The 69,824-nt window shown below is 42.1% G+C and overlaps 25 non-coding genes across 25 annotated transcripts; 12 read left to right on the top strand and 13 right to left on the bottom strand.

Annotated features, from left to right (window-relative positions):
• Positions 1 to 26,944: 26,944 nt before the first annotated feature.
• Positions 26,945 to 27,016, bottom strand: trnaw-cca (transfer RNA tryptophan (anticodon CCA)). The gene has a single exon. It is a non-coding gene; the product is annotated as a tRNA-Trp (tRNA).
• Positions 27,017 to 27,245: 229 nt separating this feature from the next.
• Positions 27,246 to 27,317, top strand: trnae-uuc (transfer RNA glutamic acid (anticodon UUC)). Its single transcript has one exon. It is a non-coding gene; the product is annotated as a tRNA-Glu (tRNA).
• Positions 27,318 to 28,953: 1,636 nt separating this feature from the next.
• On the bottom strand, positions 28,954 to 29,025 carry trnaw-cca (transfer RNA tryptophan (anticodon CCA)). Its single transcript has one exon. It is a non-coding gene; the product is annotated as a tRNA-Trp (tRNA).
• Positions 29,026 to 29,254: 229 nt separating this feature from the next.
• Positions 29,255 to 29,326, top strand: trnae-uuc (transfer RNA glutamic acid (anticodon UUC)). Its single transcript has one exon. It is a non-coding gene; the product is annotated as a tRNA-Glu (tRNA).
• A 1,636-nt stretch (positions 29,327 to 30,962) lies between these two features.
• On the bottom strand, positions 30,963 to 31,034 carry trnaw-cca (transfer RNA tryptophan (anticodon CCA)). The gene has a single exon. It is a non-coding gene; the product is annotated as a tRNA-Trp (tRNA).
• Positions 31,035 to 31,263: 229 nt separating this feature from the next.
• trnae-uuc (transfer RNA glutamic acid (anticodon UUC)) lies at positions 31,264 to 31,335 on the top strand. The gene has a single exon. It is a non-coding gene; the product is annotated as a tRNA-Glu (tRNA).
• Positions 31,336 to 33,837: 2,502 nt separating this feature from the next.
• Positions 33,838 to 33,909, bottom strand: trnaw-cca (transfer RNA tryptophan (anticodon CCA)). Its single transcript has one exon. It is a non-coding gene; the product is annotated as a tRNA-Trp (tRNA).
• A 229-nt stretch (positions 33,910 to 34,138) lies between these two features.
• Positions 34,139 to 34,210, top strand: trnae-uuc (transfer RNA glutamic acid (anticodon UUC)). The gene has a single exon. It is a non-coding gene; the product is annotated as a tRNA-Glu (tRNA).
• Positions 34,211 to 34,980: 770 nt separating this feature from the next.
• Positions 34,981 to 35,052, bottom strand: trnaw-cca (transfer RNA tryptophan (anticodon CCA)). Its single transcript has one exon. It is a non-coding gene; the product is annotated as a tRNA-Trp (tRNA).
• Positions 35,053 to 35,281: 229 nt separating this feature from the next.
• Positions 35,282 to 35,353, top strand: trnae-uuc (transfer RNA glutamic acid (anticodon UUC)). Its single transcript has one exon. It is a non-coding gene; the product is annotated as a tRNA-Glu (tRNA).
• A 1,636-nt stretch (positions 35,354 to 36,989) lies between these two features.
• On the bottom strand, positions 36,990 to 37,061 carry trnaw-cca (transfer RNA tryptophan (anticodon CCA)). Its single transcript has one exon. It is a non-coding gene; the product is annotated as a tRNA-Trp (tRNA).
• A 229-nt stretch (positions 37,062 to 37,290) lies between these two features.
• trnae-uuc (transfer RNA glutamic acid (anticodon UUC)) lies at positions 37,291 to 37,362 on the top strand. The gene has a single exon. It is a non-coding gene; the product is annotated as a tRNA-Glu (tRNA).
• Positions 37,363 to 38,551: 1,189 nt separating this feature from the next.
• Positions 38,552 to 38,623, bottom strand: trnaw-cca (transfer RNA tryptophan (anticodon CCA)). Its single transcript has one exon. It is a non-coding gene; the product is annotated as a tRNA-Trp (tRNA).
• A 229-nt stretch (positions 38,624 to 38,852) lies between these two features.
• Positions 38,853 to 38,924, top strand: trnae-uuc (transfer RNA glutamic acid (anticodon UUC)). Its single transcript has one exon. It is a non-coding gene; the product is annotated as a tRNA-Glu (tRNA).
• A 1,189-nt stretch (positions 38,925 to 40,113) lies between these two features.
• trnaw-cca (transfer RNA tryptophan (anticodon CCA)) lies at positions 40,114 to 40,185 on the bottom strand. The gene has a single exon. It is a non-coding gene; the product is annotated as a tRNA-Trp (tRNA).
• Positions 40,186 to 40,414: 229 nt separating this feature from the next.
• Positions 40,415 to 40,486, top strand: trnae-uuc (transfer RNA glutamic acid (anticodon UUC)). The gene has a single exon. It is a non-coding gene; the product is annotated as a tRNA-Glu (tRNA).
• A 1,203-nt stretch (positions 40,487 to 41,689) lies between these two features.
• On the bottom strand, positions 41,690 to 41,761 carry trnaw-cca (transfer RNA tryptophan (anticodon CCA)). The gene has a single exon. It is a non-coding gene; the product is annotated as a tRNA-Trp (tRNA).
• A 229-nt stretch (positions 41,762 to 41,990) lies between these two features.
• trnae-uuc (transfer RNA glutamic acid (anticodon UUC)) lies at positions 41,991 to 42,062 on the top strand. The gene has a single exon. It is a non-coding gene; the product is annotated as a tRNA-Glu (tRNA).
• Positions 42,063 to 44,131: 2,069 nt separating this feature from the next.
• Positions 44,132 to 44,203, bottom strand: trnaw-cca (transfer RNA tryptophan (anticodon CCA)). The gene has a single exon. It is a non-coding gene; the product is annotated as a tRNA-Trp (tRNA).
• Positions 44,204 to 44,432: 229 nt separating this feature from the next.
• On the top strand, positions 44,433 to 44,504 carry trnae-uuc (transfer RNA glutamic acid (anticodon UUC)). The gene has a single exon. It is a non-coding gene; the product is annotated as a tRNA-Glu (tRNA).
• A 1,203-nt stretch (positions 44,505 to 45,707) lies between these two features.
• Positions 45,708 to 45,779, bottom strand: trnaw-cca (transfer RNA tryptophan (anticodon CCA)). Its single transcript has one exon. It is a non-coding gene; the product is annotated as a tRNA-Trp (tRNA).
• Positions 45,780 to 46,008: 229 nt separating this feature from the next.
• trnae-uuc (transfer RNA glutamic acid (anticodon UUC)) lies at positions 46,009 to 46,080 on the top strand. Its single transcript has one exon. It is a non-coding gene; the product is annotated as a tRNA-Glu (tRNA).
• A 2,069-nt stretch (positions 46,081 to 48,149) lies between these two features.
• On the bottom strand, positions 48,150 to 48,221 carry trnaw-cca (transfer RNA tryptophan (anticodon CCA)). The gene has a single exon. It is a non-coding gene; the product is annotated as a tRNA-Trp (tRNA).
• A 1,515-nt stretch (positions 48,222 to 49,736) lies between these two features.
• Positions 49,737 to 49,808, bottom strand: trnaw-cca (transfer RNA tryptophan (anticodon CCA)). Its single transcript has one exon. It is a non-coding gene; the product is annotated as a tRNA-Trp (tRNA).
• Positions 49,809 to 50,037: 229 nt separating this feature from the next.
• Positions 50,038 to 50,109, top strand: trnae-uuc (transfer RNA glutamic acid (anticodon UUC)). Its single transcript has one exon. It is a non-coding gene; the product is annotated as a tRNA-Glu (tRNA).
• Positions 50,110 to 69,824: the final 19,715 nt, after the last annotated feature.

Raw genomic sequence — 69,824 nt, 5'->3', positions numbered from 1 at the left:
TCCTGACATTGATAGTAATGTTGATACATCTGATGCAGCAGTTGCCCCAGACCCAAGGCTTTTCAAAGAACAATCTCCAGAAGACCCTTGGAAATTTGAGTTTCCCACGCTCAACTCCGCCGACCTTGAATGGTCCCCTTCACAATTCCAATGGTCTCCATAATGGCACTGAATCAACACAAGGTACTCTAGTAAATAAATCTATTCAAAAGAGGTCCTTTGACCCCTCATATGATGACTATGATTATGAGGAACAGTCCACAGATTCAAAGGCTGAGCATAAAGAAAACCCTCAGACTACAGGATTGAAACATCCGTCTACAAAACCGCCACCTTCTCCATACCAACCTATACAACCGCCATTAACAATGATGTATGATCATTCAGATTTTGAAACTGATCCATCATTAAGAGAGGAAAGACTGTTAGAAAATGCACATCAAAATGACTGGTTTAGATGGGCTGAATACACAGTAAAACAATCAGGAATGTCTATAGTTGCATGTTATGTTCACCATCACCTGTGAAAAAACATACAATAGTCCCAAACCGATATGACTATATACATTGTGTGCAATATTACTCAAAAAATTGTGTTAAAGGGGAAAGAACATCTTTTTGCCCAGCTGAATGTCTGGCATTTCTAGGAAATCCAGAATTCAACAAATACTACAACAAGGAAGGATGGGGTGATGACTGTAGACGTCTAGATTTTCAAATAGATACGAGAAAAAGAGAAAGCCCTCTAACATATGTAATAAATTGAGATCTGGAATATGAGTGCTTTAATATATCCAAAGGAGAGGTAGATATGGGAGAATTTCAAGGAAACTGTGCGGTACTTTGGCATCTAGATGACAAAATGTTTGATCAGGAAGTAGTGTTTAAGTTCAGCATAATGATATATGTAATGGCCATAATAAAGAAAAATTTCACACTAATAGAAGCTACAAAGTGTGTGGGAAAACTCACAGGAGGATGCCTTATAAATTGTGAGAACCATGTTAACATGGGACCCCCAAGAGTCTGAAGCCCAGACTGAACCAAGAAAAATTGTCCAGAATAAACATAGAGTAAAGAGAGCTTACAAGCCAGACCCTAATTTTTATTTAGATGCAATTGGACAACCCAGAGGGATACCACAGGAAAAGCTAGAGATTAAATAAAATCATGCTTTGAATCTATATTCGTATGGATAACACCAAATAAGAATGCAGAATGGATCAATTACATTTATTATAATCAACAAAGATTAATTAATTACACTGATGAAGCTTTAAAAGCCTTAGGAGAACAGTTAGCTTCTACAAGTAAAATGACATGGCAAAATAGGCAGGCACTGAATTGGCTATTGGCAGAGAAGGGAGGTGTCTGTGTAATGTTTGGAGCTGACTGTTGTACTTATATCCAAAATAATACAGCTCAAGATGGCTCCTTTACAGCAATGAAGAAGTTGAAAAATTTAAGAGAAGAAGTGACTGTGAATGCAGGAAGAGACCAGCAATTTGGAAACTGGAAAGAATGGCTTTTTTTTTGTGTTGCTGTTTTGTTGTATTGTGCCTCTTCTCAGATCAATGATGGCTAATGATGTAGCCAGACAGATGGTCAATGTATCTGTGAAACCTTCTGGAATTGAAAACGCAGCCACTATGCGCCCCATAACCATAGGTCCTGGACTGGATGAGCTGGATGAATTCTAATACATTTTAGAAGTACACAAAAGTGGTAGGGAAGGGGAGCCTTTTTATTTTGACTCTTTGTTTTCAAATTTTTATTGCTTTTGGGAGGTGAGGGGCTCAGCATACTCATTGTATTTTCTTTTATCATAAAATTATGTAGTGCTTTAGAATAAATTGTGTAGAGTAAGCAGGAAGATAGAGGGGGTTATGTTTGTTATTTTGGCACATGCCCCTTCCTGAAGTTATTACTCATTTATTGTTTGAATTTTACTTATAAATTCAGTTATCATTTTCTTTTGATGTGATTTGAACACACAACCTTCTGATCTGGAGTCAGACATGCTACCATTACACCACAAGGTCTGGCTTGTTTGAGCAAGCCTATTTGTAGTACCTCCTCTGAGTAAGGCTTTTTCAAAATGACCAGCAAACTTCAGTATGAGTTCTTCTTGTTGTGCAAATTATAATGTTTGATATTTAATCAAGTTAGTGTTTTTCCTGAATGTATTAACCAAGTAAATTACTTTTAAATGAAATATAGTATACACATTTAAACTTTAAAAACACGGGAAGTACCATTGGAGGGCCAGAAGAAATTATATGAAGAAAGGATCGATGAGCACCTCAGTGCTTAGCAGCAAGAGTAAGAGTCTACTGGTGGTTTAAAAACCCACTGTCTGCTCCAACACCACCAGATAACACTCCAGGCTACTGGAAATGTCTGTGAGTTCCTCTGGCACCATGGGACGTACCATCATTCTGAGTAATACACTAATATTGTTTAATCACTGAAGTATGTTAATCTACTAAAATCATTAATCACTGATGTATTCTATATAATGCAAGGCTAAGATTGCATGCACATGCTTTTATACAAAAAGTTGATTGTTTTTGATGAAGGTCACCCCCGAGAAAGAATTTAGTTAGGGAGATAAGACCTTTTACTACCTCCTAGCCAACTGTGAGGGGAGATGTTTGGTCTTATGTTTGGCGCATTTTCATAAGAGTAGTCATTGTTAGAGAAATGTGTTACTTACATTGGTCACTTGGTGGAAATGAAGGAGGCTGACTTGTGAGGTTGCACTCTGTGTGAGGGTCATAGGGGTGAGACTGTGAAAAATCTCAAAGGGGGGATATATATAGTATATATATTCAATATCAAATATAAAAATAAAGGTACTAATATAGAAAAAGTAAGAGCATTGTATAAGCCAGAAACCTGTACTATGAGAAGTGCATATATGAGGTCACACTCAGCAATGTACACTCCCTGGAAAAAGGCATTCATAAGGCACAGTATAGCCATTAGATAGAATGCTCATTATGTTAACTCAATAGACAAGATTTGTATTATGTTTAGGTAACCCATTAGGCAGGATAATCATTATGTTTAATCACCTTAATCTGTTTACCTAGAATGTACAGTTCCTAAATAAATGAGACCAAAATCATCTGTTTTTTAAAAATAGATGGGTTGCTAGGATTCCACCATTAGAAAGAAATCTGATGGTCTAAGAAATAATGGTGGCAAGAGAAGATAGGTAAGGAAGCAAGCCCATTGGTTAGAGATAATGAGAATGAACGATTTATGGGTTCAGAAGAGATATCAGAAATGTATAAAGACTGGGAGCTTGGAACTGAGAGGGCAGAACGGAAAGCTGGCCTTCTCAGGTTTATTGGTTGCTCAATAAACTTTTACCTTTGGCATCTGGAACCCCTGACTCTGAGAGATTTCTTGCAAAGAGGGAAAGAATCTTCAACATTTTCCACATCACACTTTGGTACCCAGCGGGTTTTTGGAAAGTGCTCTATAAATAAAACTGAGTTGAGTTGAGTTGAGTATGGGAAGCTTTACACACTTTTATTGTTCTCCTCTGTAAATCACCTAAATTAGTTACAGAAAAAAGGATACAAAGCTCGCTCATTCTGATTATTTCTTAATAATCTCCTGTCGAGATCACCAAAGAGTTTGTAAATCAGCATATAGAGATTCCACCTCCTCTGAGGAAGGCTTTTTCCAAATGACCAGCAAACTTTTTGCAGTGTGAGTTCTTCTTTCTTTTGTACAAGTTTAACGCTCATACATGCTCAGACATGAAAAAGTCAGTTGTTAACATTCGGAAATCCAAGGCTGGTGGCTCCACTGGTTAGCAGATGAGAAAATTTTGCAGTGCCTGACTGGTGTGACAATGGTGCTTTCCTTCCAAGTGTCCCATATAATCTAGTGGTCAGGATTAAAATTATATTAAAATCAATAGAACATTAATTTGAATCAATGTTAGCTCTTTTAATCCTTCACATCAACAATCAAAGATAACCATCAAATTCAATAGAATCTCAATTATTATCAAAGACAATCATTAATTATTAAAATCAATGGAACATTGATTAGAATCTTGAAAGGACTCGGTGCCATCTTGAAAGGTCTCAAGATGGCGCCGAGTATGGCTGCTGCGTTGCGAGCTCCGACACAACATAGCAATGTTTTGTTTGTTTTGTTCACAATTCTTATGTTTTTTGTCTTGGATGTGGTCTGCCTTATTGTCTACGATAGACAAACACTTTTGGACATTGGTTCAGCGATCTCACACCGAAAACCGGACTTCACATTCCTCAATGCCGACCTGCTGTTTACAAACACGCAAGCAGAGCCCTTTGTCTGGGCAGCATGGCCGCGGAAACGCAGGAGGAAAAGGGGAAACAGAGCCGGCGTTCTCATCAGAGTAAGACGCCATGCAAATCGACCCCCGCTACCCACTATTCTACTGGCAAATGTTCAGTCTCTGGATAACAAGCTCTGCGAACTGAAAGCGCGGATCTCTTTCCAACGAGAGACGAGGGACTGCTGCATTATCTGCCTAACAGAAACTTGGATGTCTGCGGAGATTCCAGACTCAGCCATTGAACCCGCGGGGTTCTCCGTGCACCGAGCGGACAGAGTGAAAGACCTCTCAGGTAAAACTAGAGGAGGTGGTGTATGTTTTATGATCAACAAATCCTGGTGTGATCAGAGGAACGTACATTCCATCAAGTCTTTCTGTTCTCCTGATCTGGAATTTCTTATGCTTCTGTGTCGACCATTCTGGCTACCGAGGGAATTCACAGCGGTCATTATCACTGCTGTGTACATTCCCCCACAAGCCGACACAGACCGGGCACTCAAGGAACTGTATGGGATTATAAGTGAGCAGGAAACCGCGCACCCTAAGGCCGCGTTCATTGTGACCGGGGACTTTAATAAAGCCAGTTTAAAATCAGTCGCACCAAAATATCACCAGCACATTAGTTTCAACACACGAGGGGACCGGGTTTTGAACCATTGCTACTCTCCGTTCCGGGATGGCTACAAATCCCTCCCCTGCCCACCATTTGGCAAATCGGACCACTCTTCCATTCTGCTTCTGCCCGCTTACAGGCAGAAATTGAAACAGGAAGCACCCACCCTCAGAACGATCCAGTGCTGGTCGGACCAATCAGACTCTATGCTACAAGACTGTTTTGATCACACGGACTGGGAGATGTTCCGGTCCGCCTCTGATGACGATCAGTAGCCATGGATCAGTAGCGATGTTCGCGCGGCACTTAATGTGCGGACCTCTGCTTTTAATTCTGGGAACAAACTATCGAAAAACTATCAAAACAGCAAAACGCCAGTACAGGAGCAAGATTGAAGGACAGTTTAACACCACCAACTCTAGAAGCATGTGGCAGGGAATTAATATCATCACGGACTTTAAAGGGAATAAAAACTCCGCCATGAACACCGCTGCCTCTCTACCGGATGAGCTAAATACTTTTTATGCTCGTTTCGAGGGAAATAACACCGCCCTCGCGGAGAGAGCTCTCGCGGCTGAAGCTACAGAGGTTAGTTCACTCTCCGTCTCTGTAGCGGATGTAACCCGATCCTTCCGACGGGTGAATATCCGCAAAGCCGCGGGCCCAGATGGCATTCCGGGCTGCGTCATCAGAGCGTGCGTGAACCAGCTGGCTGGTGTTTTTACGGACATTTTCAACCTTTCCCTCTCTTTGTCTGTAGTCCCCACATGCTTTAAAACATCCACCATTGTGCCTGTACCAAAACAATCAAAAATAACTTGTTTAAATGACTGGCGTCCTGTTGCTCTGACCCCCATCATCAGCAAATGTTTTGAGAGACTAATCAGAGATTACATCTGCTCTGTATTGCCTCTCTCTCTTGACCCGCTGCAGTTTGCTTACCGCAACAACCGCTCCACTGATGATGCCATTGCATCTACAATACACACTGCTCTCTCCCACCTGGAAAAAAAGAACACTTATGTGAGAATGCTGTTTGTAGACTACAGCTCAGCATTCAACACCATAGTGCCCTCCAAGCTAGATGAGAAACTCCGGGCTCTGGGCTTAAACAGCTCGCTGTGCAGCTGGATCCTGGACTTCCTGTCAAGCAGACGCCAGGTGGTTAGAATAGGCAGCAACATCTCCTCATCACTAACCCTCAACACTGGAGCCCCGCAGGGCTGTGTTCTCAGCCCACTACTGTATTCCTTGTACACACATGACTGTGTGGCAACACATAGCTCCAATGCCATCATTAAGTTTGCTGATGACACGACGGTGGTAGGTCTGATCACTGACAATGATGAAACAGCCTACAGAGAGGAGGTGCACACTCTGACACACTGGTGTCAGGAGCACAACCTCTCCCTCAATGTCAGTAAGACAAAGGAGCTTGTGGTGGACTTCAGAAGAAAAGACAGAGAACACAGTCCCATCACCATCAATGGAGCACCAGTGGAGAGAGTCAGCAGCTTCAAGTTCCTGGGTGTCCACATCACTGAGGAACTCACATGGTCCATCCACACTGAAGTCATTGTGAAGAAGGCTCATCAGTGCCTCTTCTTCCTGAGATGGCTGAGGAAGTTTGGAATGAACCGCCACATCCTCACACGGTTCTACACCTGCACTGTGGAGAGCATCCTGACTGGCTGTATTACGCAAAATTTCCGGCCAGAGAATATGGCCACGAATGTGGGCGGAGAGAAGCCAGTTAATGGCGTCTGCCCATTTACCGCATGTCTCCGCTTGTACGATAACTTAGGGACAAAGCTGAGCTTTATCACAAAGTTATCTACTAGCCAAAAGTGTGTACAAGAATGTTTGTGAGGGGTCGCATGAGTGTGTGGTTAGTACGAGAGAGAGAGAATAAACTGGCGGCACCAAAGCCGGTTTCGCGATCGTGGGAGAGAAAGCATCTGTTAGTTTATCACTCAGAGACACGGTGGATGGCTCGTAAACCATCCCGTGGTCTTTGGTTCTTTAATGGATAAACTCAGTGTGCCGGTCTCACCCGCGATGGTGGAAATACAAAACAGTCCAATGTGGTTGGACTACAATACAGCAGATCTCATTTGTGATAACAGTACATTACAGTAATACCTTGAGTATTATTTGCAGCAATGAGCAGACTCGGCAGTCCATAAACTGTACAAGCAATAACCTTGATACACAAGAATAACACACTATAATATTCTTTCTCTGCCCAGACGTAAACCTCTTACTTGAATCTCATGAGGATGCAAGTAGAATGTATGTTCATCCGTCCTTTAACTCCAACTTGGTTCCTCGAGGCTCGGGTGATGACGGGAGGCCGTTTCCTCGCTCTGTCGGTGGGCGGTACGGCTGCTGATTCTCGGCGGGCTGGTGGAGAAATCAGCGATGTCGACTTGATTGAAGAGGGAAAAGAAATCTTTTTCTCTTCACTTCTGCAGGCAAACGGATTAAGATGCAGATTGCTCGGCGGTCTCCTTCGGAAATCCAAGGCTGGTGGCTCCACTGGTTAGCGGATGAGAAAATTTTACAGCGCCTGACTGGTGTGACAATGGTGCTTTCCTTTCAAGTGTCCCATATAATCTACTGGTCAGGATTCCTGGTTTTCACCCAGGTGGCCTTCCTACGGATCCCATATTGTCTATTGGTCAGGATTCCTAGTTTTCACCAGGTGGCCTGGGTTCCTCGCCCAGATTGGAAACTTATGACACTTTTATTGTACTCATCTCTAAATTACTAAATTTGTTACAGAAAAAGCATCCAAATCTCGCTCATTCTGATTATCTCTTAATAATCTTCTCTCAAGATCACAAAAGAGTTGGTAAATCACCATGAAGACACTCCAGCAGTTTTGCAAGCTCCCAGCAACCAGAGACCAGAGCTTGGCAGGCTCTCTTTATTGTTTGTGGGGTTCATCCTTCAAGACATTCAGGGAGTGAACTTTGGGCATACATCACCCTGTAAGCAGGGTGATAGGCTGTTCGAAAGGCAGTACTTGACCCCAACATGATTTGAACACACAACCTTCTGATCTGGAATCATACAGTTCATTAGTGTTCACAGAGGCTTTATTGTCTGGACAGAGATTGAAGCACATCTGGGCATAGAACTTCAAGCTAAATCTAAAACTACATTTATCACACATAAACATTTCAAGTTATTGGTAGGCATAGCATTAACCATAACACAATCCTTTGTTGTTCTTGGTCATAACACAAAATCAAAATAGGACCTGACAATGGTTACTAGGACTAAAATGTTAGAGGAAAGGAAAGGAGGGTTAAAGGTTAAAAGGCTTACCCTTGGAAATTATTAGAGTTAACCTGTGGAATGGGCTCAGACTGGTGTGTAAAACGCGGCTGTACAAGAAGGAGGGAGTCCAGTAGGTGCTGAATTTACCTGTACATGGTGTGTGCAATAATTGCTGTGATGATCCAACCACTAAGGAGGAGCCAGAGGGCAACCAAACTGATAGGGTGTTCTTGGTAAGATGACGATCTGCTTATGTGACTAGGAAATATAGTGGTCAAGCCAGTCGGTTTGAAACTGAACTTCACTAATTTCATCCCTTCAGCCTGAAGCTGCTGTTGAAGGGTGTCACCTCTAAATACGTCCATGATCTAAATTTCTGCGTCATGTTTGTCGACATTGAGATGGAGGACAATATTGTCAATGTGCAAGGTGGCTCCTAGGGGAACCATTAAGAACACCGTTTGGTTTGGTAGCCTTAGTTTAGTGGCTGTATCATGGCGGTTATATGACATTAGGACTTTGGTGGCTGGTGTGTTAACGAGCCAGCGATTGCCTGCTCGCTCTACCCTTGTCTCTGTTCCTTCATCTTTGACAGACATGCTACCTTGACACTTTTGTTCAGGGGATTCGGCACTTAGGCCGCAGAGGTTGTTAGTCACCTCTCTAACAAAGGGGTTGCTTGGACAAACCCAATGAATAGCCATGCTTAGGTTAGGGATAAGGTAGATCGAGGGGTTCTCATCATGGTAGGTGAGTGTTGGTGGTGTTTTGAGGTGAATGTGTATGTTACCTCTCTGAAAACCAACATTAAATGCAGACTTTAGTCTGTATATATTCTGCCTTTCTATGATGGGTAGATTGAGGATAAATCCTATTTTGAGGTTCTGAGGATTTACATGGATTGGAATTTCACTGCCAAAACTATATGCCAGGTGTATCTTTGAAGGTTGCACAACGGAGGTAGTAGCAGATCTAAGGATTTGTTCGACAAGGTCTAGGGAGACCAGGTAAGCTGGAATCCTTCCCCCACTCAGACTGTTGACTGAAGAGCCAATTTCCCTTATGAGGTCCTGCATTACATCTCTAACAATACGCACATAAGTTGTCTTCTCTGACAAAGTCCCTAAAGCGTGCAAAGTGTTATTGATAAGAGCGGAGTGCAAATTTACAGTGACTATAGTACCCTGAAGGGTTTTATTCAGGCCCTGTTATTGTTCTTGTTGGAGTCATCATCTCTGCTGGATTTTTGGATGACGGCGACTTGTCCATCTGAAGCTGGCGAACTGTTTCCTGGACCAAGTGGTCTCGGTATGTCAACCTGAGCCCACATGTGTCCACGATGGCAGTCAATGAGCGGAGCCAATCGGTTCAGTAGGTCCTGGCCAACTAACAGTGGTTCTGTATTAATGGGACATATGTAAACAAGGTGTACTAGCATCATCCTTTGAAAGGTAATGTTGATCCACACCGGTTTTGTGATAGACCACCTATCTTGTGTGTAGCTTGTGATTCTTACACTGCAGTTCTGTCTGTAACAGTTTGCCAAGGGAGAGCTTTGCTCTAGCCACCTCTGCGAAGGTGTTGGAACCCATTAGACTTATTTCAGAACCAGTGTCAAATAATGCGTGGGAGCTGATGCACCCATGTGTCAGGCGTTGCACTTACAGAACAGATCGCCCAAGAAGGTCAGAAAAGGAGGGTGTGGCATGTTAGGAGTGACTGTTTTGGAGAGCAACTTGGACCCTGTTCACCTTTTCCCGACCTACAAAGTAAACTTTGGCGTTAATGGGAGGGGGTACATCATCTAGTCATACTGATGGGGTTTCAGTGCCGTGTTCCTTTGAGGAGTTTGGCGGACCTGCTGAATGACGGAGCACATCAAGCTTCTTTACTAACTCAGTCAAGCATCTCCTTATATCCTCCATCTCCTTTCTCAAATCTTGTTCTCTGAGGGGGTTTGAAACCTTTTCTACCCACCCACCTTCTTGTTTGGGTTCTCGTTGGAACCTCGCCTTTCCTTTCGGCCGGCGAACGTATTGTCATTTAGGCCTGCCGTGACCCTGGGGGTGTGTCTGGTCACCACCCCGCTGGTTTTGTTGCCTACCCTGCTGGTGGGGTGATCGGTGCCTCTGGGGTCCTGTTCTAGCATTCACCTTAACGTGAGGCATTTTGTTGCCTTCAAGCGCTAGGTCTGCATATTCTGAGGCTTGACTCCTCAGGACTCTGGGGTCACCTTCATGCCCTCGGGCAGGGCGCACGCGTGTCTCCCATGCTAGTTGCGCATACCTTCTGATTTCCTGCGTGGTGGGGTTGCCCGTTCTGCAGTGCATCATGACATCATATCGCACACACTCATGGAAGTTGTGAAGGAAGAGAGACTTGAAAGCTTGTTCCTCCTCCAGACCTGGTGCGATATTTCCTTGGAAGTACGTGGTTCTCAGGTGTCTGTAATACTCACGCGGAGGCTTGTGCCTCTTCTGGGTGATGGCAAAAGCACCTATGGTAGCGGAGGCTTCATCGATGTACAGCGAGTACTCCTCGTGTAGGGTTTTACACAGAGCTGAGTTGCGGTTTCGGGTACCAGTCGGTAGCGTTTCCATGAACACATGGACACTCCTTACCGTGGTCTTCCATATGAGCTTGAGTTTTTCCCGTGACGAAGCATAAGGCACGTCAACCAGGCAGTGCTCAATTTCTCTGAGATAATTGTTGATGTTTGAATCTCAATTACTTGGGTCAAAGCACTCTACGTCCCCTGCGAGGGACTAGTGTCATCTGAGTCATCCGAAACACCATAGTCACTCGGATCGCTATAGCAATGAGGACGACTTCGTCCCCTTCGTGGTGGGGAAGGAGTCCAGTTGACGCATGGGGGTGGACCCGGGGTTGCGTAAAGCTCCCTGGCTAATGGGATCTTCGAGCCGCTTACACCACTCTGGGCTTGGAAGTAATTTCCCCCCTCCGTGGTGTGGAATCAGTCGGTTTGAAACGCAAGGTTGCGTGACTGAAAACTGACTTGGGGGGGCAACTGTAAGGAGGGGCACTGGAGGAGCTTGAAAGGTGTCTCGGAGGATGAAGTCAGAGACTGTACCACTTGGGGCAGCTTGGCTCCTAGCGTGTGTCCCTGGGTTTCTCAGGGGCACATTTCTATGCATAGCGCTAAAGAGGGGGCCCTCTTCTATGTCAGATGTTGTGCTGTGTGTTTCAGCTGCACTTACCTGATCTGACTCTACTCTTAGCTGGGCAGCTTGAAGCTGTCTGCGCAGAGTTTCGTTTTCCTCCTGCATCCGGGCATTAGCTTCCTGTGCCTGGACTTTCTCAGCTTGGGTGCACCTAACTTCTTGGTGCAGGCTGAGATTTTCCCTGGGCAAGCTGGACCTGGTGCTCTGCGGTTTGCAGTTGGGTTCTGTGGTGATGAAGAAGGAACCTTTGGCCCACTAGGTCCGGGATTGTGCTCTTTGGCTTCCCGACCGGGTTGTTGACATAATCAACTAGTTCCTGCAATGCTTCATCACAACGACAAATATTGTAGCCATTAAGGTTATCTCTCTCCTCTACGGAGAGACGGAGGACAGCAGCGACCACATCTTGCAGTGCTGGGTTGACTGACCTCTGTGGAGCCTCAGCTGTTGGCGATTGGCGACTCATTTTACTGGGGAAGTAAAAATTATTGCGACACAGTGGCTCTGATAACTTGCTGTGTTACAGTTGCTATAATGCTGACATGAACGTACAGGTGAGAGGCTTCAACCTGTGGCTTATGGGCTACTGTTATGTAATGTGCAAATTTCACTGCGTTCTCTCTTTGGTGGACGTCAATGTGGTGACTTAGCACCTCTCTGTAACATCTAGGTAAAAGCGTTAGGAGTTAAATAACAACAACAGCAGGCTTTAAGCAGACTATTGTAAACTTACCAACCCCTAATTCATTCATAAGAGCACTTTCACACCACACTGACTTATGCTTGGCAAGTCGTGAGAGAAGTCAATTGTCAAACAGAACCAAACTTTGAAGTAACGATTTGAAGTTATTACTTTGGATTCTTATGCATACACACTGTGACAAACTGGCACGTAGGATGCCTCACAAGAAGAACCAATTATTATGTAGGTTCTACTGGTTGTTTAGATCAGTGTTACTATCAGAAATAATTAATAATTATTAATTAATTAATTAATATTTAAATTAAATAATAGAATCTAACTCATTAAAACCTCATACGGGGCTCCAGTAAATGTAGTGCGCTATGTTCAGGAGCAATAATTAATAATTATCAAAGATAATCTCAGAGGTATTTCTACTCCCGATGATGTCATGGTTGAGGGGTGTTCTGTTCTGTGCCTCATCCAATAGGAGTTGAGAGTTCGATTCTTTAGTGAGCAAGGCTTCATGGGATTTGTAGTCTGTTTTGGACTCCCTTTGTTTGATTTTGGCGCGCTTTTTATCAGTAAGATTTATGACTTTGTGTGTGGGCCTCAGTCAGGTTTTACGACTATGTTAGGCCTGCCTTTGTCTTCTATCTGAATACATGAGGCCCAACAATAATCTCAGGTCAAGCTCACCAAACAGTATGTATATAACTATAAAGAGGCTCCACCTCCTCTGAGTAAGAATTTTTCAAAATGATCAGAAAACTGTTTGCAGTGTGAATTCTTCTTTCTGATTTACAAGTTTAATGCTCATACATGCTCAGATATGAAAAAGTTAGTTGTTAACATTTGGAAAACCAAGGCTCGTGGCTCCACTGGTTAGTGAATGGGAAAATTTTGCAGCACCTGACTGGTGTGACAAAGGTGCTCTCTTGCTTTGTGTCCCATATGGTCAAGCTGTTATGATTAATAGTTTTCACCCAGGTGCCCTGGGTTCTAATCCTGGTATGGTAAGCCTTTTATTGTTCTCCTCTGTAAATCACCTAAATTAGTTACAGAAAAAGAATCCAAAGCTTGTTCATTCTGATTGTCTCTTAATAATCTCCTGTCAAGATCACCATAGAGTTTGTAAATCACCATAAAGAGATTCCACCTCCTCTGAGGAAGGCTTTTTCCAAATGACCAGCAAAATGTTTTCAGTGTGAGTTCTTTATTTTGTACAAGTTTAACACTCATACATGCTCAGACATGAAAAAGTCAGTTGTTAACATTTGGAAAACCAAGGCTGGTGGCTCCACTGGTTAGCAGAGGACAAAATTTTGCAGCGCCTGACTGGTGTGACAATGGTGTTTTCCTTCCAAGTGTCCCATATAATCTAGTGGTCAAGATTCCTGGTTTTCACCCAGGTGGCCTTCATAATAATCCCATATTGTCTAGTGGTCAGGATTCCTGGTTTTCACCAGCCGGCCTGGGTTCCTCTCCCAGACTGGAAACTTATGACACTTTTATTGTACTCCTCTGTAAATTACCAAAATTTGTTACAGAAAAAGCATCCAAATCTCACTCATTCTGACTGTCTCTTAATAATCTTCTCTCAAGATCACAAAATAGTTGGTAAACCACCAGGAGACACTCCAGCAGTTTTGCAAACTCACAGTAACTGGAGACTGGCATACTCTCCTTATTGTTTGTGGGGTTCATCCTTCAAGGAATGAACTATGGGCATACATCACCCTGTAAGCAGGGTGATAGGATGTTCAAAGGGCAGTACTTGACCCCAAAGTGATTTGAACACACAACCTTCTGATCTGGAGTCAGGCACACTATAGTTGCACCACAAGGTCTAGCTTGCTTGAGCAAAGCCATTTGTAGTACCTCCTCTGAGTAAGGCTTTTTCAAACTGACCAGCAAACTTCAGTAGTTCTTCTTCCTGTTGTACAAGTGTAAAGCTCATATATGCGCAAACATGAAAAAGTTGTAATAATTTGGAAAACCAAGGCTGGTGGCTCCACTGGTTAGCGGATGAGAAAATTTTGCAGCGCCTGACTGGTGTGACAAAGGTGCTCTCTTGCTTTGTGTCCCATATGTTCTAGCTTTTAGGATTCCTGGTTTTCACCCAGGTGCCCTGGGTTCTACTCCTGGTATGGTAAGCTTTTCACACTTTTATAGTACCCTCTGTCAATTAACTCATTTTGTTACAGAAAAAGGATACAAAGCTCGCTCATTCTGGTTATCTCTTAATAATCTCCTGTCAAGCTCACCAAAGAGTTTGTATATAACTATAAAGAGGCTCCACCTCCTCTGAGGATGAATTTTTCAAAATGATCAGCAAACTGTTTGCAGTGTGAATTCTTCTTTTTGTTTTACAAGTTTAATGCTCATAAATGCTCAGACTGTTGTGGCTTCTGCCTCCTTTATGAAGAATCTCTCTCAAAGTCTTAAGGTTTTGATGCCAGAAGATAGACTATATTATCAGAGAGAGCAAAGCCGAGTCAGTCTGCAGAGTAACTAACTTTCTGTATTCAAACATGCCTATATACACATTCACCTAAGGCGTGACAAATACACCCAATACATTTTGCTCTGTGTCTTCAGACTGTTAGAGAACATTAAACTATTTGAGAGGCCCCTCTCCATCTCTCTACAGGGCCTTATCCTATATTTCCTCTATTGTCAAAACATGAGACTCAAGATGACCTTATATGAGTACAATATGTGATCACATATTCCATTTTGAGGGGCCTCCTTTACACAGGCTTCTACACACACACACAGAGTAAAATCCATGTTTGACCATCAGAAATAACTGTAGACAAAAATGGTTATATTTACATTGATTATACTTGATTAATTTATAATTAACTTGATAAAAAATATTCCACATATCCCCCCTCTGAGACTTACATAAGTCTCACCTTCACTGTCTTTATCCAGTGTGCAGTTTCATAATTCAGTCGCCTCAGTTATGCTATCTAGTGACTAAGTTAAGTCACACAGCTTCATTACCAATGACCAGATTATGCAACCACACTCTGGTGGAGATTACAGAACCAAACGTCTCCATTCAATTTTGATTAAGAACGGAGTAAAAGATTCTGTTCTCTTATTCATTCAATAAATGCAACATATAAGCATGTTATAAGCATGAGCGTGCAATTGGTTCAGCCTTGCTTGTGTTTGTCATAGTTACGTAGAGTATATCAAACAAAATATTCATCCTAATCAAGAGTTCTTATTGTAGTGTACATATCTTCAACCCAGATACTTTGCGCATCGTAGAGGGTCACCCTTTGGGGAAAGGTTAGGCTAGCACTTACACCCAGGGTGTGGCTCATCTTTATTCATCTTCTTTGTCTTCATTTGAGGTACTTGAATTCCCATCCAATGTTTGTTAATCCCAGTTTGTTTTATAACGCCAATCCTGATAATATACACTTTAGTTACCCTCTAATATAACTTTCCCATTATCTTGACATCTTAGCACTTCCATTTGCTGAACTGTGGCTTTGATAACAAGTGACCTCAATAAAAGAAGTACACAACAAAACAATAGCCTTCCTATCATTATTGCAATTCCCAAAAACATTCCCAATTTAGGAAACCATGCTCCCCATGCTCCTAACTTTAGATCAAACCAATCCCACATTTGATTATCTCTTCCAGCATTTGTTTAACTTCGGTTCTTAAGTTTTTTAATTTAATCATGACTTCACTAAATGTTCCTCCTGGAGCAGTATTATTTGGTATAAAAGTACAACATTGATCTCCAAACATAACACATACACCCCCTTTGTCTGCCAATAACCAATTAAGAGCCTGTCTATTTTGCCATGTCATCCTACTTGTTTCGTGTACTTGTTCTCCTAATGCAGATAAAGCATCATCAGTGTAATTAATAAACCTTTGTTGATTATAGTAAATATAATTGATCCATTCTGTGTTTTTATTTTGTGTGATCCAAATGAATATTGATTCAAACCCTGCTTTGACTTCATCTCTAGCTTTAAATTCATTAGGTATATTCCTGGGTTGACCAATTTAATCTATATACACATTAGGGTCTGTTTTATAAGCTCTCTTAGTTCTATTCTTATCTTCCTTTATGAAATGTCCTAATTCCCACTGTGCCATGGCAATTTCCTGGATCAGTCGTACTCTAACACATATTCCTTTCCATCCTAGTGGCAAGGAGGCCCTAAGTCGTTCTTTTCCACAGACCCAAAAAAAAATCAGCCACCACTATTGTCTGATCCTCATATAACTCTATTGAAGGTAACGCTATAGTTTGATTTTCACATTCTTCTGGATATATTTTCATTCCCTTTCCTAATCCTTGTGCTTGAAGTACTGGGGCTCTTATGGGTACATTTGATCGCCAAGCATTTGTTTTGTTTAAGTACCAAATAGTAGCACATCTTCCCTTGAATTTTCCCATATCAAGAGTTCCTTCAGGCTTATTATAGCACTCATACTCTTGGCTATAATCTATGTTGTACCATTTTGGGATTTCTACCTTTCTTTCTTTTATTGTAATTTTTTCTTTTACATCCCAATATCTACACCAATCTCCCCAATGTGGTTTATTAAATTGCTCCTTAAAGATGGAATAACCCGCAAAAGCCAAACACTCAGCTAAGCAGTAGGGTCTAAAATGCTTTTCTAGATGACAAAAGTTTCTATTAAATTCAGCACATTTTTGATAGTCATGTGGATTTGGAACTACTATTACCTTGTTTAAGGGTGATTTGGAGCACAGTAAGCAATTTTCCATACCTGTCTCTCCTGCTGTAAACGCTGCCCACTCGTACCATTCGTTATTTTGCGCTGTTTCCCATAAACTATCTAATTCATAAATGTTTTATTACTATTAATATCATTAGCAATGTTTCTACATTGTTTTGATATCTTCTGTTCTTTATTCAATTCTTGTTCTGTTGGGGTTATTATTGAGTTGTTACTGGGTCTGACCGAGCGCTGAAAAATCAATTGTAGGGAAGTCTGATTGAAATTTTGAGCAGTGGTGTTGGCTGTAGCTTGGGCTTATAGTATCAGATGCAGTAGACATGTGATGATCATTAGACATGCTACTGGACTCATTCCTTCCACTATCTTGATTCTTTCTGCTTTGCTCAGCTTTTTGTGCATCTCTTTCTGAGCTTTTGCCATTCTGCACTCTTTTAACCTGTGTCTCTGGTCTCTCCTCACTTTCTTCCTTATCGTCTGTTTTAAATCTCTCTCCTTCTCTTTCTTTCCTTACTCTGGGAACACTTGTGCAGTGGTTTAGATGATACCAGGTGGTGCTTCCTTCCACTTGGACTGCTGTTGGAGTAGCTGTCACCACTTTGTAAGGTCCTTCTCTCCTGGGCTCATTCCACTTTCTCCTGAATACCCTTAAATATACTTGGTCACCTGGGACGACTGGACAAGATATCTCTGTCTCCTCTTTGTGCTCCTTTCTTTTTTCCTGTAAATGGATAGCTTTATGTATTGCAGTTAGTTTCTTCATATAAGACCTAAGTTCCATTTGCAATTGCTCTAGACCAACAGAAGCACGCACTTAACACCGCATGAGATGCTTACGGGTCGACCCATGCCTGTGCCGTATTGCAATACGGCACAGGCATGGGTCGACCCGTAAGCATCTCATGCGGTGTTAAGTGCGTGCTCTGCAATACGGCACAGGCATGGGTCGACCCGTAAGCATCTCATGCGGTGTTAAGTGCGTGCTTCTGTTGGTTTGCATGCGATTGCTCATTAGCGCAAGAGGTAAAGCATCAATCCAGTTGAGTTTAGTACTTTCACATATTTTGTTAAGTTTGGCCTTGAGGGTACCATTCACCCTTTCTACCATCCCTTGGGATTGTGCGTGATAAACACACCCTAGCCTCTGTTTTATTCTCAATTGTTGCAATACTTGTTTTACAGTTTTTTGAATGAATGCTGATCCATTATCTTAACTTATTTCTGATGGTATTCCAAATCTAGGGATTACTTCTCTTGTTAGAAATGTAATTACTGTTCCTGCCCCCTCATCTGCTGATGGTATTGCTTCTACCCATCTGCTAAATCTGTCTATTACCACAAGCATATACCTTTTGCCTTGTACTTGCTTTATCATGTCCACATAATCCATCACCAGGTGCTTGAATGGTCCTTCTGGTATTGGTATGTGGCCTATTGGTGTTGCTGTTCCTTTCCTAACGTTGTTTTTGGCACAAACTTCACATGTGGACAGAAATTCGTCTATTATTGCATGTAAGTATGGAGACCAATATCCCTGCTGTTTAATTTTTTTTATCACTTCCCCCCTCGCACAATGGTCAAAACCATGCGCATCTGGAATAAGAATGTTTAAAAGTGTGGTTGGTGCAACGATTTGTCCTTCATGTGAATGCCAAATATCTTGTGTGTCTTTCGTGACTCCTCTTTGTTGCCACATGGAGTGTTCATAAGGACCTGCTTTTTGTTGAATTCGAATAATATCATCCAATTGAGGTTGTGGTTCTATAAGAACTACTGGAGCTAATATTGCTACTTGACATCTTGATGCTTTTTTAGCTTCCAAATCTGCTTTGTTGTTACCCTTAATGATATAGTAATTTCCTTTTTCATGAGCCTGACATTTGATGATTGCTATTCATTTTGGTAGCATCATAGCAGAAATTAATTGATCTACCTGTTCAGCATGTTGGATGGGAGTTCCATCAGTCTTTTTGAAGCCTCTCTGTTTCCACACTGCTCCAAACAGATGACATACACCATGAGCATAAGCTGAATCAGTGAAAATGTTTGCTGTTTGTCCCTTTGCTAATTGACATGCAGTCGTGAGAGCTTTTAATTCTGCTAATTGAGCAGAACAAGGCTGTACACACTGTTGGGAAATTACAGGCACAAATGTTTTTCTTTACTACTGAGTATCCCGTATGAGTTCCCAAATAATCTCTAAAACTGGAACCATCCACAAAGTAAGTGACTTCTGCCTCAAAGAGTGGCGTAGACTCAAGATCTGGTCATAACCTAGTGAATGCCAATGAATTAGCCACACAGTCATGTGGCTCACCTCCATAAACCAAAGGAATCAATTCAGCTGGATTAACTGTATTACATCGCTTAATGGTAACATCTGGATATGTAAGTATTGATGAATATGCTAGAATGCAGGCTTGAGTCAGAACAAATTTTCCTTGTTCTAGTAACTCCACAATTTTGTGATGCATATAAATGGTTACTGGGTATCCCATAGTTAATGTAGATGCTTTCTCATATGCGTAATATACTGCTGCAAGGCCTTGTCAGTAACATGGTGGGCAACCTTGCGCTACATTGTCCAGCTTAGTGCTATAGTAAGCTATGGGTTGTTTTTTTCCTACCACTGCAGGTCTCTTGCATCAATACAGCTGAAGCATAACCATCAGCTCTGTTTGCCACATATAGGTGAAACAGTATAGTGTAGTCGGGATTACAGAGGGCAGGTGCCCTTTGTAATTCTTTCTTTTTAGATTCAAATGCTAGCATCGCATCTGTATTCCATCTTAGTGGAGTACTTACATTTTGCAGTCCTGCTTGTTCTCTCAGTGGAGCTGTTTTTACTGCATATTCCTCTATCCAATCAGAACTGAAGCCCGTCATTCCTAAGAAAGTCATCATCTGTCCTACTGTTTGTGGCAATGGTGTTTTACTTATGCCTTCTAAGTGATCTGGGGCTATAGCTTTTGTGCCATATGAGGTCAATCGTCCTAAATACTCAACCTGTGGTTGGCAATACTGTAGTTTTGTTTTGGATGCCTTGTGACCTCCTTGAGCTAATTTAGTAAGTACTTTACAATAAAAGTGTCATAAATTTCCAATCTGGGAGAGTAACCCAGGCTGGCTGGTGAAAACCAGAAATCCTGACCACTAGACAATATGGGATTCTTAGGAAGGCCACCTGGGTGAAAACCAGGAATCCTGACCACTAGATTATATGGGACACTTGGAAGGAAAACACCATTGTCACACCAGTCAGGCGCCGCAACATTTTCTCATCCGCTAACCAGTGGAGCCACCAGCCTTGGTTTTCCAAATGTTCAGAAGTCTGAGCATGTATGAGCGTTAAACTTGTACAAGAGAAAGAACTCACACTGCAAAATGTTTGTTGGTCATTTGGAAAAAGCCTTACTCAGAGGAGGTGGAATCTCTTTACGGTGATTTACAAACTCTTTGGTGATCTTGACAGGAGATTATTAAGAGACAATCAGAATGAACAAGCTTTGGATTCTTTTTCTGTAAATAATTTAGGTTATTTACAGAGGAGAGAAATAAAAGTGTGAAAAGCTTACCATACCAGGAGTAGAACTCTGGGCACCTGGGTGAAAACCAGGAATCCTAAAAGCTAGAACATATGGGACACAAAGCAAGAGAGCACCTTTGTCACACCAGTCAGGCGCTGCAAAAATTTCTCATCCGCTAACCAGTGGAGCCACAAGCTTTGGTTTTCCAAATGTGATCAATCAAATTTTTCATGTCTTGTGGAATATTTTTTATCAAGTTAAATATAAATGAATCAAGTATAATCAATTTAAATATTGCCATTTTTGTCTACAATTATTTCTGATTGTCAAGCATGGTTTTTACTCTGTGTTTGTGTAGAAGCCTGTGTAAAGGAGGCCCCTCTAAATGGAATATGTGATCACATATGGTACTCATAAAAGGTAATATTGAGTCTAATGTTTTGACACTAGAGGAAATAAAGGATAAGGCCCTGTAGAGAGATGAAGAGGGGCCTCTCAAATAGTTTCATGTTCTCTAACAGTCTGAAGACACAGAACAAAATATATGGTGTGTATTGGTCACGCCCTAGGTGAATGTGTATTTAGGCATGTTTGAATACAGAAAGTTAGTTACTCTGCAGACTGACTCGGCTTTGCTCTCTCTGATAATAAAGTCTATCTTCTAGCATCAAAAGCTTAAGACTTTGAGAGTGATTCTTCATAAAGGTGGCAGAAGCCACAACAAATTGGCGCCCAACGTGGGGCACTGGAAAGGAGCAGAGTGGAAGCCACAGTAAGCTATCTGGACAATCAACTCAAACAGTGGCCACTTAAAAAGGTAAGCATTTTTTGCTTGTATAAGTAGTTTGTGTTGCTTGCCAGAATCTGCCCGTGGTGGTAAGGACATTCAAAAAGCTCCTCCAAATTCAAAGAAAAAAAAAAAGAATAAAGGGTTCTGATTCCAGAAAAATAAATGCATGCAATGATCTGTTTTTACTGTTAAGGGGGCCTTGAAGGATAACAGTAAATGAAAAGCAGAAAAATAAAAAAATAAAAAAGCCAGATTCCATAATAGAATCTCTATGACATTGTTCCAATGATGTGGAACAAATCATCAAATCATCTACATACTGCAGCAGAGTACTGTCTATCATTAGGTCTTCTAAATCAGCCTTTAGAACTTGATTGAATATATGTGGTGAGTGTTTAAATCCCTGCGGCATTCTGGTATAGGTATACTGTTTACCAGCATATGTGAATGTAAACAAGTGTCTACTTTCCTCTGCTACTGGAACACTGAAAAAGGCAGAGCATAAATCAATCACAGTAAAGTATTTGGCATCAGGAGGGACATTTGTTAGCAGCGTGTGCGGGTTTGGAACATCAGCTGGCCAATCATCTACTATATCATTGATTGCTCGTAAGTCATGAACGAGGCGCCATTTAGATTTGTTTGCTTTGATCACAGGAAAAATTGGAGTATTACAGTAACTGTTTGTTTCCATTAACACTCCTGCTTTCACTAGACCTTCAATAGTGTCTTTTATGCCTGTTTCAGCCTCAGGCTGCAAAGGGTACTGCGATTTTCTTGGCAGTCGTGCACCTGGCTTAAGTTGTATTCTTATTGGGCTGGCTGAATTTACCAGTCCTACATCTGTGTCATGCTGAGACCATAACTTAATAGGTACCTGATGCTCCACTTCCTTAAACAGTTAAGCATCAATAGTCTCTACCAATTTGGGTGTTGTTATCATCTGCGTTTGTATTTGTTTACTAATGACTACTTCCTTAGGAGTACCCATCAATAAACTTTCACACAAAGTTTTGATGTAATTTTTGTCAGCAGAATGAAAAATCAGTGGATTTACTGTTGGTTCCCATTGGCACTGTTTAACTTTTTTCATCATTGGCCCCAAATCTTTTGCATTCCAATTTTTCCCTACATATAATGATACATGTGGAGCAGAATCTGCTACATTAAACCATTTTTTTACAAATTCACTCTCAGTTATACTCAAAGCTGCTCCGCTTCAATCTCCTCTTGTTCTCTTCTCACTTGCCCTATCGGTTCTTCTTCACATTCTTTTTATTTTCATACTGTACTTTTATTTTCTCTAACGCTGTCCTTGCCTGTTCATAACAATCTAAAGGCAAGTTTCTCTCACTTTTTCTATCCTGTTTCTTCTTTGGTCTCACTCCCAGTTTTGTTTGTCTTTCTTTTTCTAACTCCACATGTCCCTCCATCTACATTTCTCTTAAAACCTCTATACAGTTCCCTTGAATATTGGGAACTGACCTTCCAAGGGCACATATGGAGGTGGTTTAACAAGGACTTCTTCTCCTTTTTTACTCATCTCTTTTTCTGCATCCTTCAGTATTTTTCTTGCCTGTCTTATATTTTTCAGAGAATTTTCTCCTTCCTTTTTGAACAAGGCTAGCACTTCTCTCTCTTTTTCCCTTTTTGTTTCTCTCTATTTTTTTTTATTTTACTCTTCTTTAGTTTTATATATTTTTTTATCAACGTTTCCATTTCCTCGCACAACCCTACATCAAATGTCCCTTCCTTTGGCCATTTTGTCATCATATCTTTGGTTCTCTTTTGCCATTTGCTTGAAAGCTTATCTATAAGTTCTTTACACAATGGATATTTTAATCCTAATATGTCCACAGGAGTGGCTGCCATGATTTTTCCTATAATACACCAAATCCTATCTTTAGGAAAAATATATCACTGTATCAATATTTGTGACAGTTTTTATTTCTGGACAATTTTATTTGTTCAATTAATATGATCTTCCTAAAGAAATTCAGTGTCATGTGTATTGTGTTGATTCATGTCTTTTATTTTGAAATTCTACTTCCTGGTTCATGTCATGTGTTCCTGTTTCCCTTGTCATGTGATTTCTGTTTTCCCTCCATGTTCTTGTGTCATGTTTTCATTGGGTTATTGTTTAATTAGCTTGTTATGAGTTCTGTTTGTTCATTGGTTTATGTTCTCCCATGTCTTGTATTTAAGCCCTCATGTTTGCATTGTCTGGTTGTCTAGTATTGAATGTGAATGTGTTTGTGCATAGTCAAGTCAAGCCATGGTCAAGCCATGGTCAAGCCATGGTCAAGCCATGGTCAAGCCATAGTCAAGCCAAGCCATAGTCAAGTCAAGTCTACTTTAGTCCATGTTCATGTTTTGTTTTGTAGTCAGGGTTATTGGTTCACGTTTGTAAATAAACTGCACTTGGGTTCTTCATCTCATCATCATTGCCATCATTGTCAGCAGCCAGCACATCGTTACAGAATACTAGACCCAACCATGAACCCAGCAGTTTTACTTCTGCGCCTACGTCAGGGGAATCGTCCCCTGGAGGACTATGTTGAGGACTTCTGCGGTCTAGCCAGCCAGGTGGACTTTAATGAGGTTGCCCTCAAAGACTGTTTTAGATTTGGACTGAATGAGTCCATTTCTTTTTTGATGCCTGGCGGTCGCAGTTCCCTCAGCCTGGCTCAATATATCGACCTCGCCCTACGGTTCATTGGTTCCCCGTTCACTGTGGGGGAGGCGGATGCCGAGCCAGAATTCCACGTCATGGCTGCCGCCGAGCCAGAGTTCCACGTCATGGCTGCCACCGAGCCAGAGTTCCATGTCATGGCCGCCGCCGAGCCAGAGTCTCACGTCATGGCCGCGGCCGAGCCAGAGTTCCACGTCACAGCCACCGCCGAGCCAGAGGTCCACGTCACAGCCGCCGCCGAGCCAGAGTTCCACGTCACGGCCGCCGCCGAGCCAGAGTTCCACATCACAGCAACGCCTAAGCCTGCTCCATGCCACGTCACAGCAACGCCTCAGCCTACTCCATGCCTCATCACAGCAACGCCTCAGCCTGCTCCATGCCTCGTCACAGCAACGCCTCAGCCTGCTCCATGCCTCGTCACAGCAACACCTCAGCCTGCTCCATGCCTCGTCACAGCAACGCCTCAGCCTGCTCCATGCCTCGTCACAGCAACGCCTCAGCCTGCTCCATGCCACGTCACAGCCACACCTGAGCAGTGGGACCTGGAGATGTTTCCCACCCTTATACCCACCCTTAGTTCTCCTGAGCAGGCAAGGGGAACTTTAGGCCCTCCGACCCCACCTGGACCCTCCGAGCCCTGGACTTCGTCTTGGCCTGTCAGTCCCTCGACATTGCCTCAGCTCTGCGTTCCCTCGGCTCCACTGCAGTCCTTCAGCCTGTCGGCTTTGCCGGGGTCCCTCGTCCCTCCGGCTCCTCCTTGGTCTGTCGGTCATCTGGCTCCGCTTTGGCTCTCTGATCCTCTGGCTGCGCCTCATCCCTCCGATCTGTCAGCTTCACCGGAGACCTCCTTCCCTACGGCTCCACCTTGGTCCTCAGTCCCACCGGCTCCACCTCAGTCTTTCGATCCCTCAGCTCCGCCTTGCTCCTCCAAGCCTCCAGCACCGCCTTGGTCCTCCCTTGGTCCTGTCCTCCTGATACAGAGTTTATTTTCTCATACAGCCACAGTCACAGATATACTCACACAGACACAAAATTAGTCACAGACACTTATATATACACTTTTTACAAACACAAGGCATTTATAAACACAGAGCTCTCAAAGAATACAATAAAATTCTAAAACGCAACTATTCAACCCCCCTCTTAGGTGACCTGCAGGATTTGCCTTTCTTGCCTTCCTGGCTTTTTTATTTTTTATTTATTTTGTATTTTTTCTGCTTTTCATTTACTGTTATTCATCATGGCCCCCTTAACAGTAAAAACAGATAATCACAGGATTTGCCTGCCTGGTCAAAAACATGTCTCTCTTGCCTTATTGGCTTTTTTATTTTTTTATTTTTCTGCTTTTCATTTACTGTTATCCTTCAAGGCCCCCTTAACAGTAAAAACAGATCATTGCATGCATTTATTTTTCTGGAATCAGAACCCTTTATTCTTTTTTTTTTCTTTGAATTTGGAGGAGCTTTTTGAATGTCCTTACCACCACGGGCAGATTCTGGCAAGCAACACAAACTACTTATACAAGCAAAAAATGCTTACCTTTTTAAGTGGCCACTGTTTGAGTTGATTGTCCAGATAGCTTACTGTGGCTTCCACTCTGCTCCTTTCCAGTGCCCCACGTTGGGCGCCAATTTGTTGTGGCTTCTGCCACCTTTATGAAGAATCACTCTCAAAGTCTTAAGCTTTTGATGCTAGAAGATAGACTTTATTATCAGAGAGAGCAAAGCCGAGTCAGTCTGCAGAGTAACTAACTTTCTGTATTCAAACATGCCTAAATACACATTCACCTAGGGCGTGACCAATACACACCATATATTTTGTTCTGTGTCTTCAGACTGTTAGAGAACATGAAACTATTTGAGAGGCCCCTCTTCATCTCTCTACAGGGCCTTATCCTTTATTTCCTCTAGTGTCAAAACATTAGACTCAATATTACCTTTTATGAGTACCATATGTGATCACATATTCCATTTAGAGGGGCCTCCTTTACACAGGCTTCTACACAAACACAGAGTAAAAACCATGCTTGACAATCAGAAATAATTGTAGACAAAAATGGCAATATTTAAATTGATTATACTTGATTCAGTTATATTTAACTTGATAAAAAATATTCCACAAGACATGAAAAATTTGATTGATCACATTTGGAAAACCAAAGCTTGTGGCTCCACTGGTTAGCGGATGAGAAATTTTTGCAGCGCCTGACTGGTGTGACAAAGGTGCTCTCTTGCTTTGTGTCCCATATGTTCTAGCTTTTAGGATTCCTGGTTTTCACCCAGGTGCCCAGAGTTCTACTCCTGGTATGGTAAGCTTTTCACACTTTTATTTCTCTCCTCTGTAAATAACCTAAATTATTTACAGAAAAAGAATCCAAAGCTTGTTCATTCTGATTGTCTCTTAATAATCTCCTGTCAAGATCACCAAAGAGTTTGTAAATCACCGTAAAGAGATTCCACCTCCTCTGAGTAAGGCTTTTTCCAAATGACCAACAAACATTTTGCAGTGTGAGTTCTTTCTCTTGTACAAGTTTAACGCTCATACATGCTCAGACTTCTGAACATTTGGAAAACCAAGGCTGGTGGCTCCACTGGTTAGCGGATGAGAAAATGTTGCGGCGCCTGACTGGTGTGACAATGGTGTTTTCCTTCCAAGTGTCCCATATAATCTAGTGGTCAGGATTCCTGGTTTTCACCCAGGTGGCCTTCCTAAGAATCCCATATTGTCTAGTGGTCAGGATTTCTGGTTTTCACCAGCCGGCCTGGGTTCCTCTCCCAGATTGGAAATTTATGACACTTTTATTGTACTCCTCTGTAAATTACCAAAATTTGTTACAGAAAAAGCATGAAAATCTCACTCATTCTGATTGTCTCTTAATAATCTTCTCTCAAGATCACAAAAGAGTTGGTAAATCACCATGAAGACACTCCAGCAGTTTTGCAAGCTGACAGCAAGCAGAGACCAGATCTTGGCATACTCTCCTTATTGTTTGTGGGGTTGCTCCTTCAAGACATTCAGGGATTGAACTTTGGGCGTACATCACCCTGTAAGCAGGGTGATAGGATGTTCAAAAGGCAGTACTTGTCCCCGACGTGATTTGAACACGCAACCTTCTGATCTGGAGTCAGACGCGCTACCGTTGCGCCACGAGATCTGCTTTGCTTGACCAAACCCATTTATAGTACCTCCTCTGCGAAAGGGATGACCAGCAAACTTCAGTAGTTCTTCTTCCTGTTGTACAAGTGTAAAGCTCGTATATGCGCAAACATGAAAAAGTCAGTTGTAATCATTTGGAAAACAAAGGCTGGTGGCCCCACTGGTTGGTGGATGGGAAAATATTGCAATGCCTGACTGGTGTGACAAAGGTCTCACCTGCCTTTATGTCCCATATGGTCTAGCAGTGAGGATTCCTGGTTTTCACCCAGGCGGCCCGGGTTCGACTCCCGGTATGGGAAGCTATTCTCACTTTTGTGGTACCCTCTGTCAATTAACTCTGTTTGTTACAGAAAAAAGAATCCAAAGCTTGTTCATTCTGATTGTCTCTTAATAATCTCCTGTCAAGATCACCAAAGAGTTTATATATAACTATAAAGAGGCTCCACCTCCTCTGATGAAGAATTTTTCAAAATGATCAGCAAACCGTTTGCAGTGTGAATTCTTCTTTCTGTTTTACAAGTTTAATGCTCAGAAATGCTCAGACATGAAAAATTCAATTGTTCACATTTGGAATACCAAGGCTCGTGGCTCCACTGGTTAGCGGATGTGAACATTTTGCAGCACCTGACTGGTGTGACAAAGGTGCTCTCTTGCTTTGTGTCCCATATGTTCTAGCTTTTAGGATTCCTGGTTTTCACCCAGGTGCCCTGGGTTCTACTCCTGGTATGGTAAGCTTTTCACACTTTTATTATTCTCCTCTTTAAATCACCTAAATTATTTACAGAAAAAGAATCCAAAGCTTGTTCATTCTGATTGTCTCTTAATAATCTCCTGTCAAGATCACCAAAGAGTTTATATATAACTATAAAGAGGCTCCACCTCCTCTGATGAAGAATTTTTCAAAATGATCAGCAAACCGTTTGCAGTGTGAATTCTTCTTTCTGTTTTACAAGTTTAATGCTCAGAAATGCTCAGACATGAAAAATTCAATTGTTCACATTTGGAATACCAAGGCTCGTGGCTCCACTGGTTAGCGGATGTGAACATTTTGCAGCACCTGACTGGTGTGACAAAGGTGCTCTCTTGCTTTGTGTCCCATATGTTCTAGCTTTTAGGATTCCTGGTTTTCACCCAGGTGCCCTGGGTTCTACTCCTGGTATGGTAAGCTTTTCACACTTTTATTTTTCTCCTCTTTAAATCACCTAAATTACTTACAGAAAAAGAATCCAAAGCTTGTTCATTCTGATTGTCTCTTAATAATCTCCTGTCAAGATCACCAAAGAGTTTGTAAATCACCGTAAAGAGATTCCACCTCCTCTGAGTAAGGCTTTTTCCAAATGACCAACAAACATTTTGCAGTGTGAGTTCTTTCTCTTGTACAAGTTTAACGCTCATACATGCTCAGACTTCTGAACATTTGGAAAACCAAGGCTGGTGGCTCCACTGGTTAGCGGATGAGAAAATGTTGCGGCGCCTGACTGGTGTGACAATGGTGTTTTCCTTCCAAGTGTCCCATATAATCTAGTGGTCAGGATTCCTGGTTTTCACCCAGGTGGCCTTCCTAAGAATCCCATATTGTCTAGTGGTCAGGATTTCTGGTTTTCACCAGCCGGCCTGGGTTCCTCTCCCAGATTGGAAATTTATGACACTTTTATTGTACTCCTCTGTAAATTACCAAAATTTGTTACAGAAAAAGCATGAAAATCTCACTCATTCTGATTGTCTCTTAATAATCTTCTCTCAAGATCACAAAAGAGTTGGTAAATCACCATGAAGACACTCCAGCAGTTTTGCAAGCTGACAGCAAGCAGAGACCAGAGCTTGGCATACTCTCCTTATTGTTTGTGGGGTTGCTCCTTCAAGACATTCAGGGATTGAACTTTGGGCGTACATCACTCTGTAAGCAGGGTGATAGGATGTTCAAAAGGCAGTACTTGACCCCGACGTGATTTGAACACGCAACCTTCTGATCTGGAGTCAGACACGCTACCGTTGCGCCACGAGATCTGCTTTGCTTGACCAAACCCATTTATAGTACCTCCTCTGCGAAAGGGATGACCAGCAAACTTCAGTAGTTCTTCTTCCTGTTGTACAAGTGTAAAGCTCGTATATGCGCAAACATGAAAAAGTCAGTTGTAATCATTTGGAAAACAAAGGCTGGTGGCCCCACTGGTTGGTGGATGGGAAAATATTGCAATGCCTGACTGGTGTGACAAAGGTCTCACCTGCCTTTATGTACCATATGGTCTAGCGGTGAGGATTCCTGGTTTTCACCCAGGCGGCCCGGGTTCGACTCCCGGTATGGGAAGCTATTCTCACTTTTGTGGTACCCTCTGTCAATTAACTCTGTTTGTTACAGAAAAAAGAATCCAAAGCTTGTTCATTCTGATTGTCTCTTAATAATCTCCTGTCAAGATCACCAAAGAGTTTATATATAACTATAAAGAGGCTCCACCTCCTCTGATGAAGAATTTTTCAAAATGATCAGCAAACCGTTTGCAGTGTGAATTCTTCTTTCTGTTTTACAAGTTTAATGCTCAGAAATGCTCAGACATGAAAAATTCAATTGTTCACATTTGGAATACCAAGGCTCGTGGCTCCACTGGTTAGCGGATGTGAACATTTTGCAGCACCTGACTGGTGTGACAAAGGTGCTCTCTTGCTTTGTGTCCCATATGTTCTAGCTTTTAGGATTCCTGGTTTTCACCCAGGTGCCCTGGGTTCTACTCCTGGTATGGTAAGCTTTTCACACTTTTATTATTCTCCTCTTTAAATCACCTAAATTATTTACAGAAAAAGAATCCAAAGCTTGTTCATTCTGATTGTCTCTTAATAATCTCCTGTCAAGATCACCAAAGAGTTTATATATAACTATAAAGAGGCTCCACCTCCTCTGATGAAGAATTTTTCAAAATGATCAGCAAACCGTTTGCAGTGTGAATTCTTCTTTCTGTTTTACAAGTTTAATGCTCAGAAATGCTCAGACATGAAAAATTCAATTGTTCACATTTGGAATACCAAGGCTCGTGGCTCCACTGGTTAGCGGATGTGAACATTTTGCAGCACCTGACTGGTGTGACAAAGGTGCTCTCTTGCTTTGTGTCCCATATGTTCTAGCTTTTAGGATTCCTGGTTTTCACCCAGGTGCCCTGGGTTCTACTCCTGGTATGGTAAGCTTTTCACACTTTTATTTTTCTCCTCTTTAAATCACCTAAATTATTTACAGAAAAAGAATCCAAAGCTTGTTCATTCTGATTGTCTCTTAATAATCTCCTGTCAAGATCACCAAAGAGTTTGTAAATCACCGTAAAGAGATTCCACCTCCTCTGAGTAAGGCTTTTTCCAAATGACCAACAAACATTTTGCAGTGTGAGTTCTTTCTCTTGTACAAGTTTAACGCTCATACATGCTCAGACTTCTGAACATTTGGAAAACCAAGGCTGGTGGCTCCACTGGTTAGCGGATGAGAAAATGTTGCGGCGCCTGACTGGTGTGACAATGGTGTTTTCCTTCCAAGTGTCCCATATAATCTAGTGGTCAGGATTCCTGGTTTTCACCCAGGTGGCCTTCCTAAGAATCCCATATTGTCTAGTGGTCAGGATTTCTGGTTTTCACCAGCCGGCCTGGGTTCCTCTCCCAGATTGGAAATTTATGACACTTTTATTGTACTCCTCTGTAAATTACCAAAATTTGTTACAGAAAAAGCATGAAAATCTCACTCATTCTGATTGTCTCTTAATAATCTTCTCTCAAGATCACAAAAGAGTTGGTAAATCACCATGAAGACACTCCAGCAGTTTTGCAAGCTGACAGCAAGCAGAGACCAGAGCTTGGCATACTCTCCTTATTGTTTGTGGGGTTGCTCCTTCAAGACATTCAGGGATTGAACTTTGGGCGTACATCACCCTGTAAGCAGGGTGATAGGATGTTCAAAAGGCAGTACTTGACCCCGACGTGATTTGAACACGCAACCTTCTGATCTGGAGTCAGACGCGCTACCGTTGCGCCACGAGATCTGCTTTGCTTGACCAAACCCATTTATAGTACCTCCTCTGCGAAAGGGATGACCAGCAAACTTCAGTAGTTCTTCTTCCTGTTGTACAAGTGTAAAGCTCGTATATGCGCAAACATGAAAAAGTCAGTTGTAATCATTTGGAAAACAAAGGCTGGTGGCCCCACTGGTTGGTGGATGGGAAAATATTGCAATGCCTGACTGGTGTGACAAAGGTCTCACCTGCCTTTATGTCCCATATGGTCTAGCGGTGAGGATTCCTGGTTTTCACCCAGGCGGCCCGGGTTCGACTCCCGGTATGGGAAGCTATTCTCACTTTTGTGGTACCCTCTGTCAATTAACTCTGTTTGTTACAGAAAAAAGAATCCAAAGCTTGTTCATTCTGATTGTCTCTTAATAATCTCCTGTCAAGATCACCAAAGAGTTTATATATAACTATAAAGAGGCTCCACCTCCTCTGATGAAGAATTTTTCAAAATGATCAGCAAACCGTTTGCAGTGTGAATTCTTCTTTCTGTTTTACAAGTTTAATGCTCAGAAATGCTCAGACATGAAAAATTCAATTGTTCACATTTGGAATACCAAGGCTCGTGGCTCCACTGGTTAGCGGATGTGAACATTTTGCAGCACCTGACTGGTGTGACAAAGGTGCTCTCTTGCTTTGTGTCCCATATGTTCTAGCTTTTAGGATTCCTGGTTTTCACCCAGGTGCCCTGGGTTCTACTCCTGGTATGGTAAGCTTTTCACACTTTTATTATTCTCCTCTTTAAATCACCTAAATTATTTACAGAAAAAGAATCCAAAGCTTGTTCATTTTGATTGTCTCTTAATAATCTCCTGTCAAGATCACCAAAGAGTTTATATATAACTATAAAGAGGCTCCACCTCCTCTGATGAAGAATTTTTCAAAATGATCAGCAAACCGTTTGCAGTGTGAATTCTTCTTTCTGTTTTACAAGTTTAATGCTCAGAAATGCTCAGACATGAAAAATTCAATTGTTCACATTTGGAATACCAAGGCTCGTGGCTCCACTGGTTAGCGGATGTGAACATTTTGCAGCACCTGACTGGTGTGACAAAGGTGCTCTCTTGCTTTGTGTCCCATATGTTCTAGCTTTTAGGATTCCTGGTTTTCACCCAGGTGCCCTGGGTTCTACTCCTGGTATGGTAAGCTTTTCACACTTTTATTTTTCTCCTCTTTAAATCACCTAAATTATTTACAGAAAAAGAATCCAAAGCTTGTTCATTCTGATTGTCTCTTAATAATCTCCTGTCAAGATCACCAAAGAGTTTATATATAACTATAAAGAGGCTCCACCTCCTCTGATGAAGAATTTTTCAAAATGATCAGCAAACCGTTTGCAGTGTGAATTCTTCTTTCTGTTTTACAAGTTTAATGCTCAGAAATGCTCAGACATGAAAAATTCAATTGTTCACATTTGGAATACCAAGGCTCGTGGCTCCACTGGTTAGCGGATGTGAACATTTTGCAGCACCTGACTGGTGTGACAAAGGTGCTCTCTTGCTTTGTGTCCCATATGTTCTAGCTTTTAGGTTTCCTGGTTTTCACCCAGGTGCCCTGGGTTCTACTCCTGGTATGGTAAGCTTTTCACACTTTTATTATTCTCCTCTTTAAATCACCTAAATTATTTACAGAAAAAGAATCCAAAGCTTGTTCATTCTGATTGTCTCTTAATAATCTCCTGTCAAGATCACCAAAGAGTTTATATATAACTATAAAGAGGCTCCACCTCCTCTGATGAAGAATTTTTCAAAATGATCAGCAAACCGTTTGCAGTGTGAATTCTTCTTTCTGTTTTACAAGTTTAATGCTCAGAAATGCTCAGACATGAAAAATTCAATTGTTCACATTTGGAATACCAAGGCTCGTGGCTCCACTGGTTAGCGGATGTGAACATTTTGCAGCACCTGACTGGTGTGACAAAGGTGCTCTCTTGCTTTGTGTCCCATATGTTCTAGCTTTTAGGATTCCTGGTTTTCACCCAGGTGCCCTGGGTTCTACTCCTGGTATGGTAAGCTTTTCACACTTTTATTTTTCTCCTCTTTAAATCACCTAAATTATTTACAGAAAAAGAATCCAAAGCTTGTTCATTCTGATTGTCTCTTAATAATCTCCTGTCAAGATCACCAAAGAGTTTGTAAATCACCGTAAAGAGATTCCACCTCCTCTGAGTAAGGCTTTTTCCAAATGACCAACAAACATTTTGCAGTGTGAGTTCTTTCTCTTGTACAAGTTTAACGCTCATACATGCTCAGACTTCTGAACATTTGGAAAACCAAGGCTGGTGGCTCCACTGGTTAGCGGATGAGAAAATGTTGCGGCGCCTGACTGGTGTGACAATGGTGTTTTCCTTCCAAGTGTCCCATATAATCTAGTGGTCAGGATTCCTGGTTTTCACCCAGGTGGCCTTCCTAAGAATCCCATATTGTCTAGTGGTCAGGATTTCTGGTTTTCACCAGCCGGCCTGGGTTCCTCTCCCAGATTGGAAATTTATGACACTTTTATTGTACTCCTCTGTAAATTACCAAAATTTGTTACAGAAAAAGCATGAAAATCTCACTCATTCTGATTGTCTCTTAATAATCTTCTCTCAAGATCACAAAAGAGTTGGTAAATCACCATGAAGACACTCCAGCAGTTTTGCAAGCTGACAGCAAGCAGAGACCAGAGCTTGGCATACTCTCCTTATTGTTTGTGGGGTTGCTCCTTCAAGACATTCAGGGATTGAACTTTGGGCGTACATCACCCTGTAAGCAGGGTGATAGGATGTTCAAAAGGCAGTACTTGACCCCGACGTGAATTGAACACGCAACCTTCTGATCTGGAGTCAGACGCGCTACCGTTGCGCCACGAGATCTGCTTTGCTTGACCAAACCCATTTATAGTACCTCCTCTGTGAAAGGGATGACCAGCAAACTTCAGTAGTTCTTCTTCCTGTTGTACAAGTGTAAAGCTCGTATATGCGCAAACATGAAAAAGTCAGTTGTAATCATTTGGAAAACAAAGGCTGGTGGCCCCACTGGTTGGTGGATGGGAAAATATTGCAATGCCTGACTGGTGTGACAAAGGTCTCACTTGCCTTTATGTCCCATATGGTCTAGCGGTGAGGATTCCTGGTTTTCACCCAGGCGGCCCGGGTTCGACTCCCGGTATGGGAAGCTATTCTCACTTTTGTGGTACCCTCTGTCAATTAACTCTGTTTGTTACAGAAAAAAGAATCCAAAGCTTGTTCATTCTGATTGTCTCTTAATAATCTCCTGTCAAGATCACCAAAGAGTTTGTAAAGCACCGTAAAGAGATTCCACCTCCTCTGAGTAAGGCTTTTTCCAAATGACCAACAAACATTTTGCAGTGTGAGTTCTTTCTCTTGTACAAGTTTAACGCTCATACATGCTCAGACTTCTGAACATTTGGAAAACCAAGGCTGGTGGCTCCACTGGTTAGCGGATGAGAAAATGTTGCGGCGCCTGACTGGTGTGACAATGGTGTTTTCCTTCCAAGTGTCCCATATAATCTAGTGGTCAGGATTCCTGGTTTTCACCCAGGTGGCCTTCCTAAGAATCCCATATTGTCTAGTGGTCAGGATTTCTGGTTTTCACCAGCCGGCCTGGGTTCCTCTCCCAGATTGGAAATTTATGACACTTTTATTGTACTCCTCTGTAAATTACCAAAATTTGTTACAGAAAAAGCATGAAAATCTCACTCATTCTGATTGTCTCTTAATAATCTTCTCTCAAGATCACAAAAGAGTTGGTAAATCACCATGAAGACACTCCAGCAGTTTTGCAAGCTGACAGCAAGCAGAGACCAGAGCTTGGCATACTCTCCTTATTGTTTGTGGGGTTGCTCCTTCAAGACATTCAGGGATTGAACTTTGGGCGTACATCACCCTGTAAGCAGGGTGATAGGATGTTCAAAAGGCAGTACTTGACCCCGACGTGATTTGAACACACAACCTTCTGATCTGGAGTCAGACGCGCTACCGTTGCGCCACGAGATCTGCTTTGCTTGACCAAACCCATTTATAGTACCTCCTCTGCGAAAGGGATGACCAGCAAACTTCAGTAGTTCTTCTTCCTGTTGTACAAGTGTAAAGCTCGTATATGCGCAAACATGAAAAAGTCAGTTGTAATCATTTGGAAAACAAAGGCTGGTGGCCCCACTGGTTGGTGGATGGGAAAATATTGCAATGCCTGACTGGTGTGACAAAGGTCTCACCTGCCTTTATGTCCCATATGGTCTAGCGGTGAGGATTCCTGGTTTTCACCCAGGCGGCCCGGGTTCGACTCCCGGTATGGGAAGCTATTCTCACTTTTGTGGTACCCTCTGTCAATTAACTCTGTTTGTTACAGAAAAAAGAATCCAAAGCTTGTTCATTCTGATTGTCTCTTAATAATCTCCTGTCAAGATCACCAAAGAGTTTATATATAACTATAAAGAGGCTCCACCTCCTCTGATGAAGAATTTTTCAAAATGATCAGCAAACCGTTTGCAGTGTGAATTCTTCTTTCTGTTTTACAAGTTTAATGCTCAGAAATGCTCAGACATGAAAAATTCAATTGTTCACATTTGGAATACCAAGGCTCGTGGCTCCACTGGTTAGCGGATGTGAACATTTTGCAGCACCTGACTGGTGTGACAAAGGTGCTCTCTTGCTTTGTGTCCCATATGTTCTAGCTTTTAGGATTCCTGGTTTTCACCCAGGTGCCCTGGGTTCTACTCCTGGTATGGTAAGCTTTTCACACTTTTATTATTCTCCTCTTTAAATCACCTAAATTATTTACAGAAAAAGAATCCAAAACTCGTTCATTCTGATTGTCTCTTAAAAATCTCCTGTCAAGATCACCAAAGAGTTTATATATAACTATAAAGAGGCTCCACCTCCTCTGATGAAGAATTTTTCAAAATGATCAGCAAACCGTTTGCAGTGTGAATTCTTCTTTCTGTTTTACAAGTTTAATGCTCAGAAATGCTCAGACATGAAAAATTCAATTGTTCACATTTGGAATACCAAGGCTCGTGGCTCCACTGGTTAGCGGATGTGAACATTTTGCAGCACCTGACTGGTGTGACAAAGGTGCTCTCTTGCTTTGTGTCCCATATGTTCTAGCTTTTAGGATTCCTGGTTTTCACCCAGGTGCCCTGGGTTCTACTCCTGGTATGGTAAGCTTTTCACACTTTTATTTTTCTCCTCTTTAAATCACCTAAATTATTTACAGAAAAAGAATCCAAAGCTTGTTCATTCTGATTGTCTCTTAATAATCTCCTGTCAAGATCACCAAAGAGTTTGTAAATCACCGTAAAGAGATTCCACCTCCTCTGAGTAAGGCTTTTTCCAAATGACCAACAAACATTTTGCAGTGTGAGTTCTTTCTCTTGTACAAGTTTAACGCTCATACATGCTCAGACTTCTGAACATTTGGAAAACCAAGGCTGGTGGCTCCACTGGTTAGCGGATGAGAAAATGTTGCGGCGCCTGACTGGTGTGACAATGGTGTTTTCCTTCCAAGTGTCCCATATAATATAGTGGTCAGGATTCCTGGTTTTCACCCAGGTGGCCTTCCTAAGAATCCCATATTGTCTAGTGGTCAGGATTCCTGGTTTTCACCAGCCGGCCTGGGTTCCTCTCCCAGATTGGAAATTTATGACACTTTTATTGTACTCCTCTGTAAATTACCAAAATTTGTTACAGAAAAAGCATGAAAATCTCACTCATTCTGATTGTCTCTTAATAATCTTCTCTCAAGATCACAAAAGAGTTGGTAAATCACCATGAAGACACTCCAGCAGTTTTGCAAGCTGACAGCAAGCAGAGACCAGAGCTTGGCATACTCTCCTTATTGTTTGTGGGGTTGCTCCTTCAAGACATTCAGGGATTGAACTTTGGGCGTACATCACCCTGTAAGCAGGGTGATAGGATGTTCAAAAGGCAGTACTTGACCCCGACGTGATTTGAACACGCAACCTTCTGATCTGGAGTCAGACGCGCTACCGTTGCGCCACGAGATCTGCTTTGCTTGACCAAACCCATTTATAGTACCTCCTCTGCGAAAGGGATGACCAGCAAACTTCAGTAGTTCTTCTTCCTGTTGTACAAGTGTAAAGCTCGTATATGCGCAAACATGAAAAAGTCAGTTGTAATCATTTGGAAAACAAAGGCTGGTGGCCCCACTGGTTGGTGGATGGGAAAATATTGCAATGCCTGACTGGTGTGACAAAGGTCTCACCTGCCTTTATGTCCCATATGGTCTAGCGGTGAGGATTCCTGGTTTTCACCCAGGCGGCCCGGGTTCGACTCCCGGTATGGGAAGCTATTCATACTTTTATGGTACCCTCTGTCAATTAACTCTGTTACAGAAAAAAGAATCCAAAGCTTGTTCATTCTGATTGTCACTTAATAATCTCCTGTCAAGATCACCAAAGAGTTTATATATAACTATAAAGAGGCTCCACCTCCTCTGATGAAGAATTTTTCAAAATGATCAGCAAACCGTTTGCAGTGTGAATTCTTCTTTCTGTTTTACAAGTTTAATGCTCAAACATGAAAAATTCAATTGTTCACATTTGGAATACCAAGGCTCGTGGCTCCATTGGTTAGCGGATGTGAACATTTTACAGCTCCTGACTGGTGTGACAAAGGTGCTCTCTTGCTTTGTGTTCCATGTGTTCTAGCTTTTAGGATTCCTGGTTTTCACCCAGGTGCCCTGGGTTCTACTCCTGGTATGGTAAGCTTTTCACACTTTTATTATTCTCCTCTTTAAATCACCTAAATTATTTACAGAAAAAGAATCCAAAGCTTGTTCATTCTGATTGTCTCTTAATAATCTCCTGTCAAGATCACCAAAGAGTTTGTAAATCACCGTAAAGAGATTCCACCTCCTCTGAGTAAGGCTTTTTCCAAATGACCAACAAACATTTTGCAGTGTGAGTTCTTTCTCTTGTACAAGTTTAACGCTCATACATGCTCAGACTTCTGAACATTTGGAAAACCAAGGCTGGTGGCTCCACTGGTTAGCGGATGAGAAAATGTTGCGGCGCCTGACTGGTGTGACAATGGTGTTTTCCTTCCAAGTGTCCCATATAATCTAGTGGTCAGGATTCCTGGTTTTCACCCAGGTGGCCTTCCTAAGAATCCCATATTGTCTAGTGGTCAGGATTTCTGGTTTTCACCAGCCGGCCTGGGTTCCTCTCCCAGATTGGAAATTTATGACACTTTTATTGTACTCCTCTGTAAATTACCAAAATTTGTTACAGAAAAAGCATGAAAATCTCACTCATTCTGATTGTCTCTTAATAATCTTCTCTCAAGATCACAAAAGAGTTGGTAAATCACCATGAAGACACTCCAGCAGTTTTGCAAGCTGACAGCAAGCAGAGACCAGAGCTTGGCATACTCTCCTTATTGTTTGTGGGGTTGCTCCTTCAAGACATTCAGGGATTGAACTTTGGGCGTACATCACCCTGTAAGCAGGGTGATAGGATGTTCAAAAGGCAGTACTTGACCCCGACGTGATTTGAACACGCAACCTTCTGATCTGGAGTCAGACGCGCTACCGTTGCGCCACGAGATCTGCTTTGCTTGACCAAACCCATTTATAGTACCTCCTCTGCGAAAGGGATGACCAGCAAACTTCAGTAGTTCTTCTTCCTGTTGTACAAGTGTAAAGCTCGTATATGCGCAAACATGAAAAAGTCAGTTGTAATCATTTGGAAAACAAAGGCTGGTGGCCCCACTGGTTGGTGGATGGGAAAATATTGCAATGCCTGACTGGTGTGACAAAGGTCTCACCTGCCTTTATGTCCCATATGGTCTAGCGGTGAGGATTCCTGGTTTTCACCCAGGCGGCCCGGGTTCGACTCCCGGTATGGGAAGCTATTCATACTTTTATGGTACCCTCTGTCAATTAACTCTGTTACAGAAAAAAGAATCCAAAGCTTGTTCATTCTGATTGTCACTTAATAATCTCCTGTCAAGATCACCAAAGAGTTTATATATAACTATAAAGAGGCTCCACCTCCTCTGATGAAGAATTTTTCAAAATGATCAGCAAACCGTTTGCAGTGTGAATTCTTCTTTCTGTTTTACAAGTTTAATGCTCAAACATGAAAAATTCAATTGTTCACATTTGGAATACCAAGGCTCGTGGCTCCATTGGTTAGCGGATGTGAACATTTTACAGCTCCTGACTGGTGTGACAAAGGTGCTCTCTTGCTTTGTGTTCCATGTGTTCTAGCTTTTAGGATTCCTGGTTTTCACCCAGGTGCCCTGGGTTCTACTCCTGGTATGGTAAGCTTTTCACACTTTTATTATTCTCCTCTTTAAATCACCTAAATTATTTACAGAAAAAGAATCCAAAGCTTGTTCATTCTGATTGTCTCTTAATAATCTCCTGTCAAGATCACCAAAGAGTTTGTAAATCACCGTAAAGAGATTCCACCTCCTCTGAGTAAGGCTTTTTCCAAATGACCAACAAACATTTTGCAGTGTGAGTTCTTTCTCTTGTACAAGTTTAACGCTCATACATGCTCAGACTTCTGAACATTTGGAAAACCAAGGCTGGTGGCTCCACTGGTTAGCGGATGAGAAAATGTTGCGGCGCCTGACTGGTGTGACAATGGTGTTTTCCTTCCAAGTGTCCCATATAATCTAGTGGTCAGGATTCCTGGTTTTCACCCAGGTGGCCTTCCTAAGAATCCCATATTGTCTAGTGGTCAGGATTTCTGGTTTTCACCAGCCGGCCTGGGTTCCTCTCCCAGATTGGAAATTTATGACACTTTTATTGTACTCCTCTGTAAATTACCAAAATTTGTTACAGAAAAAGCATGAAAATCTCACTCATTCTGATTGTCTCTTAATAATCTTCTCTCAAGATCACAAAAGAGTTGGTAAATCACCATGAAGACACTCCAGCAGTTTTGCAAGCTGACAGCAAGCAGAGACCAGAGCTTGGCATACTCTCCTTATTGTTTGTGGGGTTGCTCCTTCAAGACATTCAGGGATTGAACTTTGGGCGTACATCACCCTGTAAGCAGGGTGATAGGATGTTCAAAAGGCAGTACTTGACCCCGACGTGATTTGAACACGCAACCTTCTGATCTGGAGTCAGACGCGCTACCGTTGCGCCACGAGATCTGCTTTGCTTGGCCAAACCCATTTATAGTACCTCCTCTGCGAAAGGGATGACCAGCAAACTTCAGTAGTTCTTCTTCCTGTTGTACAAGTGTAAAGCTCGTATATGCGCAAACATGAAAAAGTCAGTTGTAATCATTTGGAAAACAAAGGCTGGTGGCCCCACTGGTTGGTGGATGGGAAAATATTGCAATGCCTGACTGGTGTGACAAAGGTCTCACCTGCCTTTATGTCCCATATGGTCTAGCGGTGAGGATTCCTGGTTTTCACCCAGGCGGCCCGGGTTCGACTCCCGGTATGGGAAGCTATTCTCACTTTTGTGGTACCCTCTGTCAATTAACTCTGTTTGTTACAGAAAAAAGAATCCAAAGCTTGTTCATTCTGATTGTCTCTTAATAATCTCCTGTCAAGATCACCAAAGAGTTTATATATAACTATAAAGAGGCTCCACCTCCTCTGATGAAGAATTTTTCAAAATGATCAGCAAACCGTTTGCAGTGTGAATTCTTCTTTCTGTTTTACAAGTTTAATGCTCAGAAATGCTCAGGCATGAAAAATTCAATTGTTCACATTTGGAATACCAAGGCTCGTGGCTCCACTGGTTAGCGGATGTGAACATTTTGCAGCACCTGACTGGTGTGACAAAGGTGCTCTCTTGCTTTGTGTCCCATATGTTCTAGCTTTTAGGATTCCTGGTTTTCACCCAGGTGCCCTGGGTTCTACTCCTGGTATGGTAAGCTTTTCACACTTTTATTATTCTCCTCTTTAAATCACCTAAATTATTTACAGAAAAAGAATCCAAAGCTTGTTCATTCTGATTGTCTCTTAATAATCTCCTGTCAAGATCACCAAAGAGTTTGTAAAGCACCGTAAAGAGATTCCACCTCCTCTGAGTAAGGCTTTTTCCAAATGACCAACAAACATTTTGCAGTGTGAGTTCTTTCTCTTGTACAAGTTTAACGCTCATACATGCTCAGACTTCTGAACATTTGGAAAACCAAGGCTGGTGGCTCCACTGGTTAGCGGATGAGAAAATGTTGCGGCGCCTGACTGGTGTGACAATGGTGTTTTCCTTCCAAGTGTCCCATATAATCTAGTGGTCAGGATTCCTGGTTTTCACCCAGGTGGCCTTCCTAAGAATCCCATATTGTCTAGTGGTCAGGATTTCTGGTTTTCACCAGCCGGCCTGGGTTCCTCTCCCAGATTGGAAATTTATGACACTTTTATTGTACTCCTCTGTAAATTACCAAAATTTGTTACAGAAAAAGCATGAAAATCTCACTCATTCTGATTGTCTCTTAATAATCTTCTCTCAAGATCACAAAAGAGTTGGTAAATCACCATGAAGACACTCCAGCAGTTTTGCAAGCTGACAGCAAGCAGAGACCAGAGCTTGGCATACTCTCCTTATTGTTTGTGGGGTTGCTCCTTCAAGACATTCAGGGATTGAACTTTGGGCATACATCACCCTGTAAGCAGGGTGATAGGATGTTCAAAAGGCAGTACTTGACCCCGACGTGATTTGAACACGCAACCTTCTGATCTGGAGTCAGACGCGCTACCGTTGCGCCACGAGATCTGCTTTGCTTGACCAAACCCATTTATAGTACCTCCTCTGCGAAAGGGATGACCAGCAAACTTCAGTAGTTCTTCTTCCTGTTGTACAAGTGTAAAGCTCGTATATGCGCAAACATGAAAAAGTCAGTTGTAATCATTTGGAAAACAAAGGCTGGTGGCCCCACTGGTTGGTGGATGGGAAAATATTGCAATGCCTGACTGGTGTGACAAAGGTCTCACCTGCCTTTATGTCCCATATGGTCTAGCGGTGAGGATTCCTGGTTTTCACCCAGGCGGCCCGGGTTCGACTCCCGGTATGGGAAGCTATTCTCACTTTTGTGGTACCCTCTGTCAATTAACTCTGTTTGTTACAGAAAAAAGAATCCAAAGCTTGTTCATTCTGATTGTCTCTTAATAATCTCCTGTCAAGATCACCAAAGAGTTTATATATAACTATAAAGAGGCTCCACCTCCTCTGATGAAGAATTTTTCAAAATGATCAGCAAACCGTTTGCAGTGTGAATTCTTCTTTCTGTTTTACAAGTTTAATGCTCAGAAATGCTCAGACATGAAAAATTCAATTGTTCACATTTGGAATACCAAGGCTCGTGGCTCCACTGGTTAGCGGATGTGAACATTTTGCAGCACCTGACTGGTGTGACAAAGGTGCTTTCTTGCTTTGTGTCCCATATGTTCTAGCTTTTAGGATTCCTGGTTTTCACCCAGGTGCCCTGGGTTCTACTCCTGGTATGGTAAGCTTTTCACACTTTTATTATTCTCCTCTTTAAATCACCTAAATTATTTACAGAAAAAGAATCCAAAGCTTGTTCATTCTGATTGTCTCTTAATAATCTCCTGTCAAGATCACCAAAGAGTTTATATATAACTATAAAGAGGCTCCACCTCCTCTGATGAAGAATTTTTCAAAATGATCAGCAAACCGTTTGCAGTGTGAATTCTTCTTTCTGTTTTACAAGTTTAATGCTCAGAAATGCTCAGACATGAAAAATTCAATTGTTCACATTTGGAATACCAAGGCTCGTGGCTCCACTGGTTAGCGGATGTGAACATTTTGCAGCACCTGACTGGTGTGACAAAGGTGCTCTCTTGCTTTGTGTCCCATATGTTCTAGCTTTTAGGATTCCTGGTTTTCACCCAGGTGCCCTGGGTTCTACTCCTGGTATGGTAAGCTTTTCACACTTTTATTATTCTCCTCTTTAAATCACCTAAATTATTTACAGAAAAAGAATCCAAAGCTTGTTCATTCTGATTGTCTCTTAATAATCTCCTGTCAAGATCACCAAAGAGTTTATATATAACTATAAAGAGGCTCCACCTCCTCTGATGAAGAATTTTTCAAAATGATCAGCAAACCGTTTGCAGTGTGAATTCTTCTTTCTGTTTTACAAGTTTAATGCTCAGAAATGCTCAGGCATGAAAAAATCAATTGTTCACATTTGGAATACCAAGGCTCGTGGCTCCACTGGTTAGCGGATGTGAACATTTTGCAGCACCTGACTGGTGTGACAAAGGTGCTCTCTTGCTTTGTGTCCCATATGTTCTAGCTTTTAGGATTCCTGGTTTTCACCCAGGTGCCCTGGGTTCTACTCCTGGTATGGTAAGCTTTTCACACTTTTATTATTCTCCTCTTTAAATCACCTAAATTATTTACAGAAAAAGAATCCAAAGCTTGTTCATTCTGATTGTCTCTTAATAATCTCCTGTCAAGATCACCAAAGAGTTTGTAAAGCACCGTAAAGAGATTCCACCTCCTCTGAGTAAGGCTTTTTCCAAATGACCAACAAACATTTTGCAGTGTGAGTTCTTTCTCTTGTACAAGTTTAACGCTCATACATGCTCAGACTTCTGAACATTTGGAAAACCAAGGCTGGTGGCTCCACTGGTTAGCGGATGAGAAAATGTTGCGGCGCCTGACTGGTGTGACAATGGTGTTTTCCTTCCAAGTGTCCCATATAATCTAGTGGTCAGGATTCCTGGTTTTCACCCAGGTGGCCTTCCTAAGAATCCCATATTGTCTAGTGGTCAGGATTTCTGGTTTTCACCAGCCGGCCTGGGTTCCTCTCCCAGATTGGAAATTTATGACACTTTTATTGTACTCCTCTGTAAATTACCAAAATTTGTTACAGAAAAAGCATGAAAATCTCACTCATTCTGATTGTCTCTTAATAATCTTCTCTCAAGATCACAAAAGAGTTGGTAAATCACCATGAAGACACTCCAGCAGTTTTGCAAGCTGACAGCAAGCAGAGACCAGAGCTTGGCATACTCTCCTTATTGTTTGTGGGGTTGCTCCTTCAAGACATTCAGGGATTGAACTTTGGGCGTACATCACCCTGTAAGCAGGGTGATAGGATGTTCAAAAGGCAGTACTTGACCCCGACGTGATTTGAACACGCAACCTTCTGATCTGGAGTCAGACGCGCTACCGTTGCGCCACGAGATCTGCTTTGCTTGGCCAAACCCATTTATAGTACCTCCTCTGCGAAAGGGATGACCAGCAAACTTCAGTAGTTCTTCTTCCTGTTGTACAAGTGTAAAGCTCGTATATGCGCAAACATGAAAAAGTCAGTTGTAATCATTTGGAAAACAAAGGCTGGTGGCCCCACTGGTTGGTGGATGGGAAAATATTGCAATGCCTGACTGGTGTGACAAAGGTCTCACCTGCCTTTATGTCCCATATGGTCTAGCGGTGAGGATTCCTGGTTTTCACCCAGGCGGCCCGGGTTCGACTCCCGGTATGGGAAGCTATTCTCACTTTTGTGGTACCCTCTGTCAATTAACTCTGTTTGTTACAGAAAAAAGAATCCAAAGCTTGTTCATTCTGATTGTCTCTTAATAATCTCCTGTCAAGATCACCAAAGAGTTTATATATAACTATAAAGAGGCTCCACCTCCTCTGATGAAGAATTTTTCAAAATGATCAGCAAACCGTTTGCAGTGTGAATTCTTCTTTCTGTTTTACAAGTTTAATGCTCAGAAATGCTCAGGCATGAAAAATTCAATTGTTCACATTTGGAATACCAAGGCTCGTGGCTCCACTGGTTAGCGGATGTGAACATTTTGCAGCACCTGACTGGTGTGACAAAGGTGCTCTCTTGCTTTGTGTCCCATATGTTCTAGCTTTTAGGATTCCTGGTTTTCACCCAGGTGCCCTGGGTTCTACTCCTGGTATGGTAAGCTTTTCACACTTTTATTATTCTCCTCTTTAAATCACCTAAATTATTTACAGAAAAAGAATCCAAAGCTTGTTCATTCTGATTGTCTCTTAATAATCTCCTGTCAAGATCACCAAAGAGTTTGTAAAGCACCGTAAAGAGATTCCACCTCCTCTGAGTAAGGCTTTTTCCAAATGACCAACAAACATTTTGCAGTGTGAGTTCTTTCTCTTGTACAAGTTTAACGCTCATACATGCTCAGACTTCTGAACATTTGGAAAACCAAGGCTGGTGGCTCCACTGGTTAGCGGATGAGAAAATGTTGCGGCGCCTGACTGGTGTGACAATGGTGTTTTCCTTCCAAGTGTCCCATATAATCTAGTGGTCAGGATTCCTGGTTTTCACCCAGGTGGCCTTCCTAAGAATCCCATATTGTCTAGTGGTCAGGATTTCTGGTTTTCACCAGCCGGCCTGGGTTCCTCTCCCAGATTGGAAATTTATGACACTTTTATTGTACTCCTCTGTAAATTACCAAAATTTGTTACAGAAAAAGCATGAAAATCTCACTCATTCTGATTGTCTCTTAATAATCTTCTCTCAAGATCACAAAAGAGTTGGTAAATCACCATGAAGACACTCCAGCAGTTTTGCAAGCTGACAGCAAGCAGAGACCAGAGCTTGGCATACTCTCCTTATTGTTTGTGGGGTTGCTCCTTCAAGACATTCAGGGATTGAACTTTGGGCATACATCACCCTGTAAGCAGGGTGATAGGATGTTCAAAAGGCAGTACTTGACCCCGACGTGATTTGAACACGCAACCTTCTGATCTGGAGTCAGACGCGCTACCGTTGCGCCACGAGATCTGCTTTGCTTGACCAAACCCATTTATAGTACCTCCTCTGCGAAAGGGATGACCAGCAAACTTCAGTAGTTCTTCTTCCTGTTGTACAAGTGTAAAGCTCGTATATGCGCAAACATGAAAAAGTCAGTTGTAATCATTTGGAAAACAAAGGCTGGTGGCCCCACTGGTTGGTGGATGGGAAAATATTGCAATGCCTGACTGGTGTGACAAAGGTCTCACCTGCCTTTATGTCCCATATGGTCTAGCGGTGAGGATTCCTGGTTTTCACCCAGGCGGCCCGGGTTCGACTCCCGGTATGGGAAGCTATTCTCACTTTTGTGGTACCCTCTGTCAATTAACTCTGTTTGTTACAGAAAAAAGAATCCAAAGCTTGTTCATTCTGATTGTCTCTTAATAATCTCCTGTCAAGATCACCAAAGAGTTTATATATAACTATAAAGAGGCTCCACCTCCTCTGATGAAGAATTTTTCAAAATGATCAGCAAACCGTTTGCAGTGTGAATTCTTCTTTCTGTTTTACAAGTTTAATGCTCAGAAATGCTCAGACATGAAAAATTCAATTGTTCACATTTGGAATACCAAGGCTCGTGGCTCCACTGGTTAGCGGATGTGAACATTTTGCAGCACCTGACTGGTGTGACAAAGGTGCTCTCTTGCTTTGTGTCCCATATGTTCTAGCTTTTAGGATTCCTGGTTTTCACCCAGGTGCCCTGGGTTCTACTCCTGGTATGGTAAGCTTTTCACACTTTTATTATTCTCCTCTTTAAATCACCTAAATTATTTACAGAAAAAGAATCCAAAGCTTGTTCATTCTGATTGTCTCTTAATAATCTCCTGTCAAGATCACCAAAGAGTTTATATATAACTATAAAGAGGCTCCACCTCCTCTGATGAAGAATTTTTCAAAATGATCAGCAAACCGTTTGCAGTGTGAATTCTTCTTTCTGTTTTACAAGTTTAATGCTCAGAAATGCTCAGACATGAAAAATTCAATTGTTCACATTTGGAATACCAAGGCTCGTGGCTCCACTGGTTAGCGGATGTGAACATTTTGCAGCACCTGACTGGTGTGACAAAGGTGCTCTCTTGCTTTGTGTCCCATATGTTCTAGCTTTTAGGATTCCTGGTTTTCACCCAGGTGCCCTGGGTTCTACTCCTGGTATGGTAAGCTTTTCACACTTTTATTATTCTCCTCTTTAAATCACCTAAATTATTTACAGAAAAAGAATCCAAAGCTTGTTCATTCTGATTGTCTCTTAATAATCTCCTGTCAAGATCACCAAAGAGTTTATATATAACTATAAAGAGGCTCCACCTCCTCTGATGAAGAATTTTTCAAAATGATCAGCAAACCGTTTGCAGTGTGAATTCTTCTTTCTGTTTTACAAGTTTAATGCTCAGAAATGCTCAGGCATGAAAAATTCAATTGTTCACATTTGGAATACCAAGGCTCGTGGCTCCACTGGTTAGCGGATGTGAACATTTTGCAGCACCTGACTGGTGTGACAAAGGTGCTCTCTTGCTTTGTGTCCCATATGTTCTAGCTTTTAGGATTCCTGGTTTTCACCCAGGTGCCCTGGGTTCTACTCCTGGTATGGTAAGCTTTTCACACTTTTATTATTCTCCTCTTTAAATCACCTAAATTATTTACAGAAAAAGAATCCAAAGCTTGTTCATTCTGATTGTCTCTTAATAATCTCCTGTCAAGATCACCAAAGAGTTTGTAAAGCACCGTAAAGAGATTCCACCTCCTCTGAGTAAGGCTTTTTCCAAATGACCAACAAACATTTTGCAGTGTGAGTTCTTTCTCTTGTACAAGTTTAACGCTCATACATGCTCAGACTTCTGAACATTTGGAAAACCAAGGCTGGTGGCTCCACTGGTTAGCGGATGAGAAAATGTTGCGGCGCCTGACTGGTGTGACAATGGTGTTTTCCTTCCAAGTGTCCCATATAATCTAGTGGTCAGGATTCCTGGTTTTCACCCAGGTGGCCTTCCTAAGAATCCCATATTGTCTAGTGGTCAGGATTTCTGGTTTTCACCAGCCGGCCTGGGTTCCTCTCCCAGATTGGAAATTTATGACACTTTTATTGTACTCCTCTGTAAATTACCAAAATTTGTTACAGAAAAAGCATGAAAATCTCACTCATTCTGATTGTCTCTTAATAATCTTCTCTCAAGATCACAAAAGAGTTGGTAAATCACCATGAAGACACTCCAGCAGTTTTGCAAGCTGACAGCAAGCAGAGACCAGAGCTTGGCATACTCTCCTTATTGTTTGTGGGGTTGCTCCTTCAAGACATTCAGGGATTGAACTTTGGGCGTACATCACCCTGTAAGCAGGGTGATAGGATGTTCAAAAGGCAGTACTTGACCCCGACGTGATTTGAACACGCAACCTTCTGATCTGGAGTCAGACGCGCTACCGTTGCGCCACGAGATCTGCTTTGCTTGACCAAACCCATTTATAGTACCTCCTCTGCGAAAGGGATGACCAGCAAACTTCAGTAGTTCTTCTTCCTGTTGTACAAGTGTAAAGCTCGTATATGCGCAAACATGAAAAAGTCAGTTGTAATCATTTGGAAAACAAAGGCTGGTGGCCCCACTGGTTGGTGGATGGGAAAATATTGCAATGCCTGACTGGTGTGACAAAGGTCTCACCTGCCTTTATGTCCCATATGGTCTAGCGGTGAGGATTCCTGGTTTTCACCCAGGCGGCCCGGGTTCGACATGAAAAAATACAATAGTATGGGAAGCTATTCTCACTTTTGTGGTACCCTCTGTCAATTAACTCTGTTTGTTACAGAAAAAAGAATCCAAAGCTTGTTCATTCTGATTGTCTCTTAATAATCTCCTGTCAAGATCACCAAAGAGTTTATATATAACTATAAAGAGGCTCCACCTCCTCTGATGAAGAATTTTTCAAAATGATCAGCAAACCGTTTGCAGTGTGAATTCTTCTTTCTGTTTTACAAGTTTAATGCTCAGAAATGCTCAGGCATGAAAAATTCAATTGTTCACATTTGGAATACCAAGGCTCGTGGCTCCACTGGTTAGCGGATGTGAACATTTTGCAGCACCTGACTGGTGTGACAAAGGTTCTCTCTTGCTTTGTGTCCCATATGTTCTAGCTTTTAGGATTCCTGGTTTTCACCCAGGTGCCCTGGGTTCTACTCCTGGTATGGTAAGCTTTTCACACTTTTATTATTCTCCTCTTTAAATCACCTAAATTATTTACAGAAAAAGAATCCAAAGCTTGTTCATTCTGATTGTCTCTTAATAATCTCCTGTCAAGATCACCAAAGAGTTTGTAAAGCACCGTAAAGAGATTCCACCTCCTCTGAGTAAGGCTTTTTCCAAATGACCAACAAACATTTTGCAGTGTGAGTTCTTTCTCTTGTACAAGTTTAACGCTCATACATGCTCAGACTTCTGAACATTTGGAAAACCAAGGCTGGTGGCTCCACTGGTTAGCGGATGAGAAAATGTTGCGGCGCCTGACTGGTGTGACAATGGTGTTTTCCTTCCAAGTGTCCCATATAATCTAGTGGTCAGGATTCCTGGTTTTCACCCAGGTGGCCTTCCTAAGAATCCCATATTGTCTAGTGGTCAGGATTTCTGGTTTTCACCAGCCGGCCTGGGTTCCTCTCCCAGATTGGAAATTTATGACACTTTTATTGTACTCCTCTGTAAATTACCAAAATTTGTTACAGAAAAAGCATGAAAATCTCACTCATTCTGATTGTCTCTTAATAATCTTCTCTCAAGATCACAAAAGAGTTGGTAAATCACCATGAAGACACTCCAGCAGTTTTGCAAGCTGACAGCAAGCAGAGACCAGAGCTTGGCATACTCTCCTTATTGTTTGTGGGGTTGCTCCTTCAAGACATTCAGGGATTGAACTTTGGGCGTACATCACCCTGTAAGCAGGGTGATAGGATGTTCAAAAGGCAGTACTTGACCCCGACGTGATTTGAACACGCAACCTTCTGATCTGGAGTCAGACGCGCTACCGTTGCGCCACGAGATCTGCTTTGCTTGACCAAACCCATTTATAGTACCTCCTCTGCGAAAGGGATGACCAGCAAACTTCAGTAGTTCTTCTTCCTGTTGTACAAGTGTAAAGCTCGTATATGCGCAAACATGAAAAAGTCAGTTGTAATCATTTGGAAAACAAAGGCTGGTGGCCCCACTGGTTGGTGGATGGGAAAATATTGCAATGCCTGACTGGTGTGACAAAGGTCTCACCTGCCTTTATGTCCCATATGGTCTAGCGGTGAGGATTCCTGGTTTTCACCCAGGCGGCCCGGGTTCGACTCCCGGTATGGGAAGCTATTCTCACTTTTGTGGTACCCTCTGTCAATTAACTCTGTTTGTTACAGAAAAAAGAATCCAAAGCTTGTTCATTCTGATTGTCTCTTAATAATCTCCTGTCAAGATCACCAAAGAGTTTATATATAACTATAAAGAGGCTCCACCTCCTCTGATGAAGAATTTTTCAAAATGATCAGCAAACCGTTTGCAGTGTGAATTCTTCTTTCTGTTTTACAAGTTTAATGCTCAGAAATGCTCAGACATGAAAAATTCAATTGTTCACATTTGGAATACCAAGGCTCGTGGCTCCACTGGTTAGCGGATGTGAACATTTTGCAGCACCTGACTGGTGTGACAAAGGTGCTCTCTTGCTTTGTGTCCCATATGTTCTAGCTTTTAGGATTCCTGGTTTTCACCCAGGTGCCCTGGGTTCTACTCCTGGTATGGTAAGCTTTTCACACTTTTATTATTCTCCTCTTTAAATCACCTAAATTATTTACAGAAAAAGAATCCAAAGCTTGTTCATTCTGATTGTCTCTTAATAATCTCCTGTCAAGATCACCAAAGAGTTTATATATAACTATAAAGAGGCTCCACCTCCTCTGATGAAGAATTTTTCAAAATGATCAGCAAACCGTTTGCAGTGTGAATTCTTCTTTCTGTTTTACAAGTTTAATGCTCAGAAATGCTCAGACATGAAAAATTCAATTGTTCACATTTGGAATACCAAGGCTCGTGGCTCCACTGGTTAGCGGATGTGAACATTTTGCAGCACCTGACTGGTGTGACAAAGGTGCTCTCTTGCTTTGTGTCCCATATGTTCTAGCTTTTAGGATTCCTGGTTTTCACCCAGGTGCCCTGGGTTCTACTCCTGGTATGGTAAGCTTTTCACACTTTTATTATTCTCCTCTTTAAATCACCTAAATTATTTACAGAAAAAGAATCCAAAGCTTGTTCATTCTGATTGTCTCTTATTAATCTCCTGTCAAGATCACCAAAGAGTTTGTAAATCACCGTAAAGAGATTCCACCTCCTCTGAGTAAGGCTTTTTCCAAATGACCAACAAACATTTTGCAGTGTGAGTTCTTTCTCTTGTACAAGTTTAACGCTCATACATGCTGTAGGGCTTTACTGGTTGTTTAGATCAGTGTTACTATCAGAAATAATTAATAATTATTTCTGTACTTATTAATCAATATTTAATTTAATTAATTGGATCTAACTCAAAACCTCATATGGGACTCCAGTAAATGTAGTGTGCTACGTTTAGGAGCAAGTTTGGTTATTCGCAATAATTAATAATTATCAAAGATAATTATTAATTACAAAAATCAATAGAACATTGATGAGAATCAATGTTAGCTTTTTTTAATCCTTTAAAATCAACACTTATCAAAGATAATCGTTAATTGTTAACATCGATGAAACATTAATTACAATTAACACTAGCTTATTGATCATTCAAATTCAACAATCATCAAAGATAATTATCAATTATCAAAAATCAATAGAATATTAATAAGGATTAACATTGACGGGGCACCACCCTGAAATCAGGGACTAATAACCGAATATTAAAACAGTCTCAATATTAGATTGTTTTCTTAGGAAAATCGACATCCGAAGAATATCGATTTTCGGGAAAAAAAAAAAAACAATGAATGAAGGTTTGAATCCGAGCACTGACATCCCGTCAGCACGACACAGGCGTATGCAAAACAAACCAAAACACTTCTCTTTGTAATATAAACAAAAGTTTATTTATGCAATAATATCAATTAATAATTAATACAATGCAGTCAATAAATTTCCGACTTACAACTACAAACTAAACAGTGACATGATTAGATATGGAAATAAAAATAATCCTATAACACATAAGGTGTGTGTGTGACAGTGTGTGTGTGTGTGTGTGTCAGTGTGGTTAGTGAGAGAGAGAGAGAGAGATGATTAAGTGACAGCCCGAAAGCTGATTTCGCGATAGCTGGAGATAAAGCAGCCGTGTTCATCACTCAGAAATGCGGTTTTACAAGCGGGGCTCGTAAAAGTCCTGTGTTATTTGACTCTTTAATGGATGAACTCAGTTTCTGTTTCACCCGCGATGGCGAAAATGCACAACAGTCCAATTTGGTTGGACCACAATACAGCAAAACAAATTCGTGATAATTAATACCCTGAGTATTAATAATTAGCGGACATGGCGGTCCGTAAACTGTACAAGCAAAAACCTTGAAACACAAGAATAACACGCTATAATATTCTATCTCTGCCCAGACGTAACCTCTTACTTGAATCGCATGAGGACACAGGTAGAATGTGTTTTCCTCCGTCCTTTAACTTTGACCCGGTTCCTTGAGGCTCGTGTGATGACGAGAGGTCGTTTCCTCGCGCTGTCGGCGGCCGGTACGGCTGTTGATTCTCAGAGGGCGGTACGGCTGTTGATTCTCGGCGGGCTGGCGGAGAACTCAGAAATGTCGACTTGATCGAAGATGGAAGAGAAATCTTTAATCTCTTCACTTCTGTAGGCCAACGGATGAAGATGCGAATTGCTCGGCGGTCTCCTTCGGATCCGGTTCTCGGCGGTTCTCCTTCGTTGAACACAGAGTAATCTCAACTCGTCCAGCGAGATGGAGATTGTATGGCTACAGTTTCAAGTCGGACATTACTTCCTTATGCCACGAGGTTACACCGGAGAGCAGCAAAAAGCTACGTCCGTATTCGGTGAATGAAGTCGCCGGAAGCCACTTTGGAAGCATTTCAGAATTATTTGAAGTCCTGATGATGTCATGTTTGAGGGACGTTCTGTTGTGTGCCTCATCCAATAGGAGTTGAGTGCTCGATCTTTTAGTGAGCAAGGCTTCATTGATTTGTAGTCTGTTTTGGACTCCCTTTGTTTGATTTTGGCGCGATTTTTATCAGTAAGATTTACGACTTAGAAGGAGGGGGCTTGAGGAATGTTTTTGACTGTTAGGCCTGCCTTTGTCTTCTATCTGAATACATGAGGCCCAACATTCCCCCCTTTGTTCTGAAGAGTTGGTTGTTGTCCAGCATCTTTAGAGCAACTGAAGGGCCGAACAGTTCTTGTCGGTTCACAGTAACCTGTGGGTTACGCCATCCATGTATTCCTGATAGGAAAGAGAAATGGTTGCACAGTCCATACAGTTCATTAGAGTTCACAGAGGCTTTATCGTCTGGACAGAGATTGAGGCACATCTGGGCATAGAACTTCTAGCTAATTCTAAAACTACATTCATCACACATAAACATTTCAAGTTATTGGAAGGCACAGCATTAACCACAACACAATCCTTTGTTGTTCTTTGGTCATAACACAAAATCAAAGTAGAACCTGACATTGGTTACTAGGAACAAAATGTTAGAGGAAAGGAGGGTTAAAGGTTAAAATGGCTTATCCTTGGAAATGATGGGGTTAACCTGTGTGATGGGCTCAGACTGGTGTGTAAAATGCGGCTGTATGAGAAGTGAGTCCAGTCTGGCCTGTAGGTGTTGAATGTACCTGTACATGGCGTGTGCAATAATTGCGATGATCCAACCACTAAGGAGGAGCCAGAGGGCAACCAAACTGATAGGGTGTTCTTGGTAAGATGACGATCTGCTTATGTGACTATGAAACATAGTGGTCAAGCCAGTCGGTTTGAGACTGAACTTCACTAATTCCATCCCTTCAGCCTGAAGCTGCTGTTGATGGGTGTCATCAACGGTGAGGCTGTGACCTCTAAATGCGTCCATGATCTCAGTTTCTGCGTCATGTTTGTTGACGTTGAGATGATGGAGGACAATATCGTCAGTGTGCACGCTGGCTCTTTGGGGAACCATTAAGAACACCGTTTGGTTTGGTAGCCTTAGTTTAGTGGCCTTAGCTTAGTGGCTGTATCATGGCAGTCGTATGACTTCGGTGGCTGGTGTTAACGAGCCAGCGACTGCCTGCTCGCTCTACCTTTGTCTCTGTTCCTTCATCTTTGATGGACATGCTACCATGACACTTGTTCATGGAATTTGGCTCTTTGGCCGCAGAGGTAGTTAGTCACCTCTCTAACAAAGGGGTTGAGTTTTGACAAACCCAATGAATGTACTTTGTCTTAGTACACATGTTTAGGTTAGAGATGAGGTAGAGCGAGGGGTCCTCATCATGGTAGGCGAGTGTTGGTGGTGTTTTGAGGTGAATGTGTGCATTACCTCTCTGAAAACCAACATTAAATACAGATTTTAGTCTATATATATTCTGCCTATGATGGTAGATTGAGGATAAATCCTATTTTGAGGTTCTGAGGATTTACATGGATTGGAATTTCAATGCCAAACTATATGCCATGTGTATCTGTGAAGGTTGCACAATGGAGATAGTTGCAGATCTAAGGATTTGTTCGAAAAAGTCTAGGGATAACAGGTAAGCTGGAATCCTTCCACCACTCAGACTGTTGACTGAGGAGCTAATTTCCCTGAGGTCCTGCATTAGATCTCTAACGATACACGCATAAGTTGTTTTCTCTGACAAAATCCCTAAAGAGTGCAAAGTGTTATTGATAAGAACGGATTGCAAATTTACAGTGACTATAGTACCCTGAAGGGTTTTACCCAGGCCCTGTAATTGTTCTTATTGGAGTCGTCGTCTCTGCTGGATTGTTTGGACGATGGCGACGTGTGTATCTGAAGCTGGCGAACTGTTTTCTGGACCAAGTGGTCTCGGTATGTCAACCTGAGCCCACATGTGTCCACGACGGCAGTCAATGAGCGGAGCCAATCGGTTCAGTAGGTCCTGGCCAACTAACGGTGGTTCCGTATTAATGGGACATATATAAACAGGGTATGTTAGCATCATCCCTTGAAAGGTGTCAATCCAGGCCCGTTTTGTGATAGACGACCTATCTTGTGTGTAGCTTGTGATGCTTACGTTGCAGGTCTCTGTCTATAACGGTTTGCCAAGGGAGAGCTTTGCTCTAGCCACCTCTGCGAAGGTGTTGGAACCCATTAGACTATTTCGGAACCGGTGTTGAGTAGTGCGTGGGAGTTGAATGACCCACGTGTCAGGCGTTGCCCTTACGGTACAGATCGCCCAAGAAGGTCAGAAAAGGAGGGTGTGGCATGTTAGGAGTGACTGTTTTGGGGAGCAACTTGGACACTGTTCCCCTTTTCCCGACCTACAAATTAAACTTTGGCGTTAACGGGAGGGGGTACATCGTCTAGTCATACTAACGGGGTTTCAGTGCCGTGTTCCTTTGAGGAGGTCGACAGACCTGGTGAACAACGGAGCACGTCAAGCTTAGTTACTAACTCAGTCAAGCGTCTCCTAATATCCTCCATTTCCTCTCTCAAATCTTGTTCTCTGAGGGGATTTGAAACCTTGCCTATCCACTCACCTTCTTGTTTGGGTTTTCGTTCGAAACGCGCATTTCTTTTCGGCCAGCGAACGTTTTGTTGTTTAGGTCTGCCGTGACCCTGGTGGTGTGTCTGGTTACCACCCCCCTGGTTCTGTTGCTTACCCTGCTGGCGGGGTGATCGGCGCCTCTGGGGTCCTGTTCTAGCATTCACCTTAACGTGAGGCGTTTTGTTGCCTTCAAACGCTAGGTCTGCATATGAGGCTTGGATCCCCAGGGCTCTGGCGTCGCCTTCATGCCCTCGGGCAGGGCGCACGCGTGTCTCCCATGCCAGTTGCGCGTACTTTCTGATTTCCTGCATGGTGGGGTTGCCCATTCTGCAGTGCATTGTGATGTCATATCGCACGCACTCGTGGAGGTTGTGAAGGAAAAGAGACTTGAAAGCTCGTTCCTCCTCCAGACCTGGTGCATTACTTCCTTGGAAGTACGTGGTTCTCAGGCATCTATAATACTCACGCGGAGGCTCTTGCCTCTTTTGGGTGATGGCGAAAGCAGCTATGGTAGCGGAGGCTTCGTCGATATACAGCGAATACTCCTCGCATAGGGCTTTACACAGAGCTGAGTAGCGGTTTCGTGTACCAGTCGGTAGCGTTTCCATGAACGCATGGACACTCCTTACCGTGGTCTTCCATATGAGCTTGAGTTTTTCGCGCGAGGAAGCGTAAGGCAAATCAATCAGGCAGTGCTCAATTTCCCTAAGATAACTGTCGATGATTGAATCTCGATTATTTGGGTCAAAGCGTTCTATGTCCCCTGCGAGGGACTCGAGTTGTCGGATGCGCAAGCGCTGGTGTCGGTACGACCACGGGTCGTCTGAGTCATCCGAAACATCATAGTCACTCAGATCGCTATAGCGATGAGGACGACTTCCTCCCCTTCGTGGTGGGGAAGGAGTCCAGTCGATGCGTGGGGGTGGACCCCGGGTTGCGTACATCTCCCTGGCTAATGGGATATTCGAGCCGCTTACACCACTCTGGGCTTGAAAATAATTGTCCCCCCTTCGTGGTGTGGAATCAGTCGGTTTGAAACGCACGGTGTCATGACTGAAAAATGACTGAGGAGGGCAACTATAAGGAGGGGCACCTGCATCCAACCAGCGGGCTGCTGGAGGATTTTGAAAGGTGTCTTGAAGGATGAAGTCAGAGACTGTACCACTAGGGGCAGCTCGGCTCCTAGCGTGTGTTCCTGGGTTTCTCAGGGGCACATTTCTACGCGTAGCGCTAAAAAGGGAGCCCTCTTCTATGTCAGATGTCGTGCGGTGCGTTTCAGCTGCACTTACTTGATCAGACTCTACTTTTAGCTGGGCAGCTTGAAGCTGCCTGCGCAGGGCTTCATTTTCCTCCTGCATCCGGGCATTATCTTTCTGTGCCTGGACTTTCTCAGCTTTGCATCTAATTTCTTGGTGCAGGCTGAGATTTTCCCTCTGCACCGCTTGGTAGCTGCTCTGCAGCTGTGCGAGTTGGGCCTGGTGCTCGGCGGTTTGCAGTTGGGTTTTGCGGTGATGAAGAAGGAACATTTGGCCCACAAGGTCCAGGATTGTGCACATTGGCTTCCCGACCGGGTTGTTGACATAATCAACTAGTTCCTGCAATGCTTCATCACAACGACTAATATTGTAGCCGTTAAGGTTATCTCTCTCCTCTATGGAGAGACGAAGGACAGCAGCAACTACATCTTGCAGTGCTGGGTCGACTAACCTCTGTGGAGCTTCAGCTCCAGTCATGCAGGGCGATTGGTGACTCATTTTACTGGGGCTGTAAAAATTCTTGTGATAGTGGCTCTGACAGCTTGTTGTTTTACAGTTGATATAATGCTAACACGAAAGCACAGTTGAGAGGCTTCGACCTGTGGCTTACGGTCTACTGTTATGTAATGTGCAAATTTCACTGTGTTCTCTCTTTGGTGGACGTCAATGAAGTGACTTGGCACCTCTCTGTAACATTTAGATGAAAGCGTTAGGAGTTAAATAACAACAACAGCAGGTTTTAAGCCGACTATAGTAAATTTACCAACCCCTAATTCACTCTTAAGAGCACTTTCACACCACACTGGCTTATGTTTGGCAAGTTGTGAGAAGTAAAATGTCAAACAGAACCAAACTTTGAAGTAAGGATTTCAAGTTATTACTTTGGATTCCTATGCATACACACTGTGACAGAACTGGCACGTAGGATGCCTCACACGGGGCACCAATTATTATGTAGGGCTTTACTGGTTGTTTAGATCAGTGTTACTATCAGAAATAATTAATAATTATTTCTGTACTTATTAATCAATATTTAAATTAATTAATTGGATCTAACTCAAAACCTCATATGGGACTTCAGTAAATGTAGTGTGCTATGTTTAGGAGCAAGTTTGGTTATTAGCAATAATTAATAATTATCAAAGATAATTATTAATTACAAAAATCAATAGAACATTGATGAGAATCAATGTTAGCTTTTTTTAATCCTTTAAAATCAACACTTATCAAAGATAATCGTTAATTGTTAACATCGATGAAACATTAATTACAATTAACAGTAGCTTATTGATCATTCAAATTCAACAATCATCAAAGATAATTATCAATTATCAAAAATCAATAGAATATTAATAAGGATTAACATTGACGGGGCACCACCCTGAAATCAGGGACTAATAACCGAATATTAAAACAGTCTCAATATTAGATTGTTTTCTTAGGAAAATCGACATCCGAAGAATATCGATTTTCGGGAAAAAAAAAAAACAATGAATGAAGGTTTGAATCCGAGCACTGACATCCCGTCAGCACGACACAGGCGTATGCAAAACAAACCAAAACACTTCTCTTTGTAATATAAACAAAAGTTTATTTATGCAGTAATATCAATTAATAATTAATACAATGCAGTCAATAAACTTCCAACTTACAACTACAAACTAAACAGTGACATGATTAGATATGGAAATAAAAATAATCCTATAACACATAAGGTGTGTGTGTGACAGTGTGTGTGTGTGTGTGTGTGTGTGTGTGTGTGTGTCAGTGTGGTTAGTGAGAGAGAGAGAGAGAGATGATTAAGTGACAGCCCGAAAGCTGATTTCGCGATAGCTGGAGATAAAGCAGCCGTGTTCATCACTCAGAGATGCGGTTTTACGAGCGGGGCTTGTAAAAGTCCTGTGTTATTTGACTCTTTAATGGATGAACTCAGTTTCTGTTTCACCCGCGATGGCGAAAATGCACAACAGTCCAATTTGGTTGGACCACAATACAGCAAAACAAATTCGTGATAATTAATACCCTGAGTATTAATAATTAGCGGACATGGCGGTCCGTAAACTGTACAAGCAAAAACCTTGAAACACAAGAATAACACGCTATAATATTCTATCTCTGCCCAGACATAACCTCTTACTTGAATCGCATGAGGACACAGGTAGAATGTGTTTTCCTCCGTCCTTTAACTTTGACCCGGTTCCTTGAGGCTCGTGTGATGACGAGAGGTCGTTTCCTCGCGCTGTCGGCGGCCGGTACGGCTGTTGATTCTCAGAGGGCGGTACGGCTGTTGATTCTCGGCGGGCTGGCGGAGAACTCAGAAATGTCGACTTGATCGAAGATGGAAGAGAAATCTTTAATCTCTTCACTTCTGTAGGCCAACGGATGAAGATGCGAATTGCTCGGCGGTCTCCTTCGGATCCGGTTCTCGGCGGTTCTCCTTCGTTGAACACAGAGTAATCTCAACTCGTCCAGCGAGATGGAGATTGTATGGCTACAGTTTCAAGTCGGACATTACTTCCTTATGCCACGAGGTTACACCGGAGAGCAGCAAAAAGCTACGTCCGTATTCGGTGAACGAAGTCGCCGGAAGCCACTTTGGAAGCATTTCAGAATTATTTGAAGTCCTGATGATGTCATGTTTGAGGGACGTTCTGTTGTGTGCCTCATCCAATAGGAGTTGAGTGCTCGATCCTTTAGTGAGCAAGGCTTCATTGATTTGTAGTCTGTTTTGGACTCCCTTTGTTTGATTTTGGCGCGATTTTTATCAGTAAGATTTACGACTTAGAAGGAGGGGGCTTGAGGAATGTTTTTGACTGTTAGGCCTGCCTTTGTCTTCTATCTGAATACATGAGGCCCAACAATGCTCAGACTTCTGAACATTTGGAAAACCAAGGCTGGTGGCTCCACTGGTTAGCGGATGAGAAAATGTTGCGGCGCCTGACTGGTGTGACAATGGTGTTTTCCTTCCAAGTGTCCCATATAATCTAGTGGTCAGGATTCCTGGTTTTCACCCAGGTGGCCTTCCTAAGAATCCCATATTGTCTAGTGGTCAGGATTCCTGGTTTTCACCAGCCGGCCTGGGTTCCTCTCCCAGATTGGAAATTTATGACACTTTTATTGTACTCCTCTGTAAATTACCAAAATTTGTTACAGAAAAAGCATGAAAATCTACTCATTCTGATTGTCTCTTAATAATCTTCTCTCAAGATCACAAAAGAGTTGGTAAATCACCATGAAGACACTCCAGCAGTTTTGCAAGCTGACAGCAAGCAGAGACCAGAGCTTGGCATACTCTCCTTATTGTTTGTGGGGTTGCTCCTTCAAGACATTCAGGGATTGAACTTTGGGCGTACATCACCCTGTAAGCAGGGTGATAGGATGTTCAAAAGGCAGCACTTGACCGCGATGTGATTTGAACACGCAACCATCTGATATGGAGTGACACGCGCTACCGGTGCGCCACGAGATCTGCTTTGCTTGACCAAACCCATTTATAGTACCTCCTCTGCGAAAGGGATGACCAGCAAACTTCAGTAGTTCTTCTTCCTGTTGTACAAGTGTAAAGCTCATATATGCGCAAACATGAAAAAGTCAGTTGTAGTCATTTGGAAAACAAAGGCTGGTGGCCCCACTGGTTGGTGGATGGGAAAATATTGCAATGCCTGGCTGGTGTGACAAAGGTCTCATCTGTCTTTATGTCCCATATGGTCTAGTGGTGAGGATTCCTGGTTTTCACACAGGCAGCCTGGGTTCGATTCCTGGTATGGGAAGCTATTCTCACTTTTATAGTACCCTCTGTCAATTAACTTTGTTTGTTACAGAAAAAAGGATACAAAGCTCGCTCATTCTGGTTATCTCTTAATAATCTCCTGTCAAGCTCACCAAAGAGTTTATATATAACTATAAAGAGGCTCCACCTCCTCTGATGAAGAATTTTTCAAAATGATCAGCAAACCGTTTGCAGTGTGAATTCATCTTTCTGTTTTAAAAGTTTAATGCTCATAAATGCTCAGACATGAAAAATTAAATTGTTCACATTTGGAATACCAAGGCTTGTGGCTCCACTGGTTAGCAGATGAGAACATTTTGCAGCACCTGACTGGTGTGACAAAGGGGCTCTCTTGCTTTGTGTCCCATATGTTCTAGCTTTTAGGATTCCTGGTTTTCTCCCAGGTGCCCTGGGTTCTACTCCTGGTATGGTAAGCTTTTCACGCTTTTATTTTTCTCCTCTTTAAATCACCTAAATTAGTTACAGAAAAAGAATCCAAAGCTTGTTCATTCTGATTGTCTCTTAATAATCTCCTGTCAAGATCACCAAAGAGTTTGTAAATCACCGTAAAGAGATTCCACCTCCTCTGAAGAAGGCTTTTTCCAAATGACCAACGAACTTTTTGCAGTGTGAGTTCTTTCTTTTGTACAAGTTTAATGCTCATACATGCTCAGACATGAAAAAGTCAGTTGTTAACATTTGGAAAACCAAGGCTGGTGGCTCCACTGGTTAGCGGATGAGAACATTTTGCAGCACCTGACTGGTGCAACAATGGTGTTTTCCTTCCAAGTGTTCCATATAATCTAGTGATCAGGATTCCTGGTTTTCACCCAGGTTGCCTTCCTAAGAATCCTATAGTGTCTAGTGGTCAGGATTCCTGGTTTTCACCAGGCGGCCTGGGTTCCTCTCCCAGATTGGAAACTTATGACACTTTTATTGTACTCCTCTGTAAATTACCAAAATTTGTTACAGAAAAAGCATCAAAATCTTCTCTCAAGATCACAAAAGAGTTGGTAAATCACCACGAAGACACTCTAGCAGTTTTGCAAGCTCCCGGCAACCAGAGACCAGAGCTTGGCATACTCTCCTTATTGTTTAAGGGGTTCAACCTTCTAGACATTCAGGGAGTGAACTTTGGGCATACATCACCCTGTAAGCAGGGTGATAGGATGTTCAAAAGGCAAAATTTAACCACAACGTGATTTGAAAGCACAACCACCTGACGTGCTACCATCACACCACAAGGTCTGGCTTGTTTGAGCAAACCCATTTGTAGTACCTCCTCTGAGTACGGCTTTTTTGTAATTAACATTTGTATTGATTCATATGCCCATGACAGTGGAAAAAACTCAACACATACAAAGAATCAACATTTTACATTTAAAGCCTACTAATACAATCCCACCCTGACCCCAAAAGAACACCCCTGTGGTCCCACATAACACACGCATAATCCAAAAAAAATAAATAAATAAAATGAAATATATATATATTATATATATACACATATATATACACAAATAAAAAAATAAAATAATAATAAACATACATGATTAAACTTAACTACACTCTCCACATCCCCTCCCTGAGAGTCCTCCCAAAAAACTAAATGTTTGCCAAATTCTTTAGCAAATAAGTCCCTAAACCCCAGCCTTCTACTTACCGCCTCTTCAAATGCAGCTACCCTCCCCGTTTCCACACACCACTCCGAAAAAGAGGGTGCTCCACTTGACTTCCAACCCCTTAAAATTACTTGCCTGCCGATCATGAGAGTGGTCAGAACCCAATTTATTATGTGATTATCCTCTAAATGCATGACCGCCCCATCACCCAAAATACAGAGTCTGGGACAAAGCAAAACCCGAGTGTTCAAAACATCACACAAATACCTCTGAACCCTCAACCAAAACTCCTGGATCTTAACACACCCCCAAAAGACATGGGTAGTGTCTCCAACTTCTGATTGGCATCGCCAGCAAGTGGGTGTGTCTTTAAGACCAAGCCTATATAATCTAGAGGGTGTCCAATAAAATCTATGTAAAATCTTAAACTGCATAAGGTGAACCCTTGCATCTCTAGATACAGACTTGACATTTTTAAGAATCTTAGTCCACACTCCATCCTCCAACACCAAATTCAAATCTTTTTCCCATACTCTCTTGAGAGAAGTCAAGGCTCCATCTCCCATACCCTGAATTAGTAGGGAGTAATACACTGATGCTTCATGGCCTTTTCTAAAAGCAGCAATCACCTCTCCCAAAGCACCTGCCACTTTAGGGGGGTGCTTGCCACTCCCAAAAATAGTGCAGAGTAGGTGGCAAAGCTGTAAATACTTATAAAATTGAGATCTGGGAATGCCAAAATGTTGAACCAAATTTTCAAAAGGTCTCAATACTCCACCCTCATATATGTCACCAAGTGCATTAACCCCCCTCACAATCCAATCTGACCAACAAAAAGGGGACTTATTAATACATAGTTTAAGGTTCAGTCATATGCTCGAGGCTGCATTTAAATAAATATCCGAATTAAACACTCTGGACACTTTTGTCCATATCGAGAGCAAATGCAAAATAATGGGGTGCGACTTAACCTCTCCGGCTAGTTTGATTGAAATGTTTTGCAGTGGCGAGATAGGGGCAAGAACTTCCTTTTCAATACAAAACCAGGGAGGGGCTCTCTCAGGTGGAAGCAACCAATGAGCCAAATGTCTAAGACCGAACGCATAATAATAAAACAAAATCTTGGGTAGGCCTAACCCACCATTGTCAATGCTTACCATTCCAAATAAAGGACGTCACTATGCTATCAAATTGCTTGAAATAAGAGAGGGGGACATCTACAGGGAGAGACTGAAGCAGGTTGTTGAATTTTGGAATACAATTCATTTGAATAACATTAACCTTCCCAATCATCGATAAATGTAATGAAGACCACCTGCCCACATCGCTCGAAAAACTTTTTATTAAAGGGTCAAAATTAACTCTAACTAAATCAGACAAATTTGCTGGGAATAAAATCCTCAAATACTTAATGCCCTGTTTGGGCCACTGGAAGGCCCCCGGCTGGAAAGCCGTTTCTGGGCAGTACGCTGTCAGCGCCAAAGCTTCGGATTTAGACAAATTGACTTTGTATCCTGAGAACTTGGAAAAGGAATTAATAATTCTGTGGAGGCAAGGCATAGATCTAGTAGGTTCAGAGACAAATAATAAAATATCATCTGCGTAAAGCAGAAGCTTATGCGCCACACCTCCCACTGTCACCCCTGGAAAATCCTCGTCCTTTCTTATCGCGGCTGCTAATGGTTCCAGGGCAAGACAGAACAATAATGCGAAAAGAGGGCAACCCTGCCGAGTGCCCCTATTCAGAGTAAAATAATCTGAAATGAATCCATTTGTTTGTACCGCTGCTACAGGGTGTTTATAAAGTAACTTAATCTAACCAATAAATGTACTCCCGAACCCATACATTTCCAAAATCTTAAAAAGATAATCCCATTCTACCATATCAAACGCCTTTTCGGCATCAAGTGAGATAGCAGCGACCGGAGATTGTTCATTCACCACTGACCATATGATATTGATGAGACGCCTGATGTTATCAGAAGAGCTGCGGCCCCGAATAAACCCCACCTGATCTATATGCATAAGAGATGTCATAACTTTACTTAATCTGACAATATTTTTACATCTAGTTGGATCAGGGAGATTGGACAGTAACTTTTACACTCACTTGGATCTTTGTCCTTTTTAAGAATCAGACTGATTAGGGCTTGTGTCATGGTTGGTGGAAGCTTTCCATTCTTTAATGATTCAGCATAAACTTCTAACAAAAGTGGAGCCAGTTCTGTAGCATAGGATCTAAAAAATTCTGTGGCAAAACCATCTGGCCCCGGAGCCTTGCCAGTAGATAGGGACTTAATTACCTCGTCAAGCTCCTTCAAGGTTATCTAAGAATCAAGATAGTTTTTTTGCTCAATCGTCAGTTTAGGAAGATCTAATGGTTCCACAAAGTTTCTAATATCTTCATCAGTAGACGAAGGCATGGAACTATAAAGATCAATATAGAATTCTTTAAAGGCATTATTAATATCAATGGCTGAGGTAAATATTTCACCACCAGCAGATTTCACTGAGGGAATGGTAAAAAAAAATACTCTCTCTGCTTTATATATCTAGCCAAAAGCTTCCCTGCTTTGTCTCCCGACTCAAAGTATGACGGTCTTGCCCTGAATAACCAAAACTCCACTTTCCGTGACAAAATAGTATTATATCTATATTTCAATTGGGTCAATTCTCTGAGGCCATCAGCTGACATACGGCGCTTCAGCTCTGCCTCTGCACTTTTAATATTTCCTTCCAACTCCACAGGTTCTCGTGCTTTGGATTTTTTGATGAATGAGGCATACTGTATGATCCGGGCCCTAAGAAATGCTTTAAGTGCCTCCCAAGCCACGCCCACAGAGGATACTGAGGACCAGTTGGTCTCCATATAAACATTGATTTCAGTCTTTAACATTTGTTGGAAATCAGGATTTTGCAGTAGGGATACATTAAGGCGCCAACTATATGATTTCTTTTTCTCTATATGAGGCATCACCTCTAAACTCACCAGGGCATGATCTGAGACTAAAATGTTTCCAATTGAGCAATCAACATCAGATGAAATGAGGGATTTGGATATCAAAAAAAAAAAAAAAATCTATTCTAGAATAAATTTTATGGACTGATGAAAAAAATGTATAGTCCCTACCGGATGGATTCAAAAGTCTCCAAATATCCGAAAGACCAAGATTTTTACACATTCTGTGATGCGTCAATGTTGCTCTAGGGGGTTTACACACTTTCGCTTCACTATGATCAAGGACTGAATCCATCAAAAAATTAAAGTCTCCTCCCAATATTATATCATGAGGGGTGCCAGCGGCTTGCAACATCCCTTCAAGATCTATAAAAAAGCCCTGATCATCAGCTTTAGGTGCATATATATTAGCCAAAATCAACCTTTGCCCTTGAATTTCAGCTAAAACAATAATTACTCTTCCTAATTTATCTTTAGTCTGTTTGAGACATTTGAATTGTAGATGTTTCTTTACCAGTATAATAACTCCCTTGCTCTTACTTGAGCCAGCACTAAAGAAAACATGTCCACCCCATATCTTCCCAAATTCTTCCGCTTCCTGCGGGGAGAGATGTGTTTCTTGAAGAAACACTATATCATATTTCTTATGTTTAAGAAAAGTAATAACCTTCCTTCTTTTTATGGGGTGCCCCAACCCATTCACATTCCATGTGGAGAGAGACAGTACACTCATATTAACATTTGACATTTTGATATAGTAGAAAAAATAAATTGTGTCAAAAACAAATTATACAGACCACATTCCCCATTAGTGAAACAATCAAACCCCGAACATCTCCCCAAACAAAACAAACAGAAAAAAGAAAAACGTGCACATTAACCCCACGCACGAAAGTGCCAACCAGCAACAATCCCTCTAAACTCAAAAGGTTCATGAATGCCCACGAGCCCCCACGACAACTTTGCCATTGGATTGCACAATTTTGCCTCACAAATTTGTGAAGCAAAATTACATAACAGAAAATACTTTGTAAAATAAACCCAGCAAATAGGAAGAATGAACACAAAGAATGTGTAGATTCATTCACAGAACTGTCTCAAAGGTGTGATCTTCCAAAAAACAAATTCCAGCCGATATAAAACCGATCAGATTCCTTGGACAGACAAATGAATGTTCCGTGAGCCAGCTGTTATGAGTTCAGCGGATAACGTAATCATTCCAATGTCCTGTAAAAAAACTAAAAACAAACTACAGCCAGCAGGAGGAATAAGCACGAAGAACGAACAGATTAATCCACAGCTGTTCCAAAGGAGTGTTATTCAATAGAACAAGCTCCAGCCTCTAGGCGGAGCCAACACAGACTGAAACAAAACCGGCATACCGGTTCCCCGGATGGTCGAGTAAATTCACTCGGAGGCCGTATAAACATATATACCATGACTTACACAATCCGTCATCTTTATAAAAGACATCCTTTATGTGAGCATGTAGATATTTTGCGGTCAAACGTAGTGTCCACTCTCAAACTGGCAGGGAACTTCAATGCAAAAGTTTCTTTAAGGAAAAGTGTTCTTCACAAAACAAGCTCCAGCCGCTCAGCGGAGCCAACGCATCAAACCCAAAATGTCGCCCAGCTTCCTCAAGAGTAAGTACAGCGAGTTGACCCACTCACATGAGAAACATCCAATGGTTTACTCAGACATTGATTCTATAAAATACATTGCTTGATTGGGACATATAAATACTTTGCGACCGACCTTCGTTTCTATTCTCAGTTTGGCCGGAAACATCAGAGCAAACAAGATCTTTTTCTGATGTAAGAGTTTCTTACATTTCTTGAACCAATTGTGTTTCTCTCTTGTCGAGTTCGCAAAGTCCGGGAACAAGAAAATATTATGGTTCTTCCAAGAAAGCTTCCCTTTGCTCCTCGCCTGGCGCAACACAAGATCTTTATCGGATGATCTCAGAAATTTGGCCAGGATTGATCGGGGCCTATCTCCCTCAGCTGATCTGTGAGCCGGGACTCTGTGAGCTCGCTCGATTTCCAGCTTGTGGCCTGTTATGTCGAGCAGACTCGGGAAAAACTCGTCTAGGAATTTCACCATATCTCTGCCGTCCTCATGCTCAGGAATTCCAACAATTCTGATGTTATTCCTGCGGCTTCTATTCTCAAGATCTTCAAGCTTTTCAAGGAGATGTTCCAAATCAACTTTGGTCATGGGCGGATTTGCGGTTAATTCCCTCTCAATTCGAAAATCAATTTGTTTCTCAACATCTGACACTCTTGTAACTAACTCAGAGAATTTTTGTATTACAGCAAGATCCTCCAAGTCAGCAAGAATCTTCGTCAACATCACCGACATGTTGGACAACTGACGCTGGATTCCTTCTCCCACTGTGCCATCCAAACCGAGTCCCTGGTCTGTAGGCCTGTCGGAGCTTTCATCCTGAACACGTAAGTGTCTTTTAATGTCTCCAGAGCCCGAGGATTTTGACTTTTTTTGCCATGTTTTGCATCAAAGAGCAATTGTGTAACTGGGTGTATCAAATTCACCAGATGTTGATGAGACGCCTGATGTTATCAGAAGAGCTGCGGCCCCGAATAAACCCCACCTGATCTATATGTATAAGAGATGTCATAACTTTACTTAATCTGTTAGCCAAAATTTTTGACAATATTTTTACATCTAGTTGGATCAGGGAGATTGGACATTAACTTTTACACTCACTTGGATCTTTGTCCTTTTTAAGAATCAGACTGATCCGGGCTTGTGTCATGGTTGGTGGAAGCTTTCCATTCTTTAATGATTCAGTATAAACTTCTAACAAAAGTGGAGCCAGTTCTGTAGCATAGGATCTAAAAAATTCTGTGGCAAAACCATCTGGCCCCGGAGCCTTGCCAGTAGATAGGGACTTAATTACCTCGTCAAGCTCCTCCAAGGTTATCTAAGAATCAAGAGAGTTTTTTTGCTCAATCATCAGTTTAGGAAGATCTAATGGTTCCACAAAGTTTCTAATATCTTCATCAGTAGACGAAGGCATGGAACTATAAAGATCAATATAGAATTCTTTAAAGGCATTATTAATATCAATGGCTGAGGTAAATATTTCACCACCAGCAGATTTCACTGAGGGAATGATACAAAAATACTCTCTCTGCTTTATATATCTAGCCAAAAGCTTCCCTGCTTTGTCACCCGACTCAAAGTATGACTGTCTTGCCCTGAATAACCAAAACTCCACTTTCCCATTTCCCATTTTTACAACATCACCCTGTAAGGGAACCTAGGTGGTTTGTGGAAATGTTCCCATTCGTTTAAGCTGCCATTGGTCGATTAGTAGGTGCGATGGATTGTAGGTTGAATTCGGATCCCCAATACATGCTATATAAGTTATGAGTTGGCATCTTCCCCCTTACTCTTGGAAGGCAGGGCCAAGAGGTCAAAGGCACTGTATGGACACCACTAGAGGTGCTCTGGGGTTAGAACGGGCATACAGGGGTTGTCCCCCAGTCTCCTAGTGTCCACTCCCCATAAGCTCCATTATAAGTGTCCACAGAGTGTCACTTTGTCCCCTTACCTACTAGTCTTCCCAATGGTCTTCATCATGTCCATGAAGTGTCTACGGTGCCCCCTTGCCACCTAAACTTCACCATAGTCTTCCTCATGTCCACAGAATGCCTATTTGTCCCCTTACCTACTAAATAACACTTTTGCATGCCAGAGCCCCTGGGATGCCCACCGATGCCCATCGTCGCCACAGTTCATGACGGGCGATGCCTGGGTATCTCCCAGAGCCGTTATGAGTGCATTTTTGGTCGTTTATGGCACTTAACATTTTTTGGCTAGTTTTCACTCAGTTTTGCCCCAGACCACACGATGGGTGCCTGCTGTTCCCGCCTAGTGCCCTTTAAACCTATTTCATTTACTTTCGACCAAAACGGCACCGAAAAGGCAACCCCCCTTAGTATGTTGTCGAGGGGCTCTCAAGGTATCACCGTGTCAAATCTGGGGTCTGTATGACCCCCCGGATGTGATCCCAGAGTACATCCCACGTGCAATCTATTTTTAATTCAAATAGGCTTTCTGTGGACAGAGTGGTTTTGTTTGCAAATTATGAACTTTATTGAACTGCAAGTTTGATAAATACCACTATTTGACTGTTCTGGGTGTAAAACAAGTGGTTTAGTTGAGACCAGTCATCTAGTTAGCTCAGAAGAGGGCACTTCTTGTGTTTTTGCCGTAAGTGCCCACCTGCTACTTAATTGACAAGCTCCACATAGGCTGTCCATGGACAGATGTTTTTATACAAAATATAAATGTTTGTGAATTGTAAATTGCATAAACGTGTTCAATGGGAAGCCCTGAGTGCCTTGCATGTGGTGTAATCCCAAAACTCATCCAAATAACTATAAATTATCTGATAAATGTACTGGTGCATTTAGGCCTCTCAGGCAGTCTGTCTCATACACTTCTATGACAGGCAGAGAGATCTATTGAAAATAATGAAAAATACTTTTTTGCCTCCTAGGCTTTAGTCCTCTTAGTATGTCGATAAGGTGCACTCGACGTGACAGCATGTGAAATTTGGGGTCCGTGGGACCTCTGTGCACTCTGCCAGGGCACATTCCACGAGCAACTTATTCCATTCATTTCTATAGGTAATTTGTGGACACCCCTCAGAAAGCTCCAAATGTCTCCAATTTGAAATCTATAGCTTCTCAGGGGCCCCTTAGACAG

This window comes from Myxocyprinus asiaticus, chromosome 48 (assembly GCF_019703515.2).
Source record: "Myxocyprinus asiaticus isolate MX2 ecotype Aquarium Trade chromosome 48, UBuf_Myxa_2, whole genome shotgun sequence".
Lineage (NCBI taxonomy): Eukaryota > Metazoa > Chordata > Actinopteri > Cypriniformes > Catostomidae > Myxocyprinus > Myxocyprinus asiaticus.
Note: the sequence above shows the minus strand (reverse complement) of the source record. Positions and strands in the feature narration are given on the sequence as shown.